Raw genomic sequence first — 72,089 nt, forward strand, 5'->3', positions numbered from 1 at the left:
GCATATACACAACATCATTCTCATTCATTACTATGCTCATGCACTCCTAGTTCCCTCTTGCAAATCAAGCTCAACGCTTGAACTAGGACTTCTAATTTTACACAAAATAAGGCCCACCAAACTACTATCTCAGATGAGATATCACCAATATGGGTGGTCTCCTGAGTCCCTACTAGCGGAGTATACTCAATGCTTGGACTGTTAGGATTTCTTAACCTTATAGAGAGTGATGCCACATACTATATCTTAGTCTACGGTACACTCATGGGTAATTCTCCTAGATCCTTCTTGCGAAGCAAGCTCTATGCTTAAAACCTTCAAGACTTCCTAACATTACACAGGGTAGGGTCACGTAGGGTATACTCATAGATACAAATGCACATGCCTCTTCACATACATTTCAAGCATCACTCACACACACATGCATAGGTCTTTTGCAATACTGCTACTCTATCAGTTTGTAAAACACAAGTTACACAATTATATAAAATACTTGTAAATAATTTCACAAACTAACAAATGAAAGGGTTACTCTAGTTACCTTTTACCCTTACTACTATAGGTTACCATTCACATTTAACTTCTCAAATCAGTTCAACTCCCACGAGCAATTTTTGAATGCTTAATCTACACAACAAGCATCCCTTACTCAAATTCTAACATTTACACAGGGCATTAATTGGGCTAAGCCAAATCCCTCATTACATGAAATAGTCCAACTTACTCCTTTTGAGTTCACACAACTCACTCTTTATAGTCAATTGTCTTTAAGCCACCTAAATGGCCTAAGACATTCCTTTTTCACACTTGTTTATCAATTTTCCATTTTAACCTAATAATTTAGGTTAATTTAAGCCTTCAACCTTAAAGTTCAACTATTAAATTTTAGGCTAATCATAAATCCTTAGTTTTGCACTCGAGACCCTTTTCAAACGTATTCCTTAGATTATAACTCCTTGAAAATTTCTGATTCAATTTCTCTACCAAACAAACTTAAAGAAATTAGGGTAGAAATGTAGTACAAGGAGTATGAAATTTACTCGATAAGTAACTAGCTAAAGCAAACTCTCAAACTCTTACAAATTGATGCCCTAGCAAAGATGAACTCTTTAGATTTATTATTTTTTTATGTATCTAACTTATAAAATTATGTCATCTTATTCATAAACTCAAACTAGATGCAACTTAACTAAACTAATAAGTGACTCAGTTAAACTTGTTAATTTTTACCAAATTGAGCGAGTTACTTGGCTTATAGAAATGGTGAAACCTAGTTAAAAGAAAAATAAAATTCAAAAAGAAAGAGCTAATATTAATAAAAGAAAACAAGAAATACCAAAACTAAGTTACCCTATTTTAAAATTTCTATGTTGAGTATGATAATCTATTAATTTAGATATATTAGTATATTTGTAATACATATATATAAATCAAATTATATATAGTTATATTTTGTATTTTAATTATTTAATAATATAATTTTAATGAATATTTATTAACAAAGGTAAACTCTTATGAGTTTACGATCTAAATTTACATCCTTAACAAAAGTTTACTTAAACTCGAAAGTTTGACTTGTAAATCCAAATGTAATATTTGAATAAATGGCAATTTAGTCTTTTTGAGACCTTAAGTCTTAATCATTAAAGTCATGAATGACCTTTTATTGATTATTTAAATAATTAAAAATATTTTAATTACAAATAAAGATCATGATTTTTTTCTTGCATTATATTTCAACGTTTTTAATTGATATTAATGTATTTACAAAGCTCCTCATTGCCATTTTCCCTTAAATTTGAGTCAATTAGTCAAATAATTATGTCCAAAAGAAACAAGAAGAAGAAGATGTCGCTTGCATATATTCACAGCCTTGATAATTTTTTGGGCCAAAACAATCTAATAAGAAGAGGAGTTGGGCTTTCGGCCCAAATAAAAAGAATGAAAATTGAGTTGGAAAATTGTGAAGTGAATCCTAACGCACAATTGAGCCTCCATTATTTGAATGTTTATCTTGAAAGTTATTTCACTAAATTAATTTTAATGGAAAATCATTTTTTTAATATTTTTGGTCTGTAAAGATGTATCTAATTTTTAAAACATTGCTTAGGAATAACTGTTCTGGAGTAATAAGTAAGCTATGTCGAGGAAAAAAGAGTAATAAGCACAAAATTAAAGTCTAACTTAAAATTTATCCAGGATCTTGATCTTAACAAAGAAATATAATAAGTCCTTGAATTTAAAAAAAATATTTGTTTTTAAAAAACCTTATAATTTTAAAATTATACCTATAACTTATATTATGTATGCATCATAATTTCATAGTACCCATAATATATCCTAATTTTAAATATAAGAGTCAGTTGGCTGTTTATTTTGGTCATAAATATGATATTTCAGTTCTCTTTGACCCTCAATTATTTTTCTCTCAAACTATCCAAATATCAATATTCTTGTGCAATATGTAAGATATATTGGTAATGTTAATGTTGTAATGTAAATTTTTAAAAGGAGATACATTTTAGAAAAATCAGCACACATCTTTATACAAAAAAAAAAAATTATATACTTAAGGTGCCCGTTTCTAATTAGACCAAGACATATAGATTTTTCATAGATTATTTCATAATAAACTTTTATCATTAACATTATTAATATAGTGAAATCCACTTATCTTAATTAAATTAAAAAAAGTATATTAAATATACAAAATTAAGTATATAAGTAATATCTTTTAAACAAATAATTGGATTTCTTAGAATAGGTGGGAGTAGATCAATAAAGGTTAGTCTAATTAATAATAATTTAATCTATATTCTACACGGTCGTAAAATCAAATTCTATTATTAATGTGAAAATATTATTAATAAATTATCTATAAATATTTTTATAATTACTGTTTAAAGCTAAAGATATACCCTGTTTAACTCACCTAAACTCTAGAAAACTTCCCATAGAAGAAAAACAAAGTGAAAAAGAGAAGAAGTTGTACGCAACTTTTCAGTTCAGTTCATGTGCTTCTATATTACATCTTTTTCAAACCGAAAATGTCAATTACAATGTACCTAAAAAATTGTTGATGAAGTTTCATCTACAATCAATTGAATTCAATGCCCATTAGTTTCGTTCATTGAATTGAATGCAATGCAGATGAATTGCATGGAAACTTTCAATCTCCCTTATTCATAAATCAATCATGCTACAAGTCATCTCAATTTCTTTATAAAGTGCCATAAATACTATTTACTTTAAAAATATTATTATTATTAATAGTAATATTAAATGGGAAATGCATATTAAGCGTCATGCATAAATAGAAAAATGCATCTTTGGAATTTCATGAATATATCAACATGTATCTATAATTAATTTAATAATCCATTTGAATAACTATTTTCATCATACCTTTCCTTTTATGATTAATAAAGATACAATTTTCTTGCTGTTAAGAAGGGAACTAGACGAATTTTATTAACTTATTAACACTATACACTTTTATCAATCTAACCGCGTCTGCTTTTCAATGCTACCTTGGGTTCTTATTTTCCAAGAAACTTTACGCATTTTTAGAAGCATTAATTACTCGTTATTCTGTAGAACCAAAAAATTATTAATTGCTTTTCTAAATGGAAAAAACTTACTCCCTTCATTTAATATTATAAGACATTTTTAATTAAATTATATCTCAATGAGTTAGTTAATTAACTTTAAAATTATATTTTTTTTCATATTTATCTCTATTTAATATTGTGTTTCAATTAAAAGACCTCATTAATTACACTCCTAATCAATAGTATTTTTATAAAAATATCAATTAATTGCATGTTGAAAGATAAACAAAAAATGCCTAATATTTTTTTAACATTTTATTTAAATAAATGCTTTATATTTTTTAACAGAGGGAGAATATAAAGGTTCTTATTTCCAATTAAATCAAGATATTGTCATGATAGCCACATCAACAAAACCAAAACAGCATGAGAAGAATGAGCAAGACTATGACATGGTTGAACCAAGTGGCATGCAAGATCATGCAAATGAAAATGGAGTGCGTCGTAGCATTCATGCAAGGACTCTCACATGGAAGTTACGAGAGGCACAAAAGGGATAAAAGCCTGGCATGCAATGATCGAGGGTGTGATTGGACTCTCTCTTTTCCATTATTCTCTCCCTCTCTGAAATTTCCCTTTCTGTTACTTTGATTTCTGTATCTTTTCTCTATAGTGTCCTTCTAACAAACACTATGATGGTGGTTAACGCTAAATAATACCGAAAAGATTCCATTATTATGTTGATTTGATCTTTGTTATTGTGTGAGTATGTGACAAAGGTGCCTTCATTGAGAGGCATAAAGGTGCAAGATGGCAAAGAACACAAGGTTGAAAGAGCTGTCAAATAACATGAAGAGTCTACAGTTCGATATAAAAAGTATGCATGAGTTTGTCAAATAAATGAAGGCTGCTAGCAGCTCACGTCAAGAATGTTTAGAGAATGCTGTGGGGATTTTCTTCAAGTATCAAACCCAAGGTGTAGAAACTTGGCACTATTATAGAAAATCTAATGCGAATCATAAATCGTCAATAAGAGAAAATGAAGGCTCATATATATACTATGATACAAGTGATGGAATCTCGATAAAAGGATAATGAAATGCGCAAGGTGATTCCACTTAGAGGCTTGGAGAGAGGTAGTAGCTCAACAACATGCACCAATCAAAGGCAAGGAAAAATCAACTTCCCTCAATTTAAAGGTATTAACCCTTATGGATGGATTTATTCCATAGAGCAATACTTTTCATTTTATCATGTGACTTCATCTTAGAGGATGATCCTAGCATCAGTTCATATGGACAAGGTCATAATGCCCCTCGCTCAAGATTGAAGACCAATTTAATTCCTACATAGGAAAGTTTGACATAAGTGGTAGAGGCTCATTTCAGCCCCACAAAGTTGGAGCACTTAAGACTGATTTGCTTGATTTATATCATCAATAGTTTATAAAGCTTACTAACCAAACAGGAGGGGTAATGGATGATGCCCTTCTAGAGTGTTTCATAGGTGGACTTAAACCAAATTTATAATGTGAAGTGATTGCTAGATCACTAGAGGATTTGCTCAAGGTAATGAGCTTGGCTAAATTATTCAATGAGAAATATCAGCAGAGTACTTGGGTGAGCAAGAATAAGGGAGGAACTGTTATTGGGGGAGGTTCAGCCTTACTAGCAATAAAGCCCATAACTAGTATACCTGCTACTACAAGCTCATCGACCTTTAAGCTATCATCAACACCTCTATTAACAATGCCCAACACCAAACCATTATTGATTGTGAGAAAAATAACAATAGTGATAATGGAAATTTGCAAGGTAAAGGGTTTCTATTATACTTGTGATGAAAAATTTTCTCTCAGCCATCATTACACAAGTAATCAATTCATGTGGTTATTTACTAAAGATAAAGGAAAGGTACTAAAACCACCACAACACCCTATCAATATCCCTTTAACAGATTCACTGAAAATGGAAGAAAAAAAAACATATCATCATATCTCATTGCAAGCTTATAACGGCACAGTAGGGAGGACTACAATCAAATTTTTAGGGTTATTAAGGGAATCTCTATTCAGGTCTTACTAGACGGCAATAGCTTAGACAACTACATTCATCCTAGAATAGTGAGGTTGCTAAAGGTAGTAGTTGAGCCCACCAAGCTCGTAAAGGTTTTGGTGGGGAATAGGGAATTAATGCAAGGTTTAAGCCTAGTTAAAGATCTACAAGTCTAAATTTGCAGACACACCATTTTCATCACTGTATTTATCCATGAGATACCCACGTCAGATAGTGTAATTGGATTCGATTGGCTTGCAACCCTTAGCACATATGGTTGATTATAATAATTCGACCATTAAGTTTTTGGCCCAAAATGACTTTATCACATTAGTCGATCAAAAAAGAAGCCCATTGTAAAATAGCCCAATTTCACCAGTTTCATCATCTTTATGGGATGAATGGAATTATTAAGTTGTTTCTCATCCAAATGCTAGTAATGTACAGTACAATTAATCTAAGTACATCCAACTTGATTTGTAACATCCTAGAAAATTAAGCCCCTGAAAATTAAATTAATTATGGGTAATTAAGTAGGATTTATGTGATGTGTGGTTAGAGAGGACTAATAAGTGTTTTGGTTGTGTTTTAGGCCATAAATATAGGCTCGAAGTGAAATTAGGTTACTAAGGCATCAAAAATGAAGAAAAATAAGGAGAGAAGCCTCTATGCCCATGTCACAGTGCATGTATGGCGTACCGTGGCGCACTAAGCTAGAAAATATCAATTATCCTTCTCTATACCAAATAGTATGGCTTGTGTGACATGAGCACGGCACATGGCTTGGATTTTACTGAAATAAAGCTCGTATTAGTTTGCAAAGTGGAAGAAGAAAAGAATAGAAATGAAAAGGAGAGCTTGGGCTCTACTAAGGCTTCAATTATAAGAATATTAGAGAAATTTTAAAATTACCAAACCCCAAGAATAAGTCTCCTAACCTCTTCTTTTCCCTTCCCAATCTATTTTCTTAAGTTTATGATTAGGGTTTGTAAGTGAGAGAATATTTTCAGACTATATAGATTATGAGTTTGAACTCATTGAGTTAAATAAAGTTAATAAGAGTTATTTCGATAGTTGAAACCATTAACAGGGAGTTCTATACATTAATAGTGGTGGGTGGACATTTATGTCCAAAAATGAGTAATAAATAGAGGCTGTTGAAGTGTTTAAAAGCCATTAATGGTGAGTTAAACATTTAATGAAGCTAATAGGACTATAGAGAGTTGATATATTTGATGGGTAAGCTTAAATGTAAGAAATAAGAGCTTAGGTATTTTAGAAATGAAAAATGAGAGTCAAAAGTGTATTTTTAGCTGTGTTGATAAGCTTAGACTTAATTAATTATAGATTAATGATCAAAAAATCATATTGGGCTTAGAAAACAAGATTGGAAGCAAGTTATTAAGTGGTAGACCTTTTCCTTCTCAAAGATTTGAGATAACCGGAGGAAACCTATTTTAAGTAATTGCTTGTTAATTGAGTTACAAAGAAATAATAAATTCATTTACATGAATAATTGATAGTGTGATTGTAAATGCATGCCAAGTCATATGAATATTTTATTAACCTTACTTGATTAAAATGTGGAGTTGAATTGAAATGATTTGTGAACTATAGTTATATGAGGAATAAGAAGCATATGGTATGTATCAAGATGATTGTGTGTTGTAAAGGAGATTTAGTGTTTGAGTAAAGTGGAGATTTTAAGTGATAAGTGATAATTGTTGATGCTCACATGTGTTAATTGATGAAATAATCTAAAAATAATAAGCTTGTTATAGTGAATTACAAGCATATGTAAACATATATGTGAGCTTGATACATTGCATAATTGTATGGCGAGAGTTCACCTAAGGAGAAAAGTAAATAAAATCTATATAACATTTATGACTACCTCTTGATGCACGAAGGCTAGTCTTATCCTATTGTTTGTTAAGAAATTATACTATAATTTGTCAAGGGACTCAAACTTAGCTATCTCCATCTGTTTGTTGAGGAGATTAGCTTAGGGTTACAACACCCTAAGGATTCAAGAATAGGAGAAGCCATGATCCGAGAGTAAGTACGGTGATCTTTGGCTTGGTCATACCTCATAATTGAAAAGCTTAGGTAGTTCAGTTACACAAACAGAGCCCTGATTGATATTATAGCCTATAATTTCAATTAAAGAAAATAAGGAAGGTATAAGGAGGAATTGATCATGTATATGTTTATCCAACATGACACATGGTTGTTGAGTTTATGAAAACTTGTGACAATTTAGTGTGCCATTATCACATGATTGTCTGTATTATAGTAATGTGCATCATTATTATTGAATAGATTGTTGTCACATGGTCGTTTGTATTGTGATAACATGTCTTATAAAGTAATTATGTGAAAAATTTAACAAAAAGTTAATGATGCATTGTAATATTGATGTGTTGTATGTGATTTTATGAAATCAAGTATTTCACTCCCATTTATATGTTTTTTATTAATTGATATGCAACTACATAGGGTAGATGTACCTTGATTACTAAGTAGTTATACTCATCCTTCTCTTTTAATATTTTACAAGCTCTAGCTTGGGTGCGGATAAGGAAAAAACTCTGGAGGCTTAGAAATATAAGTATTCCTACTATAAAGTCTTCTAACTTTATTTATTTTTGTAATAGATAGTGTATCACAAAATAGGATACATTAATGTACTTTGAGCCCTAGAATATTGTATGTAAGTTGATTAAGTGTTAACAGGGCAAAATACTAATGTATGTGTAAGGAATATTATGATGTTGAATTCAATATTTAATGATTTACGCAATGCAAGCACCTTCACCTTTTATTTTTGTTTTAAAGGGATTAAGGAGTAAAAGTTTGAAATTGTTGAATTTATGTGCATGTGGTTTATTGTACAGATAATCCTAAGTCTATTGAATGTGTTATAGGTATTAGAGGTAGCTTTTAGCACATATGTATGGTTTTTGGACACCTTTGAGTTATGAAAATGAGTTTGAGTGTCCATATTCCTTGTGTGATGAAATTTGAAAGTAAAACCCATGCTATTAGCTAGATTATAATAAGAGCTTTCTTGTGACACCTTGATCATCTCAATTGGACATCAGTCAGAGAAATGGGGCATATCAGAAGTCACACTTGATTGCTATCATTTGATAGCAAAATGCTATCTAATATGTGTAACACACTATAGTACATAGTGCATATGCCATTACATGTGGCATAAAGAAGGATGGCTGCAACACGTTACCCTATTTTTCCACTCCTTAATGTTTTTCAACTGATTTTGAGTCTTTTCATTCTTTTAAAGTATCTCATGCTTCCAAAACATATTTCATTCTAATTAGAGAATTGTTAAATGATATTTAAGTAATTTGGAGTATGAAAAATTTGGGAACCCTCTCCTTCAAAATTACAAACTTGATAATCTAAATGGCTTAACTCATTATTACCTTAGATTTCAAAGTTAATTGAGTTTTAATAAGAGTTATATTACATGATCCCTCTAAACCTTGATGTTATGATTAATAAATTTTCCTCAATTTTTGAGACACCCCATGCATTGCCTCCCTTATGTGATTGTGATCATAAGATTGTACTATAGCCTAAAACCAAGCCTATCAAAGTAAGGCCATACCACTATCCATATAGCTAAAAGACATAGGTAGAACACATGGTGGAAGAGTTGTTACATTATGGATTTATTCAACCAAGTGCCAATCTATTTTTTATACCTGTGCTCCTGGTTAAGAAGAAAGATAGTTCTTAGAGACATTGTGTGGATTATAGAGCACTAAATGAAGTCTTAGTTAAAGACTCCTTTCCCGTGCTAATAGTTAATGAGCTCTTAGATAAACTTGAAGGTTTGCAATTTTTTTCAAAGCTTGATCTTTGACCAGACTATCATCAAGTTTGAATGCATGATGCTGATAATGAGAAAATAGCTTTTTTGACTCATCAAGGGTTATATGAATGGCTTATAATGCCATTCGGTCTAATAAATGCTCTTACCACTTTATAAGCTTTAATGAATTCTGTTTTTAAAGCTTATTTGTGTAAATTTGCACTCATTTTCTTTAATGATATTCTTATATATAGTACCACCTAACATCTTGAACACATTGAGCTGGTGATAAAGCAATTGGTTGCTCATAAGCTATATGCAAAGAAACCCAAGTGCTCATTTAGCCAAACATAAGCTATATGCAAAGAAACCCAAGTACTCATAAGCTATAAGCAATTGGTTGAATATTTGGTGGCAACCACTGGAGTATCTATGGACCTTGCAAAAGTTTCAGCTATACAGTAATGGCTAACTCCTACTAATATTACTCAACTCTAAGGCTTCCTTGGATTAATCAAGTATTATCATCACTTTTTTACACAAATATGCTTAACTAGGAACCCCTTTAACATAGTTATTACAAAAGGATAGGTTTTATTAGTCAAAGAGATATAGGAAGCATTTGATTCTCTCAAAAGGGTATTGACTAATGCCCTTATTTTGGCCCTCCCTAACTTTTCTCAAACTTTTACAGTTCAAACAGACATATTTGGGTACACAATAAGAGTTGTGGTCAAAATAGGCATCTGATTGTTTATTTCTCCAAGCAATTATCCACCCGTAACAGGCACAATTACATATGTTAGAGAGTTATTTTGCCATCACTCAAGTAGTGGCAAAATTTCAGCATTACCTCTTTGGCTAACCTTTTGTCATCTATAAAGACCAAGAAAGCCTCAAACACCTTCATAAACAAGTGTTACAAACCCCTAAGCAAGAGCTTTACTTACCTAAGTTGTTAAGTTATTGATTCATAATCAAAGATCACCTAGGGAAGTCAAAATTGGCCCTGACTGTCTATCCTATATAACCTATATAGTGCTACAACAACTCCATTATTCTTTGTTTGACGATATTGTTATGGTTGCACAACAAAGTGAGTCTTTAACAACTTCAAGTGCAACTTGAAGAGGATCCTGGTTCTCACCCTAACCATTAGGTCTATGTAGGTGTATTGTATTTCAAGGGCAAAGTCATGGTACCTCAAGAAGACTTTTACTTGGTTTAATGTATTTTGTAAGAGTTTGATGCATAAGTGATTGGAGGACATGCAGGTGCTCTTTGCACATTTCATTGACTTATTGCTAATGTTTATTAGTTTTCCATAAGAGGAGATATGCAAAACTTTGTTCGAGAATGTTCGACTTGTGAACACACCAAGGTGGCTCAGACCTTGCCAGGTGGACTTCTCTATCCCTTGCCTATTCTCTCACAAATATGGGATTGAGTCACCATAAATTTCATAACAGCACTTACGTCGATTTGAGAATACTCTATTATCATGGTCATGATGGATTGACTTTCAAAATACATTCATTTTGCACCTTTAATTGCTCATTTTACTAATGAACAAGTTACCAAGGTATTCTTGTCCCAAGTGGTTTGTTTACACAGCATGCCACAATCTATCATGTCTAATCGTGATAAATTTTTTACTAGTTCCTTTTAGTGTGCCTTGTGTCAACTTCAAGAAGTTTAGTTACAAATGAGTTCTTCCTACGGCCCTAAAACTAATAGACAATTGGAAGCTCTAAATTTCTATGTTAAAATGTATCTGAGATGTTATTTTCATACTACCCCCCCGTTGTTAGTTTGATTTGTCACCATGGATTGAGTAATGCTTAATTTCACTTGGTGATAGGCATGACGCCATTCAAAGCTGTTTATGAGTGTGACCCACCTTTGTTGGTTCAAGGTTATTCTATGGTTGATATGCCTCCCAACTTACATGCCTAGCTATGTTATAGAGATGCTTTTCTCATCTCACTTAAACGTCACTTGAAGCAAGCTTAGACATGCATGAAATGTTTTACTAATCATCATCGTTAAGAGGCAATTTTTCAAGTGAGAGAAATAGTGTTTATCAAACTTCATCCATATCGTCAACACTTTATGGCATTACAAATAGAAGCTAGGTTTTAAGATTTTTGTCCCCTTTAAGATACTTGAGCTCATTGGTTATGTTGCATAATGTCTCAAGCTACCACCAAATGCCCGTATCTATCCTGTGTTTCATATTTCTTTGTTGAAGAAATGTTATGGCAAAATTAATTCTATTTATTTCCTTTTCTTTTCCTTATAGATGCCAACAGCCCTCAAATTTAGCCACTTGAAATATTTCAAGTTCATTAAGCTCAATGAGGTACAAACACTATTTCTCAAGTTCTTATTAGTTGGGATAGGCTTCCTGATCCCACTTAGGATGATCGTCAATTTTTCTTACAAGATTACCCTTCCTTTGACCTTGGGGACAAGTCTTACTCATAAAGGGGGCATTATCATGATATTCATGTTAACCAAACCAAAGCAGCATGAGAATAATGAGCAGGACTGTGATGTGGCTAAACCAGGTGGCATGCAAGGTCAAGCAAATGAGAATGGGGTGCATTGTAGCACTCATGCAAAGACTCTCATGTGGAAGTTACAAGAGGCATATAAGGGGTAAAAGCCTAGCATGGAATGATTGAGGGTGTGATTCTTGTGATTATACTATCTCTTTTTGTTATTCTCTTCCTCTCTGGAATTTCCCTTTCTATTATTTTTGTTTATGCATCTTTTCTCTATAAGCTACTTCTGACGAACACTATGATAGTGGTTTATGCTAAATAATACTAGAAGGATTCCATAATTGTGTTGATTTGATCCTTGTTGTTGTGTGAGTAAGTGACAGACATGTGAATTTTTTATAAATTATTTATTCTACAATAAATTTATGAATAAATATTATTAATACATGAAATTTCACTTGTCTTAACTTGATTGAACAAAAGTATATTAAGTATATATGACTAAATATCTAAGTCTTACCTTTTTTAAAGGAAAAAAACTTCTATACTTAACCCTATATATTTAATATGTTTATTTTCAATTAAATCAAGATATGTGGATATTTTTTATATTATTTATTCTATAACAAACTCATGTTATTAATATATATTATTAATACATTAAAATTCACTTCAACTTTAAAAAATGATACAATTTTTTATTTCATTAACAAATGTTAACTTTATCCATTAGTTGATAACTAAATTTAAAAAACCTAAAAAAATATAGAAAAGGACTAATTATATTTGCTTGGTCTTTTCCTATAATTTTTTGGGGTCATTGTCTATAATTTTGGATCATATTATGTAATTTTTGGTTCTTTGTTTATAATTTTGAGTTCCTTTTTGATAATTTTTTAGTCAACTAATAATTAAAGTTAATTTTTTATTAATGATAAAGACAATATTGTACTATTTTTAAAAGTTAAAAGGGTAAATTGTACCCAAAGAAAAAAAAACTTTGAGTCCCGTGCCTTCATGTACTAATAGTTTGAGAGTAAAATTATCTTTTAACACTTATATATGTAAGATTGAGTACCTGAATCTTATCATTTTTTCTTTTTTGTTAAGATACATGAATAACTTGGCCCGACGAATGGACGTTCAAAATGATATATTATGATATGATTATCTTCTAAAACAATATATTAAAATGGAAATGACTCATGTATTTAATCTTATACATTTAATACATTTTTATCCAATTAAATTAAATTAAAATATATAGAAAAAATAATGTATAAAAAAACCTCATACCTTAATTTGATTATATAAGACAAAATAGTAAGTATCTAATTAATTTTTTGTTTCTTTAAATTTACTTTTAAAACATTTGCCATTACTACATTTTATTTAAAATATGATAATTTACTCTTATATACTAAAACAACATTAAGATAATATGTGAATTATTTATCATAAGAACTATATGTTTATCTAAAAATTATATACTCATTATATTTCAATTTTAATTAATAACATAATTTTTATATCCAAACACAAGGATTGATATTCTAATGATCATTCACTTACTTAAAAGATTTAGAAAATACTATACTTTTGATTCTTGCACTTTATTCAGGTTTTGATATATATACTTGCACTTTTTTTTGTGTTTCATGTCCCCATACTTTCTCTTATTTGCAACTTTAGTCCTTATATTTTTAGAGAGATGTTAATGTAACACAAAAAGTGTTAATAATACTGACATGTCAATTAACACAATTAATTTTGTACTTGTGTGTAAAACTTATGCTGACATGAAATTTTTAATAAGCAAAAAATTTTGAAAAAACTACATGAAATTTATGCATTTTACTTATCATTTAAAAAGCCCATATCAACTTTTTTATTTCATCTCATATAGGCTTTTTTTTTAATTTTTGCATATTAAAAAATTGCATGCCAACATCAGTTGAATATATAAACACAAAATTAATGGTGTCAATTGACATGTTGAACACAAAATTAATATTGTTTGCACCATGCCAAAGTCACTCTAAAAATATAAGGACTAGTGTTATTGATGGAAGATAATGTAGAAATTTAGTATATGTTTAATTTTCAATTTATATTTGGCAAAAGTTCATTTAAAAAATTCAACTATTTGTTAAATTTAATAAAAATACATTCCATATGTAATTTGAATATATTTTTTAGGGTTACTCAAATAATATATTTAAAACACTTGAAATAAAGTATGTGAACCTATATTAAAACTATTTTTCCAATGATTTAGATGACAAGATTTCTTTTCATTCATACCAATTTTAACTAGTATGGTACGTACGCGTAAACTCGTGAAGGCTGAAGCCTGGGGCTGACGTCTCTCTCTCTCTCTCTCTCTCTCTCTCTCTCTCTCGTAAATTCGTAAGCTTGTGTCGTATGGTATATTGGTATGTACGCGTATTCCCATCTAAACTTGCTAGGTGACTTTTCCGGGACACTTGACGGCTTCACTATAAAATGAAGTCGCCTCTTAACGCTGTTTGACGCCTGAAACTGAAAAATCAAAATCCCCCCTTTGGGCATATACACATTTCAGTATTTCACAGATTTAGTATCAAGGGGAGGTTCTTCTCTTCATTCTCAGGCCGATTTTCCTGAGATTTGATTCGATTCCCCGGTTTGAGAATCTGTAGAACTAGGGTTTCATCATTTCTCATAATTTGTGTTTATTCTTTTGAATTTGGAAAAGAAATGTCCCAGCTGAAGACAGTTTCACACAATGACGATATTCCATCCACTCCAGGCAAATTCAAGGGCGACAAATCTCCATACATTCATCGCCTTAGGATCTTCTCTACTCTATCCAAGCTCACTCTTTGGTCGACCTTTTTCTTGGTCTTTGTCCTTTTATTCTTATTTCTCTCCCCTTCTTCTTCCCCGCCCGCCGCCCCTGCCCGCCGTGCCCTTGGCGACTCATGGGGCGGACCCGATTGGGAAAAGCGAGTCAGCAAATCGGCGCGTAAGAGCTCTGCTTCTGGTTTCACTGTACTTGTTACTGGGGCGGCTGGCTTTGTCGGCACCCACGTTTCGCTGGCGTTGAAGCGACGCGGTGATGGTGTCCTTGGGCTTGATAATTTCAACCGTTACTATGATCCGAACCTCAAACGTGCTCGCCAGAAGCTTCTTGATCGTGCTGGGGTCTTCGTTGTCGAGGGAGATGTCAATGATTTGGCTCTTCTTCATAAGCTTTTTGATGTTGTGCCGTTTACGCATGTAATGCACCTTGCTGCTCAGGCGGGTGTACGGTTCGCGATGCAGAATCCCAATTCTTATGTGCACAGCAACATCGCTGGGTTTGTGAATCTTCTTGAAGTGTGCAAATCAGCGAATCCGCAACCTGCAATCGTGTGGGCGTCGTCTAGCTCCGTCTATGGGCTTAATTCCAAGGTACCTTTCTCTGAAAAAGACAGAACGGATCAACCGGCCAGTCTGTATGCTGCCACAAAGAAAGCCGGTGAAGAAATTGCACATACTTACAATCATATATATGGTCTTTCAATTACTGGTTTGCGGTTTTTCACAGTATATGGTCCTTGGGGTCGCCCTGACATGGCCTATTTCTTCTTCACCAAAGACATTCTTAAAGGAAAGCAGATTACAATTTTTGAAGCCCCTGGTCATGGAACAGTGGCAAGAGATTTTACCTACATTGATGATATTGTGAAAGGCTGTTTGGGGGCTCTGGATACAGCGAAGAGAAGTACTGGTAGTGGTGGGAAGAAGAAGGGGCCAGCACAGTTCAGAATTTTTAACCTGGGTAACACTTCACCGGTGCCTGTGAGTGATCTTGTGAGCATATTGGAGAAGCTTCTAAAAGTGAAGGCTAAGAGGAAAGTATTGCCGATGCCAAGAAATGGTGATGTTAAATTCACACATGCTAATATTAGCTTGGCACACAGGGAGCTTGGCTACAGGCCTACCACTAATTTGGAGACAGGACTCAGGAAATTCGTACAATGGTATTTGGAGTTCTATCCCGGGTCTAAGAAGAAGAGTTCTTGGTGATCTTTTTCATCATTTTTTTCCAGTCATTTTTTCCCACACATCTGTTGTCTATAATATACTCCTTTGAAATCTTACATGTGCTCTTCATTGTGCCCTTTTACAAAGGAGATATTATCCCTGCAGTGCATTGTTTTGATGTTGAAAAGAATATGATTGCTTATTGCAGGCTTACGGTTGTGTTAAGCAAGAACTAGGGTACTGGTAAATGCTTTTCAGTTCTTATTCTACTTTGTTTACATCTTATGTTGTGTGGTATTTTAGGTTAACCGTTGTACAGTCTTTAATTGAGAGATCAAATTGATATTCCGTATTTGTGGAGCCTGTCTTTTCCTTGTAAGCCTTCATTTGAGACCATTTTTTAGGAATTTTGATGGTGTATATTTGTTTTGTCGCCTATTGGACACAGTTTGTGTTATGGATTCGTTTGTATGTGCATTGTCATTTGGTTTGTATGCTGCAAACTTTGTCTTCTGCTTCCTTGTTCTTTCTCCTTAGGGTGATGATTTTGCCTGTTTGCCTCCATACTGATCCAAATATTGTAGCTAGAGATGCACTTTTTCTTGGATCAATCTTATTCCATTTGAATCCTTTGGCATAAATATGTTTGATCAGTCTGTTGTTGATGAGAGCTTGCAAATGTGCAAGCAACGACAACAGATTAATGACAGGCTGGTTTGTCTGGAAAATGAAACTAAAGTAGTAAATAAACATCTCTCACCAATGATGCTGTTTGTTACCCAACTATGGGTGTGTTTGGATTTCAATTGACAAAAATTAATTAACAAGAAATTTTGATAATGGAAGATGTTTGGATAATTTTTCATAATCAATTATAAATACTCAAATGAAGGGAAAAAATGCTGAAACGTTGAGAATTGATTTTCAAATGGAGAAAAAAAATAGCTTACTCCAAATAGAGTTTGGAAAAATTGGGGTTTTTCAAAGTCATCGTTTTAGACTTAGAATTGATCCTACATTGTGTATCCAAACAGGCCTTATACTGTGGAAATGGTTTGTTCACACATTTATGTTGTTTGCTGGTACTTGGCTGCAATTTCTAGTTGATGAGTCAGTAACAAGTTAGGAAGAATAGACATTCCCAAAACGAAGAGACAAACAGCTTGGGAGCTGTACGTTTTTTTTTAAAAAAAAAAAAAGTAGACTGATTTGTATTGTATATGAATATTGTGATATAATAATGCGCATAAACTATTTTAGGAATGGAGAAAGTACAAAGGGTCATGTATGATAATCATGTTTGGAAATCATATTTCTTTATTTCTTCCCTTCTAATCTAAATAAGTAAAATGTCGTTTGTTTGGTGAAGATTGATGGGGGAGAGGCTATCATCATAACTACAGGACTTGTTATTAAAGAAGTGGTTGAAGAGGCTTTACATTAGCTGTTGAATTTTAATTGTCGATTTGAGGTTAGGAGCTTAGGATGTTAAAGTTTGACGATCAAGTTATAAATTCTCTTTCACTCTGTCAAGTTAGACTTCTCTTAGCATACTAGCCTATGCCCGATATTTGGGGATTCTTTGGCCCCATTATGAAAATAGATTTTTTTATTAATTAGCCACACAATAAAATATACAATATATCTTATTATAATTACTACTGCCACTACAAAAGTATAACATTTTTATTTTGAATCAATTGCTATTCTACATATTATTCTATTTTATTCTATTTATAGGATAGAAAAAAATATTTTTAATTTTATTTATAAGTCACATCAATAAATTCTTATCACAAATTTTTTCTTTTACTTCCTATTAAATATTAAAAAAAGATGTATTTTTATTGTATGTCTATTTAATAAAAAAATTAAAAATTTATTAAATTTTTAAAAATTTTTAAAAATTTTTAATTTATAAATAGGATATGAGGAATAAATTAGTTGGGTGATGAATCGGTCAATTAATCGGTTTGTTTGACAGTATTATGTCTACAGGTTTCTATATTGGAATGTGAGAATTAGAATATACGCTCTCCATAACAGTCTTAATGACGCAGTCATGACCTAGTCTATAAAAGAGTATCAACTTTAATTTTTAAATCAAGTTAAGGATTAGTTTATTTATCCTCCTGGTAAATTAATTGTGCATCGTAGAGTCAAGTGACGTCGGATCAAACGAAGATTTGGGTGGCGCCAATGTTACAATCAAGTGACTCTAGATTAAGGGTTGAAAATTGTGTCAAAAAGATTAACGGCCGAAATAGGTTACTAATAATGTTTTAACAAGTCATTAAATAATACTCTTTTTGATCCCGTCAACTCCTACTTGATTTACTAGTGCTTTACGCATTGAATACTTTAAATCCGGCTTAGAAATAGAAATCACTTGTTTTTTTTTTTTTTAATACATAGCAACAGAAAACTTGCAAGAAGAAGAAATTAAGACATGTCTAGACTCATAAGAATTCGGCACTTAAGGGTGGATTATTAAAAATCAAAACATTAAGTTGTCATTTAGAGCCTGATAAGCAAGTCAATTCATATATTTATTGGCTTTTCTAAATATATGGTGCAAAATGATCATCCAATCCCTCGGGAGATAATAGTTTTGATGGGAGATGATTGAGGATGAAGTCATGCTGAATAAGCACCTGACCTTCAAGAAAGTCATAGTACATATTTATATTACTAAACTTGTTTTTTAACAAAAATTGAGATCTTCAAGAATGTTCAGAAATGCAATTATAATGTAGGGATGATGATCAAAGTATTTGAAAAAATATTTTATTCAATTACCTTGGTCATTTACAAATGTGGCTTGCATAAATGATAGGTCCATTTTAAGGGGTAGAGACAAGGGAGATTAGCAGGGATCACAGCCCTTCCTAATCTTTTAATTATTTTTCTTAATAAAATGTAAGGATTTTATATTTTTAATTTCTTAAGTTAACGCATTATAAAAGTCTTAAAACACTTAATGAAATTTTCATTTTAATTTTATAATAATTTTTAAGCATGTATAATTCAACTATTATAATAGCTTGAAAATATAGTCACCACAGAATCTACTTATTTTCAACAAAATAACATTATAATTACTCTTAAAATATTGATATTATTTAATTTTACTTTTATTTTATATTTGATGAAAGAAATTATAAAAATTATTACTAACAAAATTTATAAAGCACTACAACAAAAATCTTAAAATATATTAAATGAAGAATATATCAATTAAAAGAATTAAATAGTGAATTTATTAAGTAAGTAATAGAGTATTTTATATTAAACAAAATTTTATATCCTGAGGATGCATTTAAATTATTCAATCCTTATGAAAAAAATAAAATATTTGCCAATTTAATAATAATTTATGTTAAGAAGAATATTTGTAAAAATGTTATCATAAACATGATAATTTATTATTCTTCTACTATAAAAAAAATTAACAAGCAAAACTTAAATATATATATATATATATATATATTTGTTTTGTGTGTACGTGTATGAAATTAAATATAAATATATAGGTTAAAATATGTATGTTATGTTAATGATATATATATATATATATATATATAAATTCTCTTTTGATTATCATATACACTTTATCATTTCAATCCTCAAACAAAATTTTCTAACTCCGACCCTTTGACCATTGTAGAAGATTGAGCCATCAATTTCCAGTGTAACTTACCTAGGTTAAATTGCTGATATATTGACCAAAAAAAAAATAGAAAGAGGTTAATTATAGAGAAAATGACAATTATGAATCTCATAAGAATATTAATAACTATAAACCTAAATTATTAAAATTTTAATAACAGACAATAATCCTCACTTGCAAAAAATTATCTTTTATTATTTAACTTAAAATTCATAACAAATTTTAATAAATTTTCAACTGATGCTATAATTATTTCTAACTATCTTTTGTTAATTTTTCAAATAATAGTAAAAAATTATAATTGATTGACTTGTAATTTATAATTAATTCTTATAAATTTTAACTAATATTGCAAATAATCCAAATGCATGTAATACTTTTCAAGTGAATTATCTATATATTAACAGTAAAAAAAAATCACAAATGATTCATTTATAATTCACAACTCTTGCAAATTCCAAATAACAGTACAAATAATCCTAAACATATTTATTTAATTTTTAAATAATTTATCTATACAATAACAATAATAAAAAATTTTCATAAATTCTCAACTAATATTACTAATAATTCTAAATATATTTAACTAATTATTTACAGTTTTTAATATTGCAAACAAAAATCTTAATCTGTTATTGTAATTTCAACAACTCTAAATTTGTAATCATCATTAATACTCTTATAAGATCCTGAATTGTCATTTTCTTAATTATATAATATATTCAAATACGTGATTTTAATATTAGTAAAGAATGATTGGACATTGCCTTTTGGAATATCCATCAGCAGTTGGCCGAAAAAGACACAAAAAAAAAGATTGATTGGACATTTAGCCAATTATCTTGCAAGATTTTTTTTAGCAGTTTGTACATGATTGTACTATTGAAGGTACATATTGAAGGAGATTCTATTTAAAAAAAAAAAAAAGGATGAAGCACAAGCTTTTGATTACACATTTTGATCTGGAGCATTGTTGCCATGAACGACATTAATTTGGCATGTACCCATCCCGTTCTCTCTAAAACTGAAAGTTGTCGACCCTAATTAAACAAAACAAAACAAAGATCTATTTGTGTGTGGGGGTGTGTAAATAACGCACAAGCAGTCAAATGCAGTAAATCATAGCTTAACAGTTCATTCTCTTCCAATGAAAAGATTAAAAAAAAAAAAAACCATACAACTAAGGGAAGCTAGTTTAATGTCTGGATCCTCACCACTTAGCCCTCAGCCACCAGATGAATCCTTAAAGAGCTTGGAAGACTGAAACGAGTAATTGAAACATCCTCTAAGCAACCAGTGTGCTGGCAGTCGTTGATTCGCTGCAAATTTCGAACCACATTAAAAACACAGTGCTCGCACGGTGAATAATTCCATACAAGGAAAGCATCATACAGCAATTTTGCAGCTCAAACATTTTTTTTTTTTTTAATTAAAGAAGGAGGCAATAATAGCTTGAGCTTATAAGTAGGATGAAACCTGTGACCTTCCGCTTACATGCCGCTAGATTATAAGAAAGCTCAAACAATTATACAGCCAGCAAAGAACCACAATAAGATTTTCAATTGAAATCAAGGACTAAAATTGTACAAATAATCAAGGGTAAATAGACAATTTGACTCCTATATTATGGGTTCAAGAACGTCGGAAACTCTAAAATCGTTTTTTATGCAATATTCTCCATAATTTTTGAAAACAATGCAATGTATAGCTTCTATTGTAAAAAAAAATAATAATTTTAACTGCTAGTTGAACAAGAAAATAATAGAAAATAGCCTTATAAATTACCCAAAAAAGAAAAAGACTAGCATTTTAAGTTCTTATTTGTAATTTTTAGACCCTTTTTTTGTACTCTTCTTGGTCAAAGTTAACTTTTTGTTAACGTTATCGGCAACATTACATCATTTTTTGATAGTTGAGAAGGAACGTAGTTCAAAATACGAATTTATAATTCCAAATACTTAGACCTATAATTTAGGAACAATTTGCCATTTAACCCAAAAATCAATATATCAATATATAAAATAAAAAGTACAATAAGTCACAGTTCCATAAGCCTTGAAAAGTGCAGAGAAACATATCTAGTTTTCCTATGTATGAATGACCATCCGTCCTGAAATCGACTAGAAATAACAACCATATCCCCGTTCCATCAACAGCCCTTCCAGGGGAAAAGCTTTATAATAACATTAACAAAGGGATATGGATTATAATTTATTTTCCCCAGCCCCCGTCTCTCTACATTTTAGAATGAGAACCAATTCAAAACAACACATCAACTTGCTCTCAATAGAACTTTGAAGTCTGCGGAACATTTAAGAATCTGAATCACTCTAGAATCTGGAAATACCCAAAACATGTAATTGACTTCATGCAGGCTGGCGTAGTTCAATCAGATGAATGATGAGTGAAGTATTTTTACAGAGAGATCCTTGAAAAATGCTAAGGTGAAACAAATTAAATCCACATTTCTCAGATAGAAGGCAGCATTAAGTTCATCCATAACAAGAAAATCGGTTGAATACTTGAATCTAAATTCCCAAAGCCAAGCAGCGTCCTGTACTCTATCATATATTCACATAATTTGGATTCTTGACCAATTAAAAGGAAAAAAACAAAAAAAAAAAACCAAATCGTCAAGTTGGGTGTTAGCCTAAAATCTTTGTTGATAAATCTATAGATCTAGCTTACTAAGCAATACTACGATGACATGTCTCATTCCAAAACAGAACTCACTAATATCAAATATACCAGAAATTCTATAGACAACATTAAAATAAAATCAGAAAACAAGCACAAACGCGTTGCAGAGTGCTTACTATTTCCATACTGGTGGAAGCTTCTTAGTTTTCTTATAATAGCGAGCAAGTCGGTGAATTCTGCTTTCAACAAGAATTAACCTGAACTTGGAGTCCTTGTCCTTCCTGTTTCTCTCAAGATGCTTGCGAATTGAAACTGCTTTCTTGATCAAATGATAGAGATCCTCGGGAATTTCAGGCGCAAGCCCTGAAAACCAGAAGTAAAAATTTTTCAACACCATCATACAAACATGAACACACACACACACACACTCACGCGCGTGCGCCAAATCGAGTTCGAATAGAAATAATATAATACCGTGAGCTTTGAGAATGCGCAAGATTTTGTTGCCGGTGACGCTCTTGACCTGAGCAATACCGTGAGAGTCTCGGAGAATGACACCAATCTGTGATGGAGTTAAGCCCTTCTTCGCGAATTTGCAGATATTATCTTCGACCTGAATAAAGCAGAAATGTAAGCATTGACGAATAAATTACATGAATTTAATCACCAACATAGTTAAAGTGGGATTACATCTTGCGCAGAGATCTTGAGCCAGCTGTGTGGCGTTCTCTTGTAGGGTAACGCAGAAGCTGATATACCCTTACTGCAACACGAAACCAGAGAAAGACAATCAGAAAATCTTAGACTTCGATAAAACAGAGGAAACTGATGGATGAAGATAGAACTATACGAACCCACGGCTATGCATACGACCCATCTTCTCAGAGCTAAGCCGCCTTCGAACTTTGATTCGAAATGCTCTTCTTTTTAGCGAGAGATCACAGAAACCCTAGCAAAGTCTTACTCTGTAGCATTGAAATGCCACGGAGCCGTAAAATCGACGTCGTTTTGTCATCTTCACTATTAAAGTATTTTTTTAATTTTATATAAAATTTTAATTTAATCTCTTAATTTTATAAAATATTTTTTAAATTTTTTAACCTTAACATTATTAATTTTAAAATAATTAATTTTTATATCAATAATTATTATTTTAAAAAATTAAACTTAATATATTAACATTTAAAAATATTTTATTAATATTTAAAAATTCAATATAAAATTTTATTGAAATAAAACTAATATTATTAGAGTTAAAAAATTAAAAAAAATACTTTATAAAATTAAGAGATTAAAATAAATTATTATGTAAAGTTAAAAAATTAAATGTATACTTTAATTTTTTTTTTAATCTACATTTTTTTGTTAATTTAATAATGAGAATACCATATAGGGCCAATGACATTTTACTATTAAACTGCGTTATTTAACAATTATAAATAGTACATTTTATTATAATTTTGATAATGCATGTAGATAGAGAGAGATATATATATATATATATTTAAGATTAAACTATCAGGTGGATTATTATGGACTTAATTGTTGTAATATAACAAACTTTAATTCATTAAATTTTTTATATTATTTGATAGAATATCTATAAATTTTTGAAAAATTAGTTTGAGCTGTTAATATTTAAAAAATAATTTATAAATTTTGAATCAATATTTATAAATAATAATATTTAAATTATTAATTATTTAAAATATTTAATATTTAATATATTAATAATATTTATTAAATTTTATTTTAATAAGATTTTAAGATGTCCAATGTTCCTAAAAATAAAAGAATTAAGGCTCATAGCCCTCCTAAAAAAAAGTTTAAGAACAAATTAATATCAAAAGATATGGTTAAAATTTTATTTGTCATTATACATAAGTTTCATGCACATGTCACATCAGCAAAAAATAAAAAAATCAACTACTGATTAATAGAAAGAGTTTTTTGCTATTCGAGAAAATAATTCAAGAATAAAATTGCCCTACTTATTAGTATAAGATACCCTACACTCCTTAAAAAAAAGTTCAAGGTAAAAATACACCTTGAGCCAATAATATTTCCCATAAATCAATAATTGCCTATTAACAAACTTTAAAGTGTAGGCAGTTGGATTTTGAATTGATTTGATATTAAAAAATTTATTATGTAGAGATTTATATATAGGTAGTTGGATTTTGAATTTGCAACTCATTTTACTTATTTTAATAGGAAAATCAAATCTTAATAATTAAATTTAAAACTAACATGTCATTATTTAAATACTTTTAGGATTTTGTAACTTTATCTTTTAAATTTACAATTTTGTCTTTTTGATTTTGCAACTCGATTTTCTAATTTTAAAATTGAAAGTATAATGCATTATATGAAAATGCTTGCTAAAAACTTAAGACACTTTATATTTTAAAATTTATTAAGACTTTACTTGAATAAAATGATCACGTTGAGAAAGTGTCATTCCTCCAAACAAGGAATCAAACAGGCCTAAGTCTCTAAAATCACAGACATGAACTAGTAAGTGTGCTATACCAACTGTTCCATCCCCATTTATCACAACTAATATTGAGATCAAATTTTCACAATTAAGCATCCACTCAAAGATTCAAGCGCCTTTTCAAAAGAATTTAAAGCCCACATTGCTCTTTGACTCTAGCATCTAATGAAATACTCCACCCTCCTCGAATTATATTACAAATTACAAAAGCTCAATTTACCTTTTGTTCCTTTATTCCTTAGGTTGAGGTCTGACCAGAGGCATCTTTCACATTTACCTTCTCCACACGCTATCGGACATTGTATGCACTCTTCATCAATAGACTAAAGTGATTGCCAAGATGAGAATAGTAAATAAGTATTTGACTAACAATCTATAGAACTTTTGCATTTAGGAGAACTTTAATGAAGAACCTCTAAAAAAATTTAATATCTGATAAAAACTTGAACAGATCGTATATTTATTAAAACAATACCTTCACTTGTTAATTATTAATGTTTAATTGTCAGAAGTTCTTTTATGAAATTAAACTACTTCCAGGGTCCTTTACTAATATCCTCCCGCTTGTTTGTGACGTTTGTTTAGAATGGACTGATTGAAGCACTAAAAGCATAAGTTACTACTATAACAAATAGGCCACTATCAAATTTCAACCATGGTGTGCACCATTACCATTGCCCATGGCAGAGATAGCACACGCCATGCCTGTACCACATGAAATTGACAACATATCACAGTTCACAGCTATGGTATTATCCACCATGTCCTGGTGCTAGCACAGATAGTGCACACCATCTATTCACGGCTGTGGTGTTATCCAAACTAGTCGTTATGCTGTACTGTGCGCCATGAAATTGAGGTGCTGCACCATGCAACATGAGATAACTAACCGTTACACTAGGATATAGTGATTTAAGTAGATCAACTTCCTTAGGCCTAAAGATTTCTTCAGAGAGACAGTTCAAAACAAACATTTACAGAAACAGTCACAAAAAAGAGGAACATTACAAATTGTATACGAAGCAAACCAAAGTTTCATGTTAGGCAACTTAAAAATTACGAAGGTCATTTAGACAGAGATTTTCTCGGTTACATGCCACAGGCTACTCATGAAATCAATCGAAAAGCCAGAAACTTTTGAGAATGCAAGCAGCAATCAACTTCTGAATTATCATATGATGTATCTTATCTCAGTTACTACTGATACTAACTTCCCAATTAATGTTAGTATATTCCATTCTCGATTCTTGCTTTCCTTTGGCAAGAACCGCTTGCAACTAACTAACATGTGACAAAAGGAAAAGAAAAGGCCTCACAAAGTATTCTAAAAGGCTTGAAGTTAATACATCATTAACAGAGCAATGTACTGTATAAGCACTCCAGAATAAGATTAACTTGAGTCATACCAGGAGTCATTAATTTTACTATCACAATATGAGAATGATAAGAAAATTCTATCCATCAATTACTGGGTCGATGCACACTTGCACTTACCTCAATTCAAAAACAGGTTAGAAATACATTCGCAGAGAATGGAATTGTAATGGAGGACGCTACTGTAAATGGTTTGAGAACATAATGCTTTACACTTTAAATATATTTTACAGCTTACTAATTAATATCACCGCATAAATTTATCAACATTGAATGGTACCCCATGCATCACATAATGTAAAAATCTAGTTTTGTAATATCAACTAATTGGCTGCATACCAACATGTTAAAAGCATAGAAAAGTATCTGAGAAAGACTTATTGAATGAAATAAAGAAGTTCTTCCCTCCCAGCTGCTTTCTCTCACTCTCTTATCCTTTTTCTTTTTTCCCCTTGAATTTACCCTCTCCAATTCCAATCCTTATCATTGGTATCAAATCCATGGTCAACAATGGCAGATGCAGTGAAATCTCAAGTTGCAATGAGAGAAATTGAAGAAAAATTCTGACAGATGATGGGTCAATGTGATAAAGGGGTTTGAACAGCAGTGAATCAAAGGATTTTTAAACATGGAACACATGAGTGAAGCACAAGCTTCACTGATGGAAATCAAGGAGACTCCACTTAACACTCAACCACAGAGATGAATATTTCCAAATGGCGATGAATTAGGTAATGTTAGCCATGTATAATAAGGCAAAAAACAACAACAACCATCTTTATCTCACTAAGTGAGGTCAATTAGATGAATTGCATTATGTCATTATACTCTATCAGCAACTAACTCTCTAAATAGACCATTCACCAAAAAGTCTCACTCAATAACTTCCTTAAGAAGAGTGGAATGAATGCATATGTCAGCAAATCATAATGCCTGGTTAGGTCCTTTTCTGCATTTTCCAACACCAAAAGGAAGGAGTGGATTTTCATAATGAACTGGTGGGAAACTTTGGTAGGAGATCTGAATTGGATCATGGGTACGATGACAAGTAAAGTTGCTTGTTGAGCCTATGGAGATGAAGGAGGTGCTTCCAACTTCCAAGGACACTGTAATGGTTTTGGCTATTGAACTGCCATCAATCTTGAGGAGCAGATGACGGTGCCCTTGATAAATACATTGATGGAGTTAATTTGGGCCTCTCAAGAACTAATTTCATAAATTAAGTTAGTCTATTATACAGGGCACAAGATTTCCATTATTTGGCAAGTGAGTAGCAGAAGATAAGGTAATCAAGGATTGGTAAACTTCAATGGAAGTAGAGAATAATGGCTGCATTTGGATTGTAATAACGTGGTTTCACATATGAATTGATGCTGGTTGATTAGAAATGCTGGTATGCAAAGTAGTTTGACTTAACCCATAGTGGTTTAAGGCAATTCAATGTTGGTGTAAGGTAATTCGAATTGATCTGAGGTCAATTGAGTAATGTGATGTTTCTTGTTGAGTACTCAGTCCTCTCAATATTTTTCATATCAATATCAATATCATCAACATATCTGTAAAAGTTGTAAGAAACCATATTGTTCACAAGTCGTGAACAGTGCAACTTATCACAAATTTCATACAAATGCACGAGACCTGCTTTAATTAACAGTAATTAATTGTTTTGACAAAGAGTCTGTAGCGTAACATTGTAGTCAATGGTGCTTTAGGGGGGAGTCCTAACAGGGAATATAATTGTAATGAAGGGAATTGAAGTAATAATAGAACTATGAGGGTATTAAATTGAATAGAAAGTACTTGGTTCTATGCTTAGGGATCCTACCAAGTTTGAATGAAAAAATCATGGTTCTTTTCAATTAACTCAATCCCTTTCCTTTGATTTAAACAATCTAGATCTCTTCATCCAAATCAATCGAAGGGCTAAGATTTCTCAAACTGATTATTGTTCTGCCTAAAATTGAAAGAATGCGGCCTAGTTAAAAGCATAGGAAGGTAGGAGAGAAGAATTATCTTATGGCATAATGAAATTTATTCTCCCAGCTACTCTGTCTTTGTCGCTCTCTTCTCCTCCTCCTTCTATTTTTCTTCCTAAATTTTTCCCTCTCAAATTCTGAACACTGTCAAATATGGGATAAATGGAGTATACACAAATTTGCTTAAACATTACATCATCAATCCAGATAAGAAAAACTTAAAGCATATATATAGAATAGGCCGGATTTCATACAAATCCAAAGCAAAGACAGAAAATTGAAGGAGCACGGAGGGCCACCGTTTCCATAAACCAGCTACATTAGCTACATAACATGAATATTGGGGCCCAAAATATTCAAAATAGGGGGGGGGGGGACCAAACGAAAAATAGATCAGCATAGTTTGGTGAATTCGTCCACTACATATAAAAATTTGAAGGAAAAAAAAACAAAAAGGAGCCAAACCAGTAACAGCAAACATCTCGAATTCACGACCAAAGCACCCAACAAAGGAAGGGAATAGTATATAAACAAGATGTAGCCAATTAGTCGATAAAAACATCAAAAGAGAAGAAAAGCCATATGCGGAAGCATCTCACTTAGCCACCATTCTGGCAATGAAATCCTCGTAACGGATCTTGCCATCGGAACCAACATCAACTTCCTTGATCCACTCATCAAACTCAGCGGGCTCGAGTTTCTCGCCAATGCTGGTGAGGATGTGTTTGAGCTCCGTGACGGAGACAAATCCGGTGGAGTCCTTGTCGAGAACCTTGAAAGCATCGCGAAGTTGCTTGTCGAAAGGCTCGGCCTTCATGTGCTTGCCCATGAGCTCGAGAAATCGAGGGAAGTCGAAGGGGGCGGAGAGATTTTCTTCGGCGATGATGGCTTTGAGTTGAGCTTGGGTGGGGTTTCCGCCGAGAGAACGCATGAGGATCCCAAGCTCGGAAGGAGCGATCCGACCGTCATTGTCGGTATCGAAGAGAGTGAAAGCTTCCTTCATGGAAGCAACCTGGTCGTCGCTCAGACCCATTTGATTTGATTTCGGGATTAGATGCTTTCTCTTTCGCTTCCTGAGATGCCAGTGCTGGTGCGATGCCCGGTGGCGATGATGGACGCAAAAGAAATGCCTCCTCTTTTGTACTGTCGAAAATGGCTGGTCTTCTTTCCTCGGATCTCCGCACAAAAAGAAAGCCACAGCCCACACGACGTCGTTCATAGCGCCATTGGTCAAGACTCTGGAGAGGAATTTTATAAATAATCTTTAATTTTATTAAACTTTTGTAACATAATTTTTAAAAAATATATTTTCTGTCCTCTAATCCCAATAATTTCAAATGGTTATTTTTTATGATAATTCTTATTATTTTAAAAAAATAAATTTAATATATTAATATTTGAAAATTTCTTATCAATGTTTAAGAGTTTAATGTATAATTTTTTTTGTGATGAAACTAATGATGTTAGGATTAAAAAAATTAAAAAAATATTTTATAAAATTAAAAAATTAAAATAAAACCTTCTATAAAATAAAATATGATTAAAAGTATACTTTAATCATAAAGTTTAATAATGACCTTTTATAAATTTATTTTTTAAAAAAATAAATTTTCAAAAGTACACTTAATTTAATATGACTTTAAATCTACATATTGAATCATTACATTACAATTACTCTACAAAATAAGCATTTTTTGCCATGGCTTCCTCTCAGAAAATTGAAACCCAACTAGAGAAGATGAGTTCACCATCCTCCAATTGGCATATAGCAAATTTCTGATTTGGTGTGTGACAGAGCTTTGGTTATGTTATTTTAGTTTTTAGATATAAATGTAAAATTTTGCATCCACTTCCTGGCAAGACATGCCTGTAACAGAATGAGTAGCTATCGTCTAACTCACTTTTTATGGATTGATATATAATCGTTTTTTGATTAATGAATCTCTCTTCCGAATAAAAAAAATTAAAAGTAAGTGTTTTTTAACACACACATATGCATGTATAGGATTTGAATTAAATATGTTTAATTTCCTACATGTTATGTTTGATTTGTTCAGTCTTTATTTTATCTATGAATGGTATGAATTTTTATTAATATTATATAATATATTGAATACTTTTTTTTTTACAATTGAGAAGGAAATTGTTTTATTATAGTGCATTCTTCTTTTGCAATTATTGAAAAATAATTTTGCTAACCAACAATCAAACATCTTTTTTTTTATGAAAATAAAAGTACGTTTCTTTTGCAATTATGTAAACAAATAATTTATATTAACATAATGACAGCACTTTAAATAAAATTAATTAAAAATAATGAATAAATAATGTACAGTAAAATAATGAATAACTTAATATAAAATAATGAACAACAACAATAAAAGATGAACAACTTATGTTTGTGTTGTCCACATATATTTTGTGAAGAGAGTTAATTTTATTATTTCTCTCAATATTTTTATTTTACTTTAGTGCCATTGACTGTAGTATGATTATAGTTTTAGAGTTTTTAAATTTTTCTTTTTTATTAAATATGGTGAATGAATCTTTGTCGAAATTTTTCTCTCTTTTTGTAACAAAAATCAAAAGATTCTCAGCCAAGATGGGGAAATGAAACACGCTTGTCGTATCTGGATCTCCCGAATATTATAAACTATAAAGCAGCGAAAAGAGAAGGATACAAGTCAATAATCGAGGGAGGGCTAGGATTGAGGTGAATCGCGCAGGCAAATGTCGGATCAGTGGGAATTGCGATCGATAAAATAATTACATGACCCTGAATCCTTAAACCAATCTATATACTGTAGTGGTTGCATGTAAAGTAAGTCAAGCCCATCGTTAAATCCATCAACTCAACTGGGTTAGTAGTTTAATTAAGCTCAAATCAATTTAAGTAGTAAATCAATCTAAATTAAAATAATATAATTTAAATAAAAAATTATTAATCATAAAAACATTCAATTAAATTCAAAATTAATCTTATTACAAGATACAAATATAATAATAATTAGAGAACTATAGCCACCCAAAAATCTAATAATAGTCAAATATAATTTTCTAAATATTTATTCTTACAATTATAATTTACAACCATTCAATCATTAAAAAGTCTAAAATTAATAATCATTAACATTAAAATCATCAACTATAATAATCATAATTTATAAATGTTAAGTAACAATAGACAAATAAATAACAGCAAATAATAAAAAATTAAAACAATTGAGACACAATTAACTTAAAAAATTCTGAATCTTTTAAGTTTAAACTTACAATTAAGATCCTTTATTTGAAGTTTGAATCACAGATAGTGAAATTTGGTTTAATTGCATTGCCCTCTGTTGTCTTGCTTTTTAAAATTTCAAGCTGAATTTTTTACTTTTTATTTACTTTACAATTTTAAAAATAAAAAAAATAAAGTGACTCTATTGTCCCAGTAACTTGGCCAGGTTAGCTCGGGTTGACCCTAGGTTAGTCGAGTTACACCAAGTCAGTGACTAACCAATTTAAGCGGAAATCCAAACTAAAAAAGAGATCGAGTCACCTGTTCACAGGCTAAATTGGTTGATCTGATCTGAGTTTCCATACATGGATGTGAAAAGATATTTATCCTTGCCTAAAATTGAGGAAGCCTAAAATATAAATACTAAATTAAAATATATAAAATGTTTCTAAATTTTGATACAGTGCACATAAGCTTCTCACTTTTAAAATATTAAAATTAAATTTTTTATTTTTTATTTTTTATATCATAGATTCTCATACCATTATTTTTTAAGTATTTTGATATCAGAAGTTGTCCTATTATATTGAAAAAAAGACACGTAGCAACTTACTTGACATTTGTTGTAAGCTAATAGTAGTGACGGACCTAAAAAAACTTATTTGAGTGAGCAATATTTAAGCTAAATGTAAATTTTGATATTTTTGAAGAAAATATAATTCTAAATATTAATTACAGTAATATATAACTAAAATAATATGAAAATTTTAAAAATATATATTAGTTTCATTTGTGTCATAAATTTATTTTTATAATAAGTATAACTTAATTTTAATTTAAATATTTGTCAAATTAATATAATTAAATGTTTTATATGTTTAGTAGGTTAGTCGAACAGCATCAAAAATGACTGATACATAAGCTTGTAATAATAAAAACATTTTTTCAACCAAATCCTCCACCATCTCTTTTATTTTATTTGAAATGGACCTCCCTTGCCTTGTTTGATCTGATAGTGTTTGCGGATTAAATTAAAGATTAAGAAGGAAGCATCAATAACAACAACAAAAAGATTAAGAAGGAAGCTCGCGTTGGCCCATAAAAGAAGGGAAGCCCAAAAAAACAAACGACTAAGAGAGAAAACTAGAAAAAGGGGTCATTAGCTTTTGCCATTATGGCCCATGCCTAGATTACAGTTAGAAAATAAAAAGAAAAGGCCAAGCTCAACAACCCAACTCAATCATGTCTTAAAAAAACAAAAATTAGTACGTTGGGCATGTAAAAAAGACTTTTTTCTTTTATTGAAATAGGACAAATATTTTTTAAGAAAAAAAATAACTTTCGGCCTTTTATAGTTTTAGCGTATTTTTATATTAGTTCCTATAATTTTATTTTATTATTTCAAATCCCTTAAGTTTCATTTGTCTACAACATTTATTCTTATATTTTTAAATATGACCATAAGAACTTAATAGTGATTAACATATGCATAACCCCAGTTACTTATTGACTAGTTAAAATTATTTATTAAGTTTGTATAAAAATGAGTAAAAGACGCAAAAAAAAAAAAACAAGATATTAAATCAAAATCCTAAGTATGAATGGGCTATTTAACTTGATCCTATTTTGTGCAGAAGGTTTTTTATTTTTTTTCAACTCGACACTTTTATCACTTGACCTTTAAAGTTTTTTTTTTTTAATTACAAGCCCATGGCAAAGCCATGCTGATTAAAGAAAAATAAGTAAGATCGTTGAAAATGAGGTGTTTGCACCTATCGAGGAGGGTCATTCAAAAATTTAATATCCATCATCTTTTTGCATTTTATAAGCAAGTCAATAAGTAAAATTGTCAGTCAATTTGTAAGAATGATCTAAAGTAACAATCAATTCTTTCATAATGAGATCTATGAGTTTTATTATTCCCCAAACTCTCAAGCTATGTACCTTGAATAATGTCATAAGCAATTAAGCATCGCATAGAGGACCGCTCTAATGCACCTCTCTATCTACTATTACAGTAAATATAATTGTAAGTTAGTGTACAATAAAATTATTTCCACTGTAGATCTATAGTTGTTTAGATGCGGGCTTGCTTGGATTAGGTTGGTGTGTTAAGTGGGATGTTTAGGGCCATTGGATTTGATTATTCTAGAAAAAATTGAAGAAAAATCTGGCTACCCATCTTCTTCAAAGTGAGAAAAAGAAATCTTTAGGAACAAAAAATAAGACAAAATAACGATTCTTTAGTTGGTGTGTAACATTATAGGCAACAAGCCATCTCTCCTTAATCTATTTTCATTGACTGTGCTTAGTTTCGATCTATGAATGATTATTATTTGCAAGCCACCTTGGTTCTAGCACCAGCATTAATAATCATGGCTAGGAAACATCGATGCAGGTGAGCTGTCTAAGATATGTTGCCAATTAATTATGTTTCAGTGGTTGTTTCAAAATTTTGATTGAAAGGTTCTATTTCATATGTTGATAAATGATAAACTTATGTATTAGATATGATGGTGATTCTTGGCTACACTTGTATAACATTGACAATAATGCATATGATCAAGAGCTAAGGAGAGATGGAAGGCAAGAAGGTAGGCACAAATTCTCAAGGTTCTAAAAATCAGATCGATCATTGAATCAGATGAGGTGCTAGTTTAAGTGTTAATGGTTTGACCGTGGTCAAATCATGATTGAATCAGATATAATTAATTTAATATTTATAGATAATATATATACATATATATCACAAAATAAATTCATCCAAAATTATAAAAACTAATATTTAAATTAAAGAAAATTTTTAAGTTATCTATAAATTTATATTTTAATATTTTATAAGAATAATATTGTAATATAATCTATTTCATTCACTTCATTTAAAAAAAACAAATAACATTTAATATGATTTTTTTACTACCCAGAAAATAATATTTAATTGTATTAATGTGAATTTTTTATCAAAATGTTTGCATTAATGAAAAAATAAATAAATATTTATACTCCCCCTCTCATTTCAAATTCTTCCGCTGCTCCTCTGTACACTTACAGCTTTTTAATATAAATAATAATAATATTATTAAAAATTATTAATATAATATTATAATATAATAATGGATGGTTCACGTGGAGAGAGAATTTTTTATCGCAAGCCTAGTACCCTAACTCCAGTCATCACCTTCAGTCCTCCCTTTCTCCATTTTCCTCTGCCGCCATGACTATTTCTAAAGTGCAATATATCATCTTCATAGCAATAGATGATTTTATGGTTGATCAGGTAGTTTTGTTGCTGGCAAAATGCATTCAAGGCAGTGGTTTATTATAAAATGCATTCTTTTCTTGGATTTTAATAAATATCTTTCATTTCTTTTCATCTTTGTCTTTTTTGTAGCTTCTCCCGTCATATTTCTTTCTTTTTTTTCAGATCCAGTCACTTGAATGTTGAACCATTCGAACCAGTCAACCACTCAATTTTTTCAGTTTGTCGACCAATTGACTGATTTTTGACCGGTTCATTGACCGCACGATTCATCTGCATCAACCAGACTGAACTAGTAATTGGTTCACGGTTGAACCGATCAAATCGGCCAATCCGATTTTTAAAACCTTGCAAATTCTAGAACAGTCAATATGTTATTGCTCTAATATGATACATTCATGTGGCACTGCCTATTTAGAAAATTCACACATGATTGAAGAAAGAGGTGGATTGGATCAAATATATCTGGAACAATCATGTGAGCTAAGCTTGTATAGAAGAAAGCTACGTAGAGGGCAACAACTTTTCCAAGATACTAAGGATATAGAGAATTGGTAATGTTATGTTATGAATTTTTTTTATTATTTTCTTTTGTTCAATTTCATTAACTGTTAGTATAAAATAATATTATATCCTTCATGTTTTTTTCACTAAAATTTAATGAATTTTACAACATTGATGGATGATAAACTTATTTACCAGTTGTGATGAATATTGCTACACACAACTAGGATGCTCTGAAAATAGTGCAAATTGTCCATATGTGAGACAATGTGAACTACATGAAGGTTAGTGCAAGTTTTGTAAAGTTGGTTTCATTATCATATTGAACTAACATTAACTATATATTGATGAATATCATAATGGAGGAGTTAGAATCTCACTAATTAATAATGAATCTAGATGGCTTATTGATGGTAATTCTTTATTTGTTTTTAATACATGTATTGTCTTTTTTATGTTTTAGTTGATAAATTTAATGTCTTATATTAAGACTTAAGTCACAATTATTCATTGCATGCAATGTAGAACTACATTGACGAAGAAGATTCTAAGTTTATGTGTCATGAATGTGGTGCTATGATGTGGCATAATGAGAGAGCAAAAGCCGGAGGAGCATCTAATTCCATTCTATTCTCTCTTTGTTGCCTCCAAGGAAAAATAAAATTAGCACATGCTCTTACATTAATCACTTATTTTTTTTATGTTAATGATAGTGATTCAAATAACTTTTTATCTAATATTTGAGGGTATAACAACATGTTCTCTTTTACTTCAATGGGAGGCAAAATTAAAAATTTTATTAGCCGTCGTCCATGTTCATTTATGTTGTTTGACTAAAACTATCATAGAATTGGTAGTTTACTTCTAGTTGTTGGTTTTCAGCCTGTATATTTACAATTATATGTATATAACATTGAGCATTAAATTTTAAATAGAATATCACTAGTTAGGTATGAACCAAAATTAATTTCCTAGCATTGCTTTGTCATTAAATATTGACTAAATCTAACAAAATTATTCTTTTATTTTGTAGCAATCGAGATAATTGAGTAGGTGAAATAGATACAACAATCATGAAGAATATAACACTATTTAATGATGTCAATTCATTAATGAAAAGATATCAAATGGCTTTATTCTTTATTAAGAATAATGAAGGACACAATGTGAATATACAATTGGTCAGTAGAAGACCTACTAATGAGAGAAACTATTCTTTACCAAGCTTCTCTAAAATTGCTGCATTAATAGTCAGTAATCTTGATCATGCATACCACCTTAGGGATATTATTGTTGAAAGATAATTAGGAGAACTACACTGCATTCATGAATTACGCATATTATATTTGCCCTTACCATATTCCATTTTGTTTCCCTTTGGAATAGGTGGTTATGAAGATAATATTGAACATAATGGTGTTAGGTACATACAAAATGAAAAGAAAAAAATATGTCTTTGTGTGTGAATTTTTTGCTTTTTGATTGATGAATCATAATAATGAAATATCTATCCTCTTATATGTTAGAAAATTGCTACAACAATTTATTGTGATGACTAAACAATGGTTGGGGTAGATTGATTGCTATTTATTAGGCAATGCAACAAAAATTATGAGTTGACAAATATAAAAATTTATCAGACACTATCTTAAGAAGTGATATTGATGCTATGTCAATAGGGAGAAGAGTAGTTCCGCCATTATCATTTATAGGAGGAGCTAGATACCTAATTGAGAACTACTAAGATGCAATGACTATTTGTAGGTGGAAGAACTATCTAGAGCTATTTGTCACTTTTACTTGCAATCTAATATGATCAAAGATCAAATGTTTTTGCAATAAGAGATCTTTGTTAGCTTCAAATTGGCCATATATTGTTGCAAGGATCTTCCAACTAAAATTACAATCATTAATTAAAGTATTGAAAAAGGAAAAAGTTTTTGAAAAAGTAACAATAGGTCTCCTACTTCTTTTATGCTATTTGATTGCATTGTTCTTTTCATAAATCATATTAATTTTTTTATCTATCTATTATGTTGGTGTTTATCCTTTTTGCAATTATAGTGTCTTGATATATCTTTATCTTTAGTAATTCACCTTTTTTCTTTGTTTAATTTCTTGTAGTTGCTTATATTGTTGAGTTCCAAAAAAGAGGTTCACCTCATGCACATATCTTACTATTCTTAGATAAGCAAAGGAAGATTAATACCCTAAAATTAGTTGACAAATATATATCAACTGAGATTCTAGATAAGGATCAAGACCCACAATTATATAACTTGGTTAAAAGTCATATAATTCATGGACCTTGCGAGCCTAGCAATCCAAATTCTCCATGTATAAAAGATAATAAATGCAGCAAGAATTTTCCCAAGAAATTCAACCAAGAAACTATTGTAGATGATAATAAATATAAAAATGCATATTTGTTATACAAGTTTCAGTGTCATGTAAACGTGGAGAAAACTAATTACTCATAATCTATCACATACATATTCAAATATGTTAGTAAAGGGAATGATTGAGTCATTGCACCACTCTACAATGACGATTCATCCTTGTCCTCAAACATGGTTCTAGATGAAATCAAGCAATATTATGATTGTTGGTATGTCTCTTCTTGTGAAAGAGCATGGAGAATTTTTTTCTTTTGAAATATAGTATAAATATCCTATAGTTGAATGATTAGCGTTTCACTTACCTGTTGAGTAATTAATGTTATATTTTGATTTTGATCAAGTTAATGATGTGTTAACAAAACCTACTATAAATGATTCAATTGTGCTTGCAAGGATGGATTGCAGTGCTAACAATAAAGATGGTAGGGATTTGACATATGTAGAGCTTCCAACAAGTTTTGTCTTTGATGGAAAAAATAACAATAATGATCAAAGTTAATTATGCTTAGAAGTTAATTATGAAGGTCAGCTTGTGGAAACATTTATGCGTGTTTTTTGGGCATTCAAGTCATGTACTGAAGCGTTTGAACACTTAAAGCTCATTATCTAAGTTGATGGTACTTTTCTATATGAAAAATATAAGGGCATATTTCTTATGGCTATGTCACAAGATGATGATCGAAATGTTGTACCCCTTGCATTTGCTATGGTTGAGGGAGAGACAAAATTTTCTTGGTCTTAGTTCTTATATAATGTTCACAAATATCGTAAAGGATAAAAATAAAATATGTTTAATTTTTGATAGGCATCGCTCAATAATGGTTGCAGTTGGGGATCCACATGTTTGGTGGCAACCACCGAATGGATACCATATTTTTTATGTAAGGCACATGGGACAAATTGGTTAAAGGAAAAGTTTATACACATTAGTATGAGTCAATTTTTTTTAAATCATAAAACCCTATCATGATATAATTATTAATGATATGTTTCTTATTACATATAGGTTATGCATATGAACATCATGTTGTTAACCAACAATTGGTTGAGATAGTATTGATCCATAAGTGAGCAGCAAAATGGATAGGTGAAGTTCCAATAAAAAAGTAGTCGTGTACATATGATATTGAAGGTCGATATATGGTCACATGACAACTAATCTAACAAAATGCATGAAAGTATTTTTAAAGGTGTCCAAAGCCTACCAATTATAAGACTTGTGAAGGCTACTATGTATAGGGTGAACTATTATTTTATCAAACGTGCCCAACAAGTTAAATCATAAATAATAGTTGATCAAATGTTTTTTAAGACAATTAATAAGAAGCTAGAAATGACCACACAAGCTACCTCTGCTTGTATTGTTCATACTTTTAATCGAAGGAAAACATCATTTGGGGTGTAAGAACCATACAATGTTCAAAGTCATTAATTTGGATGCTGTTACAAGATTAGCTTGAATAAGAAAAAATGTGATTGTGGAGAATTTCAAGTAAAAAAAATCATATGCAACATGTGCTAGTGTTGGCTTAGACCATTTACAATTCTTTGATCTTGTTTTCACTTTATAATATATGAGGCAAGCTTATACTAATAAGTTTTTCCCTATTGAAAATGAGACTCATTAGCGTGAAACTGATATTTCTAGTTTGATTACTGACTCATCAACAATTAGAGAAAGAGATCGTCCTCGCTCAACTTGCATATATAATGAGATGGATCAAACCATGCCCACTAAGCCAAATATATGTAGATTATGTAGATAAATGGGTCATAATTGCTCTACTTGTCCAAATAAACAAGTATATATAAATTAGTTTGTATGATTTGTAATGAATTTGACATTAGTAATTATAGATAAGTGTGTTAATTGTAATTGATATTTTTCTTGCTATTAGAAATTTCTTTGTTTCTTCAAATTGCATTGCAGTGGCATATAAATGGCTCAACCAAAGCAAGCTATTAACCTAAGCCCAGAAGAAAATACATTATTACATTTACAATAACATGTTTCATAGTTTGTGTGAAATGAAAATAATGTAAGTATCATTTCTCCTAATCTTTTCTAAAATTATTATACTTGACAATTTCATTAAGTTTAATTTTTCTCAGCACGATCACATTCTTCAAACTCGAAGAGTCATGCATGAGGATTGATTGATAGATCCACCACTCCAAATCAAAAAGTATCTTGAACGAGCTAGATTTTATAGAGTTATAAGAATAAGACAATTTGAATATGATCCAACTCTGATCTCAGAACTTGTTAAGAGGTGATGACTTGAGATGCATAATTTCATACCACTCATGGTGAATGTACAATAACTTTATTAGATGTTGCTATTCAATTAGGCCTTCCATGTATTGAAACTACTATCTCTGGTAAAACAAATTGAAATTGGTTTAATGTTTTGTGAATAGCTCCTTGGAATATGACCACTAGAAGATAAAATGTCATGACAAACGCTTGTAATTTTTGAGCTATTTGAACACTTTCACCACCTCCCAGATGATGCAAATGATATGCAAATCTAATAATTTACAAGAGTTTACATACTTAAGTTGATTGGTGGGTATTTAATGCCAGATAGGTCAGGGCAAAAAGTTTATTTAATGTATCTTCTGTTGCTTTGAAATTTTGAAGAAGCTAGTTGCTTTTCATGGGGATATGTAGTATTATTGCATCTTTATAAAGTTATGTAATGCCACCAACTCAACTAAGCAAGGGATAGGTGGGTGTTTATCATTACTTTACTTATGGGTATGGGATCGAACAAAAGCGACCTCTAAATCCAAATCCACAAAAAAATATCTATCCTCTCATACCCCCTATTGGATTTAGGTAATGCTTATTTTAGAATTTCACTAATGCGAGTTTATATTATTTATTTAATCATTTAAATTTATCAAGTTGCAAAAATTAATCACAGTTGGAAAAACATAAGTCGACCAACTCATTTTTGTGCCATAGCATTATAATAATATAGACTTTGGCTCGATGCAATAGCAGAGGATGAGATAATTTGGAAACCATGTGATTCTCAATTGGCGTAACTTTTGATTCCAAGCTAATGCTTAGTCACACCATAAATTTGGAGGGCCTCAATTCCTTTAATATATTTTCACATAATAGAATGGCACCATCTTGATCGCATCATGAGACAATTTGGTCTTCAACAACCTATTCCTTTTCCCTTGGTTAGATTGAGGAATGTCCACACATTACAACTTAGGATAAGAATATCATCAAATTAGATCAAGGAGCATGCAAACTTCATTGGTGCATGGGAAGGATGGGAACATCCTATTATAAAGTCTCTTATATCAAATAAGCTACTAGATCACACATCCAAGTACATGCGACTGTATTGGAGACATACTCGAAGGTGGATTAGCTCAAGAACTGCTACAACTAGTTTTGCAGTAAGTATTTACAATCATTATTTGTTTACAATTGATATTCCTACTTCTAATATTTTTTAACTAATTTGAAGCAAATATAGCAAAAGGTTTATATAAGTTAAGTCTTCAAAACCTTTTACAAATACCAATAATAGATTATCAAAAAAGGATTTGTCAAAACTAATGCAACATATTAATTGCGTTAAGAGAGCAACGCTTCACAATGGTCTCTCAACCTGCTCCGCCTACAGTAGATGTGCAACGCCCACATATTCCTCAAGGCAGATAAAGTAGGAGACGTTGAGGCTGTTTGTCTACATAATCACCTAATGTCATTGAAGATGAAGTAGAACAAGACCAATAAGGCCCTTCTTCTTCTAACTTGTTTACTCAATCCCATTGCATGCCCCTATCATCCTTGTCCTACTAGTTTAGCTCTCTAAATATTGAACAATTTGGCTCATTCAATTCTTTATTTAATAATCCACGGTTATTTATAGCCAAATACAATAGTTACACATTTGAACATAGAGGATCCTAGAATAAAATATTCACGACTCCAAGACATTTAATCTCCCATATAAAGTCTACTATTTTTTATTTGAATACTCCACCAATTATACCAGCTATAGAATTCTCAAAATCTCAACATGAAGAACCTCCAAGACAAGGACGACTGCAACATTAGACCCAAGAAAATGGGTTGAGCCCATAGACTAGCTCGTTCAACCCACCAATTTTAATAGATTGGGTTGAAAGAATTGACCCATTTTTTAAAATGGATTGGGCTAGCCCAACTGACAAAAATGGTGGGTTAAAATAGGCTGACATGTAGGCTGGCCTATTTTAAAAAAAATTATTTTTTAAATGATAATATATCTTCTTATAAATCTATAATAATAACAATATTTCTCAAATCTATAAATTATGAGTTCCAAATATGTTCTTTACATTTAAAACATAATGTAAATCTTTCTTACAATTTGCAAATGAAATTTTTGTTATAGTTTGTAAATCAATTAGTTATTAATTATTAGTTTTTATAGAAATATTTTGAATATATATTATTTATTAATCTCATAAGATTTATTCATTGAAATCACAAATATAAATTTGTTAAAAAAATAATATGAATTTATATTCAAATTTTATTTTAAAAAACAATATGAAAAAAATCATTGTCTATATATATGATATATTGATTATAAAGTTTAAATCATTTTAAAAAATAAGATTATATTTTGTGGGCTGGCTGCGGGCTCGCTAGCTCGCCAATGTACGGGTTGGGTTGAGTTTTCCTAACCTGTTTATCTTGACGAGTTGGCCCAATCCAACCCGCTAAAATGCTAACCCATGCAGCCTAGCTCATAGGTTGGCCCGTAACCTATTTGCACAGCTCTATGCAACATGTTATAAGGAGATCAAAGTATGGCATAAGAAGCCATTACGCATAGATTATGTTTTTCAATGTAAAAATATTTAATATTTAATTATTCTAAAAACAGTCTTTTGTGATTATTGACTAATTTTATTATTTTATATTTTTTAAATCATTATTTATTCTATTTCAATCAAAATTAATTACTAAAAATTATCATTATATAAAAAAAATATACGTAGTAGCTTGCACTTCATTAACGGTTATCCCATCAATTATTTTCGCAGAAAATAATTTAATAATCATAAAAATAACAATTTTACAATCATGATTATGTTAATGAAATCAATTATCAGCTAATGACGGGTTGGGCTAGGAATAGGTAGGAGAAAATCAGTTTTAATGAAGATAAAATGTAAAAATTGGCTCAATGAAACCAAGTTGTGTGCAAATATATCCACGCCTTCTTGGTTTCTATCAAACCAATTTGATATTCTATAGAATCATGAGAAATATTTTTTCTTTTATAGTATTGCCGTAATTATTTTCTTTTTATATAATATCTTGGTGTTTTTGTGATTTGACTCAAAGATACATCATTAAGACAAATAGAATAACCATCACAAACATTGTACTTTCCCTTAAAATTCAGTTTCCAAATCAATTTACATGGACAATTATGAAAAGGAATGAAATAGAAAGAATAGAACATGTAACCGATGATTTTAAAGATGAAGCAGACCGGATGGTTAGATCACTAACCGATCAAGCTAGAGGATTGGTTAATATGAAAAAACTATTTGAGAAGTTGGACTGTTGTAGACTAACCTTTAGATTAGAAATCAATGTCAAGTTGTAAACTAAGTTCGATTATGAGGAACCGGATAGTTCAAGATGTCCTCCCACTCTATTTTTTAACCGATTTTGATTTTTCACACTTATAAACGAGTTGTTTTCTCTCCATGTGTGTGACAACAACCCTCTTCCATGTCTAGCCTCTAACAAGAAGAAAGAAGAAGAAGTAGAAGAAGCTGCCCGCAAAGAAGGAGAACTGGAGAAGAAACCCTCTTCGTGTCGCGTCTTTGGTTTCTTTGTCCTTACTCCCTAGCCGTCTAGACTTTTGCGTGTGCTTATGTTGTGGTTGAATAGTGCTGAAGCTTGCTTATTTTCATCCACAACAAAGAAGCCAGTCGCAGAGAGAGAGAGAGAGAGAATAGAGATATTTTTTAGTAGATGATGATGAAAGACGCAAGGTCCAAGGACAGAGGACGTAATGTGCAAAAAGAGAGGGAAAGTGGAGGAAAAAGTGAAAAAACTACTGGTTAAAAGATTGAAATGTTCAAAATAAATAATAAAATATTTAAAATAGTAAATGGAAAAGACTAAGAGATCATATCAATGACATGGCATCAATTTTTTTTTTTTAACTAGCTTTCTCGTGCTCTGTTCTTGCTTTGGGAAGAATAAAATGAATGACTATTACATGCATTGTATCGTATTTTAATATATTTATAAAAATATTGTCATTTTTAATTTTTAACTTTTTTAATTTTTATTCGGTTTAGAATTTGTTATTAAATTATTTAAATTTTTGTATTTTATTATTAATTTTTATTTAATTATTGCATCACTAATTCAACCATTGGTCCATATAAATCATGAACTGATAACCTTTATGACTTAACGTTCGATTCGGCTTTTAAACATTGTGTGCAACGTGAGGAGAAAAAATAATAAAAGTTATTATTTGAGTGAAAAAATGTTGATGGAATACATGACTGAGTGGATTTTAGCAGCGTGACAAGTTTGGCGAAGGGAAGTTCACTTCGCTTTTTGGAGGGAAATATCTTGGGCTTGATCTTGGGCCTGGCCCTAGAGATCTTGTTCTTTGATTGGGCTTCTTAACGTTGATTACATCATTAATTGAAAATTATATCCTTACTTTTCAACTAGGAATCTGCTGGACGGAAGTTGGAAAATTCTTGAAGTTAGTCCTTTAGAAATTTAATCCCTTTCAGGTCAATAATGAATCAAGAATAAAGCCAAAGTTTTGATATATTACTTTTACTATTATAACAAAAATAATATTCACGTGGCATAATTTCAGTTTAAAAGATAGCAGTGACGGTAGAGTTTTTCTTTTTTAAAAAAAATTGGGGGAAAAATTGGGATTTCAAAATTGAAATTAAATGGATTTAAAAAATCACAAAGGTGTCCTTTAATTTTCGTTTGCAACCATATGATTAATAGTGCGATCAGTTAGATAAGTATCACTATCACACAATAAAACAAAACCAATCATCACATGTTAGTATTAATTTAATATTAGAAATAAAAAATTATTTTTTTTCTTTTCAAACCAGTTCTGTTTGTGCCCATCCTCTTCCAACTATAAAAATGGGAAAATCAGGGAGACAAATCTAAAACTGATAATATTTACTATAAAGACCTAAAAAGTTAAAAGAGTAAATGAGTAAATTGAGTTAGAAGTGTCAAGAATCTTAAATTCATGCTTTGTATAATATTCTCTTTTAATTCTTAAAAATAATGTAATATAATTTTTATTATTAATAAAAGTTAACTTTAACTGTTAGTTGATTAAAAAATAATAAAAAAATATTTTAAAAATTACAGAAATTCTAAAATCTGATTCTTTATTCATAATTTTTGAATCTTTTACCGTAATTTTTTATTTTATTTTAACTAGTCGACCTATTGCATCCAAACTTTTAATTTTATGAAAAAAAATTCTAATTTGTCTTATGGGTATTTTAGCTATCAAACATAACTTTTATTTTTAGAGAAAAAGCTTGACCCCTCCAAAACTAATTCAAAAATTTAAAATTCAAATCTAAATTCTCCATCAAAATTGCATTGATAAAAAAAAAAGTAGAAAAAAGTATTGATTAGATCGCAACATGTGGTGAGTGGCGTACAGATAGAAAGGAATTTGAATTGTGATAATGTTGAGTAGTTTAGAAAATGGGAATCAAATTTAGACGATCGAGAATGGTGGCGAGATTGTGATTATTATAATTTATAAAATATATTGAGTGGCCCTCAATTTCAACAGCACTATAGTGTTGTTCAACATCAAAATGACTTTTTCAAGCAGAAAGTGTCAAAATAAAATAAAATAAAATAAAGACACCTTTTCGTTACCGCCAGTCAATTTCTCCAGTAAACAACTATTTCATTAATGGTGGAGGAAAAAGGTGTTGTTGGCTACGGTGCTCTGCATTGAAAATGATGGTTGCACTCTGATTCAAATTTTAATTTCTTTCATTATCTCCAATAATATACTCTCAATTTCTTATTTTAAAAAATGACCATTATTCATAATATTAAGTAGTGACAGAGTCAGGATTCAGATCAAAAAGTGCAAGGCAACTTAATTCAAAATTAATAATTTAAAAAATAATATAATAATTTTAAAAAATAATTGCATTGGGCAAAAAAATATAATAACATAAGTAAAATTATTTATACTTTTATTTAAAAAAGTATGCTGAGCATTGTGTTAAAAATGTTGATAGAGTTTAGTTTGAAAAGGGGGGAAAATTATTACCCAAAAGGACAACTTGATTTATTGTGCTTGGATTTTACTTTAAAATAAAAAAATCTTAGATCCATTTTTTTAATATGTTTAATGAGTATAAATTTTTTTGTTTAAATTTATGAAATTTGAGTTAAAATATAATTTATTTAAAAAATTTTTAAACTCAAATATTTTTTATTAAGTTTAGAGGGTTCAAAATTTTAAAACTAAGGGTGCAGGATTGTAATTTTTACACCATTTATGCATTTCTTTTTTCCATGTGAGGGGGTGATTTTTACATACCATTGATATTAAGTGATGTTCATTTTTTACTTCTATAATTTTAATAACTTTCTTGTAATTAAAGCAAGTCATGATATGATTTTCTTTAATTGATTAGAATATAATTAAAATATTAAAATATTTTTAAACAAATAAAGTAACCAAATAATTTTTTTAATCAGCTTGAAAAATATCTAAAACACTTTATATAAGGGACTAGATTAGTTGCAATTCAATGACTAGTTTAGGCTGGTAAAAAAAAAAAAAATACTCCGTTAGTTTAGGCCTCTATTAATATTTTTAGTATGCGTTTGGCATCTGGAAGAATTTTTATTTTTATTTTTTTGATAACATAAAAGAATTATTTTTGGCATGCGAGCTCTACGTACATAGACTCTAATTTTGGTATCATGTATAGTAACTCCAATATATATATATATATATATATGCATGTTACTTAACATATCTTCCCCAATCTTTTGAATTTCTTTAAGCATTTGATCGGAATTATCAATAATTACTTGAAAGATGCTAATAACTAATTTAATACTCTCTTAAATTCTATTTATAAATTACTTTTAACATATTTTATAAAAATTAAAAAAAATTTAAATTTTATTTATTTTGTCTTCAAAATTAATAAATTTAATTTTCACCTCTGCCCCCCTAATAAGAACAAAAAATATTTTTAATATTATTTTTAACATTTAATAAGAGTATAGAGGTAACAATAAATATAAAAAATAATAAAATATCTTATAAATATGATCAAAATTAACCTTCTTTCTTTCTTCCTTATAAATAGAGCTAGAGAAGTAATATTGTACAACAAATAAACTCCCTCTAGTCTTTAATATAAGACTAAGTCAACAAACTTCATGTTTATTAAAAAATATTAGTTATACCTTTGAAATTGTAAGAAAATATGTAATTTTTCAATTTTACTCCTTTTTATAATTAATGATTATAATAAATTATTATTTAAGAATTCAAATAATAATAAATACACCAAGAATAAAATTAAAAAAAATATTAATTACTTTAACTTTATCTGATATTTAAGACTAAAAAAATTTCAAATTTCATCTTACATTAAAAATTGGAGTAGTACACCTTCAATATAAGTTTAGGTATTTAATTATTAAATACTCCCTTCGATTTTATCTATAAAGTTGAAAGGAGAAGAATTTTTTTTTTGTTTGTATTTATAAGGCAAGTCATTAAACCTTTTAATTATAAGTTTTCATTTTACCTCCATTAAATATTGATAAAAAATATTATTAAACTGTGTGTATATATATAATAACAGTAAAATTAAAAATTTATTAAATTTTTAAATAGAATTAATAAATTTTAAAATATTTTTTTAATTCGAATAAAAATATGTTAGAGCTAACTTAATATAAGTAGAATAGTACGCACACATGCTTGAAGATAATGATTATTTTTTATTTGTCATACACATTCATATCTTGTGCTTGTGTTGCGTAATGCTTAGGGCATTATATTTATTGTCCGGGATGGCAATCAGTGTAATTAATTTCTCATGCTTCATAATGACGAGTAGGTGGTTCTCTTAAAGGCCGGCTTTAGGTGCCCCATATTTAATTCCATGAACAGGATCCGAGGCTATGAACAGTATCTGTAATTTTATTTTATTTTTTTGATTTCTCACATATATTTTATTTTTTTTAGTCAGCATTAAATGTAAACTTTCTTTTATTTCCTTTAATGGTAATTTAAATTTTAATTCACCACATAGTTAGAGGTTAACTCTTTTTGCTACACTCAATTTTAATTAATAACTGGAATTTTATTTTATTTTACTTTAGTTATTTTTTAATTTTTTTTTTTGGAGTTTCTATGCAAAGCTGGTTAGTAAATTGGAAGAAGTCAAGAGACTTTTCAAACTTGAAGAGGCTGGATTTAACTTTAAAACTTCAAACATTGAAACTAATTTATTTTTTTCCCCCAACAAAACAATTAAACTAATTTGACCTACTCCTGTTGTAATTAATCCAAGATGCCCCTCCATCCGAATTTTGTAAGACAAGTATAGATAAAATTACACATATTAATAAAACTTATTAAATATATTTTATAATTTTATTTAAAAAATATAAACTTTTAAAAACACCATTCATTTAACACTTTATTTGTGAAAAAATATTAAAGAGAGAAAATACAATAGAAAAAGTAATATTAAAAAGTATTATTAATAAAACCTTATTTTAGTAAATGTGTTTTATAATTAGGGATATCAAATCTCCCCATAATTTGAGATGGAGGGAGTATCGTATTTTAGTGTATTGATATCCATTTTTATTTCTAAATTGTTCTTGTCGAAGCACCCGATGTCCTAAACTTTTTAATATAATAATGTCACCCTTAAAATAATTCAATTATAGCAATGTTGTCTCTGACGTTAAACGGGAAAACTTTGATGGTTAACTTTTCTAATTTAGACTTAACATTAAGGGCAACATTGTTACAATTTAAATATTTTAAGGAAAATATTATTATGATTTGAATCAAACTTACTTTTGAGTTGGCAAAGTTAACTATCAATGTTTGCTCATTTCACGTCAGGAGCAACATTGCTATAATTTAATTATTTTAAGGGTGAAATTATTATGATGAGAGTTTAAGACACTAAGTGCTTTCACAAAAATAGTTTACAAGCAAAAATGAACCTTAATCTTCTTCTCATTAATGAAAGTAATATAAACCATTAACTCATGATCTACAACTGATATGCCTTTCTAAATTACATCAAGATCACATTTAGTATTTGACCTTATCTTAAATATGATTGTTTTTAATAGGAGGATAATTGCAAGCAATATAAAAAACATATATTTTTTGCATTAAAAAAATCCAAGGTAGTTGTATATACTAAATTAGGGGATTTTGTGAAAAACTAAGCGTTTGCCTAAAAATTGTTTAATTAGTCATCTCCTATGATTTACCTTTTTATATAAGGCAAACTTTAAAAGCATTTTCTGATTCATAATATAAAACAAAGTTAAAGTAATTAATTTTTTCCAATTCTACCCTTATTTATTTATTTATTTATTTATTATCATTTGAATTGAATTCCTAAACTTCAATTTATTATGGTTATTCATTGCAAAAAAAAGGTTAAATTGAAAATTTACATTGTTTTTCTACAACTTACAGGTATAACTATGACTCCCTTCCATTAAAAATATAAGACATTTTTAATCAAATTTTACCTTTCAATAAAATAATTACTTACTTTCAAACTAACCCTTTCTTTTTATATTTATTCTTATTAAAAACTCTACAATAAATATAAAGTTATTCATTAAGACGGGCACTTAAAAAAAAAATAATGATTACACTTTAAAAAATTTAAAATGTCTTACATTTTTAAACATCTAACTCTTTAAAAAATGTCTTATAGTTTTTAATGGAGAGAGTATTTTTTAATAAACATGAAGTTGGTTTAAATTTTTATATCAAGAACACACAGAGGGAGTAAAATTATCAAATTATTCTAGAATGAAACTTTTTTTTTTAAATAAAGGATTGGAGGCCCACCTTTTACTATTTTAATCGGACAACAAGTACATTTTTTAATTTTTTGTATTTTTTTTTCATGTACGTGGATACAGAAGCCTCCACAAAGGATTACATCATGAACAAAATGCCAATGTTCTGTCTTTTTTGTGGTATAATATTCTTGTTATCGCCACTAGGAGGAAAACAAATATTTCATGAAGAATACTTTTTTTTAAAAAAAATTATGAGTGTACGAATTTTTTAAGAGAAAAGACAGGCAGAAATTTCATTTAGAGGTTATCCTCTTATATAATTTTCTAATATTTTTTTTGTTACTCATAAGTACCCTATTATCAGAGATAATCTTACTTAAGATATTATTGAATATTAAATGTGAATAATTTTTTTTAATAAAAATTTAAATATTAAATATTCTGATTTGTATAATTTTTTAAATTAGGGCCATAGATAAAGTCAAACCATGTGGGAGCCTCACGCCAGCGATGTTCTGCGTGAGTAGCAGTGCCCAAGTTAGGTCGGAAGGAAGGTATGTTCTTCAAATTAAACATTAAATTAATGATCCCCCACACGCACTTACTAGAAAGTTTGAATGATTTTTTTAATATAGTGTGTGTATATTATATCAATGATTAAATTGTTGGTCAAGATAATTGACTGGTCCAATACAGTTATACCTGCATTGTTTGCAAACTAATATTTAAATATTGTCCAATTTGCATGAACCTGCCTCTTGGGTTATGAGTTCTTTGTAGATCTTCTTTTTCTCACTGTGCCTCCGCAATTTGCTCCTATGCTCTCATCCCAACGAGAAAGTTCAAAGGATCTCCAAAGTTCCTACGTTTTCTCCTTCCTTTTTCTAGAAGATAATTTTACTTGCTTTCTACTCATTAAAATAAAGGTAAACTGATAATTTTATCCTTGAACTAAGCATATGAGATCCTTTTTTTTCTTAACATAATATTTGATCTTTATAATTTCATCCGATTTTGTTTTTAGTCATTTTAGTTTTTTTTAATATTTTTATTTCTTATAATTTTAAAAAGATTAGTGAGCTTTGTTTTTTAGGCCCTTATAGTTTCTATTTTTTAATAGTTTTAGTCTCTATATTATAAGGATTGAAAACACTGAAAAAAAAACTATAAAGATTAAAAGCAAAGCCCAATAAAAACTATAGGAATCCAAAATTATGTTTTTTTTTCTTTTTCTTTAATGCAATATGCCATTTCCTTATAATTAAGGAGAAGGGCCAGTATGACAATTTTAAATGTTGAAGGATAAAATTGTAAAATAAAAAAAACTTTTTAATTTCATATGTTTCTAGACCTATAATTTAATGATAAAATTACTCTTTTATCCTTGAAATGATCAATGATATACACCATTTAAACTACAATATAAAAGACTTTTAGAAACAATGTTTGGTCCAAAATATAGAACATTAAGTAGTTTTCATAATTATTTTTTACATTATATCTCTACTTTATTTATTTTTTTAAAAAATGATGCATTTAAATTATTAATGAACTTTATACAAAATATTTAATGACAGTATAATTGAAAATTTATAAATTTTTTATAAAAGATTAAGGTTTTAACTATTTTTTTATAACATGGAGTAATTACTAATGCCATATGCTATAGTCTACATGTGTGTGTTAATACTTTTTCAGTCCTATTTATAAATTATTTTACTAATCTCATCAATATTAATATAATAAAAATATAAAAAATTAAAAGTAAGTGAAATCTCAAACATTGTTTATCTCTCTCTTACTTTTTAAAAGTAATTTAAAAATTTTAATTTAAAATAAAATAATTTCATCATGACTTATAAAGCGGGCAGATTGTACTTGATAGTCAATCATTCTATGCTCCGTTCACATTTGGATGATGCAGACGTTCTGTAATGCATGTTAGTCTAACAGTGGAGCTGTAGAACTGCGAGTCATGGAACGGAGAGCATTGTAACAGCTTCCACTTGAAATTTGATTTTTGACATTAAAAAAAACGAACTGTATCAGAGAGTCAAACGTGGTAGGTCCAAGGGACACAAATCACTATTGAGTCTTTTAAGTTTAGGATTAAATATGTTTCCAGCTAGTGGCAGCCATCCCCTCCGACTCCGATTGTCTTATGATTTGTTTGGGAGTGGTGAAAGATGAAGTAAGAAGCTCTACATAAGGAAATGGGACTTATGATAAATGCCAAACAATGCGTTCGTGTTACTTCCATGCGGTAAATCTAAATCCTTTTCCCCCCTAAAACCTGTTCAGATATGTGTAGTATGAATATGAACCTCTCTGTCTGCCACCAACCCATAATGTTAAATTAAATTCATGTTGCTCCATCTCTCATGATGGTTCTGTCCTATTTCTCATTCAGGAACCAAAGAAAATTCAAAGAACAACGACAACGAAAGTCATACTGTGTGGTGACCAACAAGTTCAGAGGTAGAATCTGGGATACATACTCTGATATGGCTGTCATTGTTTTATCTTCTGCTTGAAGAGGCTGAAGTAAATTCTTTTTGCACCAGAATCAGAAATGGATTCTGTTCAATTCCTTCTTCCTCTGTTTCTTCTCTCGCTTGCATTTCCTTGCCTGCAATTTGTTCGAGGAAATGAGGAACTCAGAGCTTTGATGGAGTTGAAGTCGTCTCTGGATCCAGAGGGCAAGGTCCTTGGTTCTTGGACCAGTGGTGGTGATCCATGTAGTGGTTCGTTTCAAGGGATCTTATGCAATGAACACAGGAAAGTGGCCAACATTTCATTGCAGGGAAAGGAGCTCTCGGGATGGCTATCTCCAGCAGTGGCTGAACTCAAATGTTTGTCTGGTTTATTCCTGCACTACAACAATCTCTCAAGGGAGATCCCCAGAGAGATTTCAAATCTCACTGATTTGGGTGAACTCTATCTCGACTTCAATAATCTAACTGGAAACATCCCTCCTGAGCTCGGCAACATGCCTAATCTCCAAGGTTAGTATATTGTACATGTATAGTCCTGTTGACACAGATCATGCATATTGTATATAGATTATATGTATCTTTATCACTGAAATGAAGGGTGGATGATGAAGGAAAAAACCTTATTATTCAATCCTGATCTCCACAGAGCTTCGTTAAATTGGAGACCTTAAGAAAGAGAATTTTGATGTTTGCAACTAATAACTGCGATAACTTGTTCTGTATGCCTATTGAACTTGTGGATTTGTGGTGAAACTGTTTTGTTTTCACATGTCAAGCCACGAGTTCGAATCCAGGCAATTTCACACAACAACTCGACTTTGTTCTGTACATCAATTTCCAGTGACTATAGGTACCTGATATGGATTTATTCCAGGTTTCAATTTATGTATGGTTTATTTGATCCCATTTGATCCCTTATAGTCCAGGGAATTGTGCATTGAAGAGAAAAAGTGGTTGATGTACTTGAGAGTTTTAATCAGTGTTACTGTGTGCTCCTGAATTACACATAATGATATTGGGAAGTCTTAGATGTCTACGTTCCGTGAACCTTACATCAAGTCTAGTATTGTTAGTTTGAAGTGGAGGGCCATCAATTGGACAATCAGTTTAAAAATTGTGCGCTTTGGTTTGTGCTCTGTATGCTAATCCTAGTTCAATCGGTCTGGATGATCTTTAGTGCTGCAGTTAGGATATAACCAGCTCGTGGGAGCTATACCGAATGAGATGGGCTCATTGAAGCAGCTTACAGTCCTAGATTTGCAATGCAACAAATTAACTGGTAAAATTCCTCTTAGCTTGGGGAATTTGGAGAAGCTAAGGTTGCTAAATTTGAGCTTTAACAACCTGAATGGTTCAATCCCTGCAACACTTGCTGATCTTGCAAATTTACGAGATCTTGATATCCGAAACAATTCTCTATCAGGAAGAGTTCCTTCTGGTATGCCTCAATCCCTCTGCACTTGTAACTTCACCTGATTAAATGCCTTCTGTTTATTTCTATGCATACTGATTGATGTTTTTCAACTTAAATGAAGCTTTGAAGACATTGGGGGATGGATTCCAAGGCGCAAATAACTTGGATTTATGTGGACTTGGGTTTTCTACTTTGAAAGCTTGCAGCAATGATCCAACTTTAGACCCTAGCCAGATTGACATCTCAAATCCAGCAACAGAAGGTCTTCATCCAAAGGACTTTCCCGAACCTGCAAATTTTCACTTGCATTGTAGCCAGACCCATTGCTCAAAATCAAGAATGTTTCCTCAAGCACTCATTGCAGCAAGTGTTTTAACTATCATAATCACGTTCATATGCGTTGGACTTTTCACTTTTCTCAGATACCGCCGCCAAAAGCAAAGAATTAGAAATTCATCAGAATCTTCTGAAGGGAAACTTAGTCCTGATCCGCCTAAAGAATTGTACAAAAGAAGTCTATCACCACTCGTTAATCTTAACTACTATAATGGATGGGATCCGATGACTGATGACCAAAATGGGACCAGATTATCCCATGAGTATCTAAACAGATATAGGTTTAATGTGGATGAGATTGAATCTGCTACACAGTACTTCTCTGAGGCTAACTTATTAAGCAAGAGCAAATTATCAGCAGTCTATAAAGGAATACTCAGGGATGGTTCCCTTGTGGCTATAAGAAGCATTAATGTGACATGCTGCAAGACTGAGGAAGCTGAGTTTGTAAATGGGTTGAACTTAGTACTTTCATTGAGACATGAAAACTTGGTTAGGCTCAGAGGTTTCTGTTGCTCGGCAAGCAGAGGTGAATGTTTCCTTGTCTATGACTTTGCCCCTAAGGGTGACCTGTCTCAATACCTTGACGCGGAAGATGGAAGTGGTCATGTTCTTGACTGGTCCAAGAGGGTTTCTATCATCAAGGGCATCGCAAAAGGTTAGCATTTCTGACTACCATTATTCTCTAAGCATTGCATGGTACAGAACATTGTTTTTCCCCATGCAATGTCCTATCTGCAAACGGATTACAACGTGCATTATCATTTATTCAGTTGCAAGCTGAATACCAGAAATTTGTTAAATATAATAATTATTCGTTGGTAGCATGTTTATATAACTTGAACTATAAAATTAGGATTTGATGACCGTATTTTTTTTAATAAAAAAATTAGTCCAGTAAAAATGGTGTTAGGACCAAAATTTCGAAAGTCTAAAGGACAAAAGAAACTTTGGTCGATTTGATTACCTGATTTCAGAACAGTTTTTTGTTTTTAAAAATAAAAATAAAATTTAAAACTTGTTTGAAAATGTTTTTTCTGTTTCTTTTTTCTTTTAAAGTTAAAAGTTGTTCTGAAAAAACTAAAAATCTAAATTTTTTGTAATGATATTTTGTTACTTTTTGTCTTGCAAAACTAGAGAAAAGATAGAAAGCATTATATTTTTATTAATGACAATTATATTAATAAAATAAATAATTCTTTCACCTTTCATTTCACCGCTTTAGATATGGTTTTCGAAAGAATGATTCAAACAAGTTTTTTAATTTTTTGTTTCAAAACTTGTTCTAAAAATTTACTTTACATAATTGTTTCAAAAACATAATTAATAGAATACAGAATTAAATAAGCCCTTTGTTCATAGAGTTTTGACACCATGTTATACACGTGGGCTTAAGGCCATACTTTTGTCTAAAATCTAAAGATATTAAATCCATTCACTTCTAACGTGAAGCTTACTTTAATCATATTGAATATCAACGTAAGATCTTCCTTTTTTTAATAATTTAACAAGTCAATGTAACCAATGCTTTTATAGTGGAGTGGATCTTTACGATATAAAAAGTGATGAATTTCAAAGGTAATGATTGCATCACATGTTTTTTACTTTATCTTCGGCTGAAAATCTATCCATGGAAAAAAAAAAAAGAAATGCAGTCCGCCTCATAGATACATTTTCTTTATAAACTTGTATCTAATTCTGCATCAGATTCCACTTTAGATGATGTCTATGCCATGACTCTGTTTGATTTTGCTTATTCCCTTTCGATCAGGTATTGGATATCTACACAGTAATGAAACAAACAATCCCACAATAATACACCAAAATATATCAGTTGAAAAGGTTGTCCTTGACCTTCAATTCAACCCCTTGATCATGGATGCTGGCCTCCCAAAGCTTCTTGCAGACGATGCTGTTTTCTCAGCTCTGAAAGTAAGTGCAGCCATGGGATACCTAGCTCCTGAGTACATTACCACTGGGAGATTCACTGAGAAAAGTGACATATATGCATTTGGGGTTATAATTCTTCAAGTAGTTTCTGGGAAAACTGTTGTGGGTAGTTCAATCAGGATGGCTGTTGAGTCTTTCAGATTTGAAGATTTTGTTGACACGAATCTCAAGGGACGATTTACTAAATCTGAAGCAGCAATGCTTGCCAGGTTGGCAGTGATGTGTACTCATGAGCTTCCTGATCAGAGGCCAACCATGGTGGAAGTGATTCAGGAGCTGAATGGATTTCCTGCACAACATGCTTCTTGATCCATATATATTGCTTACTAGGGGAAGTAAGAGACGTTGAAACATCTTCCAAATAAATGTAAAGTTAAATGGAATTCCCTTGTTTAATACCCATGGCTTAGCATCTACATCATGAACATTGATTTCAAAAGCAAGCTTCATATAGAAGACCAAGCAGTCATTGCCATCTGATATTCAAAAGCAAGAGCTTCATAAACTTCATAAAGACAAGCATAGTGATTTTTAGTATTAGCAATAATTTCTTTGTAAAATCTACCTTATCTAGTCAGAATTAAAACCATAATTCATGATAATCTAGAGACTAACCATAAAGAGATTACCAAGTTTATAATCTAAGAAAATGATATCCCAAGTTTTTTTAGTTTATAATACTTTGGAAACCATTCATTATCTTCTAATTAGAGTAAAATCATGGTACGGAAGCATGGAATATTTTAGAGGAGTGAAAGAAGTTAAAAACAGTTAAAAAATCTCATGTTGCTAAAAACAGAGTAATGTGTCACGGCTCATGCAATCTACGTCACGGTTTGTCACTCTCTATGCGATGTGTCGCTGTGTGTTGCACGCTCATGACAACAAATTTTGTTATCATTTGATAGCAGAATCCAAACAACTTTCTATGTGCTCTAATTTTTCATTTGATGTTTGAATGAGATGGTTTAGGTGTCTAAGCAAAGCTTTTTTCAAAACTAGTTGATGGCATGGTTTCACTTCCAAAACAAGTAACACCAAGAAGTTGGATATCTAAACATATTTTCACTACTTTTCTCAACTTTCACAATAAAGAGGGTGTCCAAAACTCTAAACAAGTACTAAAAATCATTCCTAACACTAAGACCATATTTATTGGATTTATGATTACTTGTACAACATACCATATGCACATATACACTATCATATCAAAAGTTTACTCCTCAATCCCTTGAATATGGAGGTTTTAGCATTTCATTTCAAAATAACATTCACCATTGTAATCAAATGAATATTTATACACTTGTACAAGTATTTTGGCCCTATCAACTTTTACAGTTTATTATAGACAACATCTCAAGGCTTAAAATACAAACTAGACATCACAGATAACTATATGGTGCAAGTGTAAATAAAATACATCTTAAATTGACAATATTAAGTATATTAAATAAAATAAATAAATCCTAGAGGCATTATACTAGAAATACCAAGATTCCTAAGCTTTTGGAGCTTTTTCCTTCTCTATACTAGAGCTAGAGCCTATAAAATGTTAAAGAAGAGGGGTGAGTTTAGCCACTCAGTAACTAAAGTAAGCCTACCTTATACAATTGTATATCAATTGAATAAACACATGAGTTTGAAATAGATTTTCTCAAAGCATGCACTAATACATGAATCACAATTTATCATTTCTCAATTAACTCATTTCCATTTCAAGCATGAGGTACATTGTCACAAGACATACAAACATGTGATGATGACCCGATATATTAAGGTGACTTGCTATAATTTAATCACGTGACATGTCATATAAATGCATATAGATAATCATATCATCCTTATACCCTCCTTATTTTTTCTGACTAAAATCGTGGGCTATAATACTGAATAGGGCTTCGATGTGTGACTCAACTACCCAATCTCACTAATTGTGAGATTTGACCTTGCCAAAAATTACATGACTCACTTTCAGACCACGGTTTTCCCTACTCTCGAATGTCTAGGGTGTCACATACTTTATACTAACCTTCTTGATAAACTGGTAGAAATAGCAAGGTTTTAGTCTCTCGATAAACTATGAGACAGTTTCTTGACAAATTATAGGTTAAGGCTATACCTTCGTGCATCAAAAAGTAGCTGAAAATAATATATGAATTTTAACTACTCCCTTCCTAGGCGAACTCCCACAAACTAATCATGCAATGTACTATGCCACTCATTTTACACTTTCATTTATTCATTTTTGACATCAACACATTGAGTTCACAACCATGCGCTACCCAAGTGAGCATTAATCATTATTTTCACATTTATCCCAATTATCTATCATTTTCAATCTCAACATGATTAACTCCATTTCATTATAGTAAACCATAAATCAAATATATCACACCAATTATCAACCACTCATTTCTATACCACATTGTAGTATGAAATTCATTTCAAAATTCACCCTTGCATATTTAGTTCAAAACAAGTAAATATAATATATCATGATTTCATGTATGTGTACCCATTCACAATTACAATCATACATGCCCAAATACATATTTCACATTGTAAAGTAATTAATAAACAACTACTTAAGATAAGGTTCCCCATTTACCTCAAACTTTTAATAGGTCAAAGATTTATCCCTCAACATATGCTTTCAAACTTGATTCCCAAGCCAAAATGGTGCCCAAATAATCAATCCATAATTAATCAATTCTAAATTTCATCAACAATGTTAAACACCTAAGATATCAAAACACACTATTTTTTGGATATTAATGAGGCTTACTAATCAAAGATATCAAAACTCACTATTTCTAGGTTTAAATACTCTAATCAACTCCCATTAACTTTATTTGAGTGAATGGATTTGGATCCATACCTTATGTGAACTGAAAATCATCTCCCATTATCAAATTCTAACAAAAACCTTCAAGAAATTAGAAGAGAATGGAAAATTAGAGTGTAGGATACTTGCTTACTCAAAACCATTCTAATGTCATGCCCTAGCAAAATCTTTTTCGTTCTTTTTGTTTCTCTCTCAATCCCTCTTTCTTTCTTCTATTTTTTCGCATTAGAATTCCGACTTAATTCTACATAAAAAGGCTATGCATTAGGCGCACACATCATTAGGGCTGTGCAAAAGTCTTGTAGTCTGGTCTAACCCGGTCCGACCCGTGAAAACCCGGTCCAGTCCAGTCCTATAAAATGTTGGTCCTATAGGTCTAAAAAGACCAAAAAAACAGGACTTATTTTTCGGGTAAGACCAGACTAGAGACCAAGCATTGGACTAAGTGGTCCTGTCTGGTCCTATATAATTATTTTAATATAATTAAAAATAATTTATAAATTATTAATTACTTCAGGCTTCAGTACGCGTAGCTACTCGAGTCTCAATCCACAAAACTCATTCTCAGTTTCTCCACTCTCCAGTGCACCGAACCCTAGCCCCTGCCTCCTTCTGTACGCCACCTTCGACCACGTCAATCACGTCAGCAGCCCTTGCTCTTCCCTCTTCATTCTCGCTCGAGCCTTAATCTCTGATTCATTGCTCTTCCCTCTTCATTCTCGCTCGAGCCATTCTCCTGCAATCCTACCCACCGCTGCTCTGCTTCAATCAGGTCGGTCCGTCTATTATCGGCATCGCCTCTCGCATCTAATTCACCGTTGAGCACGCCACACCACCGCCCTACCCCTGCTCTCGCATCTAAGCTCTGATTCAAAGGCACAGATTTCTTTCCCTCAAATTAAATCGTACTTACCTGCTTCAGCTTCAGCTGCTCCGCTAAGTTTTCCACCAATCCCTGGACGACAAGCGAAGAGGTTACCGTGAGCGGATCATTGCGCCACTGGTATATTTCTGTACTTCCCTTACATACTTTCAATTTGATACTTCCCTTATATACACTGGATCATTGCGCCATTGATATATTGCTGTACCTCCCTTATATTTCTCTCTGTTTTGTTATCCAATCTGATACTTTCGGGAGAAAGTTGTTTTAACTGAGTTCTATGGTGCTTAATTTTGATGAGAAATAGCATAGGCATGGGTAGCAAGCATGCGTGGAGCAGCGGGATTAGCATGTATTTTGTTTTTTTTTGTTTAAAATCATTATATTTGATAGAAATCAACTAATGACTACTAAGCCTTGTATAATGAGTATAATTGAAATCCAAGGCAGGCTATTCGAATGCATTAGAAATTTCTTCATATTTATAACTTGAATATTTACTGCAGTTTGGATAGGCACTAAGATACTTCTTATTTGTATTAGTGATGTTTATGCTCAGTTACCTAGAAATAAAAATCAATTATTATCATTTTTAGACAGTCTTGTTGTGCCTTTGCAACGTGCTTATCAAATTCATTTATGTGTTTAATATGGATTAAAATTTGGATTGACTTGCCTTAGAAGTTGTTTAATATGGATTAAAATTTATTACATAGGTTTGGATTGACTTGCCTTAGAAGTTGTTTAAAGTTTTTTCCCCATGTCTGTGTTGCTCTATTAGAAGGACATTCCTGTGGGATGATTTTTATTAGTAATCACCTTATCAATTATGTGCTTTCATTTTCTGGCTTTTGTGTTCCCTGCCATGATTTTGTGTTATTATAACTTGTCTATTTTGCTTCCTTTTTACCATTTTGCTGTTATAACTTGTCAATTATATTTTATCATTGTGAAGTGATGGATATTGAGCAAACATCTAGTATTGACCAACCTCAATCGTCTCCTTTCACTGGTGAAAATGTGAGTTCAACTCCTTCTGAACCATCTTTGACACCTACTCCTCCACCTCAACCCCCAACTACTATGAAATGTCCTCCTCCTCTTACAACTGTAACTGAAAGTAAAGCTACAGAAGGTAGTAGAAAGAGAAAAAATTCTACAAGAAAGGTGTCAAAAGTGTGGGAACACTTTACTAAGTTACCATTGGAGGAGACAACTGGAGAAGTTAGAGCTGCATGCAAGTACTGTAATTTAGATTATGCTTGTGACCCAGGCAAGCATGGTTTAACATCCTTAAAGAGGCATGTACCAAAGTGTTCCAAGAATCCACATAAAGCTACACAAATGACGAAGCAATCGATATTGAATTATGTGACACCAAGTGGGCAAGAGGGAAGCTTAGTACCTCACATGTTCAATCAGAAACGATGTCGCAGGGCTCTAGTTGAGTTCATCATATGTGATGAGATGCCATTTAGGCTTGTTGAGAAGGAAGGCTTTAAAAAGTTTGTGAAGGAGTTAGAACCACGATTTTAAATCCCTTCAAGAACAACAGTGGCTAGAGATGCCTGGCAATTGTATCTTGGTGAAATTAGAATCTTGAAAAATTTGTTAAAGAAGTGTACTAATCGTCTTTGCCTCACTACAGATTGTTGGACATCAGTTCAAAACTTCAATTACTTATGTTTGACAGCCTATTTCATTGATAATGATTGGAACTTGCATAAGAGGGTTCTTAGTTTTTGCATGGTTGAGAATCACAAAGGTGATACGATAGGCAAGACAATTGAAAGGTGCTTATCAGATTGGGGCATACAAAATGTGTTCACTATAACTATGGATAATGCAACTTCCAATGACATAGCCTTGTCTTACTTAAAAAGGCATTTAAAGAATTGGAGGGGTCTTGTTTGTGGTGGTGATTATCTTCAACTACGGTGTTCTGCACATATTCTTAATCTAGTTGTTAATGACGAGTTGAAGGAGTTGAAAGATACTTTTGAGTCCATTCGAAATGCTATTAGATATGTTCGTTCCTCTCTTGCTCGCTTGCAAAGATTTAAAGATGTTTGTGAATTAGAAATGTTGGACACAAAAAGTATTGTTTGCCTTGATGTCAGTACTAGATGGAATTCTACATATTTAATGTTGGATGTGGCTTTGAAGTTTCAAAAGGCATTTGAAAGATTAGAGGATGAAGATGAAGATTTTGTTAGTTACTTCAACAAAGGTTCAAAGCGTCATGCTCAAATTGACTTTTCTTGTTTAAAGGGTAGCATAGATGCCTATGTTTATAGGCAAGATGCTAGACCCGATGACAACATGGATGCTTTTGCTTACTCTAGGCAAGCTCCTCCTAAGCGTAATGGCCCTCCAAACAAACAAGCTTGGAATAAAGCACGGTTCTTTCTTAAGTTCTTGAAGGTGTTTTATGATGTCACTTTACAATTTTCTAGCACACTGAAAGTTACTGCACATACATGCTTCCATCAAATTGCTTTAATTCAAGAGTTGTTAGATGAGAATGTTGAAAGTGATGACCCTCTTCTTAGGGAAATGTCTTTGAGCATGAAGAGAAAGTATGATAAGTATTGGGGGGCAGCAGATAATTTGAACCCTTTGTTGATTATTGCTGTGATTCTCGATCCTCGATACAAGCTTGCCTATATCAATCATGTATTTGATCAGCGTTTTCCTGCCCCTGACCTTTGCATGTCCATAAAGAACAAGGCAAGAGACACTTTGTATCGCCTATTTGAGGAATACTCTGCAACAATTGGTCCTGATACAAGCAGTTCTGGTAGTATCAACTCTCCAAGTGCTCTTGACACCAACACTTCAAATGCAAGTAAAGGTAAAAAAGACCCTGGTCGTAGATGGTTAGCATCCCAGAAGCAAAAAAGCTCATCAGTTGATACCCAATCAGAGTTGGATGATACCTTTCTGCTAGTACATCTGAGGACACCCCTATTGATGATGATGATGATGATTTTGATATCTTGACATGGTGGAAGGTTAATTCTACCAAGTATAGAGTGCTTTCCTTGATAGCACGAGATGTATTGGCTGTACCAGTATCTACAGTTGCTTCTGAATCAGTTTTTAGCACTGGAGGACGTGTTATTGATGATTATAGGAGTTCTTTATCTCCTAAGATGACTGAAGCACTCATTTGTGCCCAGAATTGGCTAGTTGCAGGGCAATCTCTCTCAGAGTTTGTCTCTATGTTTCATGAGGTTGATAATTTTCAAGAGACTGATGATGTGGTTAATGTTGTAGGTAATATATTCAATTTTATATCTCTTAATTTAATGTATATATTGCATTTTTACACTTACTAATCACTTTATATATGTGTATATGATTTTTTTTATAGATGCTTCAAGTGTTATTGACACTAAAGTGATAATTATTTGAAGATTTGTTAAGTTTGTTTCTGTTGAAGCTAAGGAGATAATTACATGACAAATGTAATGTAGTGTTAAACTTTATTGAGTGTTTTTGTTGAAGTTATATATCTAAATCATTTGGAGTTTGGACTGTAACTGAAATATTATTTTCTTGATGTTAGAAATCATTATGAATTATGAATTTATTATGATTATAAGTGTTTTTATTATCTTAATTGAATTTATTAGGTTGAAATGGATTATTGCTTATCATAGAGAAAAAAAAGAAAAAAAAAAGTCAAGTGAGTATTGGACTAACAGGATCAGTCTCCCAGTCTTATGGACTAAGTCCGGTCCTGTTAATCTCCAGGTTTTCACAGGACCAGACTGGACTACGAGTTGCCTAACCTAGTCCTTTTCATGAAAAGGACCAGACTTTGGGTTAGGCTGAAGTCTAGTCCCGTCCAGTCCTTTGTGCAGCCCTACGCATCATGTGTCGTGGCACATGGCACAGAAGATTCTCCTGCTTCAATGGTCATCTATGCACTGCAACGAATGTGTTGCATATCGTGACATGTAACACAGAGACATCCCTTTATATTTTTTTCTCCTTTCGATACTTGGGTGGCTCGTCTTCACTTCAAACCCAAAACTAAAGCTGAAAATACAACGGAATACTATTATTAGATTTCCCTGGCCACACACCACATCAAAAACACCCAATTACTATAATTAAATTTGATTAATTCTGTAGTAATCTAAGAATTAAAATCTAGAATATTACATTCTCCCTCTCCAGCTATTTTTGCTTTTTTTTACCAAAAAAAAAATCCAACCACATAATATTTAGAAGCCACATTTGATCTTCGACTAATTTGAGTTGAGCTAGACAGAACCGCAAAGGAGGCAAAACCCTCCCAATGAGTATTTAATGCATTTCATACCCAAAAACTTAAATTTGTGACCACTAGTTGTGTTACGCCTTTGCTAGTAACAATAATCTATGTATCGTCAAATATCAAGCAAGGTTTTATTCTTCGCAAATATCTGAAACTGCAATTTCTCTCTATAATCCACAATAAGCAAGGTAGATGATGATAAGCTTCTAAATTGATGCTAATTGATGCTGCCTCATACATTTTCTCGTTAGTTCTAATATGAGCATCATGAACACCATGCTTTTTTAATATTTTCCAAAGCACATCTCTCAGGACATCATGATAAGCTTTTTAATTTTCAAATCAATAAAAATCATATATAAGTTTTTCCCCTTATCCTAATACTTCTTCATCAACCCTCTTAACAGATAAATAGATTTCGTTGTAGATCCTCTTTGCATAAATCCAAATTGATTTCTAAGGTACTTGTCTCATTTTTTAATATACATGTTCTGAATATCTCTTTTTTATTCTTGTATGTGGGTAACATAGTTCTCCCCACTCATTTGACTTTTTCTTTGACCGTAACATCCCATTAAAAAGCCTAATAAGCATAGAATACCCTTCCATCCTAAGCATTTCCTTATTTTTTTTACTGTCTGAAAAATTCTCATATACAACCTTTTTTTTTCTCAAATCAATTTATTTTTAGTGTAAAATTTTCTTATCCAGTAATTTAGATCACACCCAAAAAGACGTAGCTTAGTTAATAATAAAGAAATATGTTATATTTATTAATTGATTCATTTATCCCTTTGCATCAAACTATGATAGTATGATCTATCATTCAAAAGTCATGAATCTATTAATCAAAGTCATTAAGTTGAATAGAATTGCGAGAGCTGTTAGACTTGAATTCAAAATTAAACCATAGACCACTAATGTTAGATCTAACAGAAGGGGCTAATCCTTCTCACAGCTTAATGAATCAACGTTCAAATTTTCACCAAAAGAGATGTCTCTATTTAATGTTTGACAATATCTCAAACATGATTATTTCTAATAAAAAAATACTTGTAAAAAACAAAAAAAAAAATTAAACCATCGGTTAAGCCATTACAGTTTGAAAATAAATCACAAGGTGGTGATGAAACAAATTTGATTAAATTTCAGGCGTGAGTATTATCTTCATATAAGAGATTTAAATCCTCTGAAATTAAGATCTGTAAATTTATATAAAGTTTACCTTTCTAAGAAAAAATGGGATATTTTGACAAAAAAAACTAAAAATAGAATTATTCTGGGCCTTGTTCTTTTTTTTTTCTTTTTCCTTTTTTTCGACAATGTAGGACTTGTTCTTCTTATCCTGGTTTCTAGATCAACGCCAGGATTAGCGGAGGGCCTATAAACAGAAGAAAAGTGAGACATTAGTGAAGAGTCATCTGTCGCATATTTCTTGTTTTCTTGTAGATTTTTCAATGGGTTTACAGATACTTTAGGTATAATAAGATATGGTTACCGCAATATTAGCAGAAAACTCCAAACCAAACTCTTAATCAATTTTCTAATATAACTAACCAAAAAAAGATGGATTCGCTCAAGTCAGGAGACCGACATTGTTTTCTAGTTAAGGTTGCTTCATCTGGTAGTTTTCCGTCCTTCCAGATCCAAAGTAAATGAATTCATTTTTTGCTAAGTCGGTTAAGTTATTAATTAATAATTACTGTGTTAAATATTCTTCTTATTTAAGATATCAAATTTTATGTTATTTAAAATTTTTATCACATTTTAAAACATTTATAATATATTATATTTGTATAACAAACATTACAAAACATCATAAATCATGTTATTTTTTATAATTATTCATTTAAAAACACATTTCACCCTATATACTCTGGAGAAATATTTAGGTAGACCAAATGTACGACATTATTTATGATTTATTTAATAAAAATATGATATTTAAATGGTATTAAATATAAATTAATTCAGATATTAATAATAGTAAAGAGAGAACAGGCAATAAATCAAATATGTATTTTGTTATAAAAATAAAATTAATTTAAAAAATGTCACACAAGGTTTTTATCCAGATTATTTAGAGTATTTTAATTAGACAAATTACAAATAACATGATACACCCAATTTACCTAAGTATTTCTCTATATTCTGAAGAACTTTTAGTTTACTAAACTAACTCTTAAAAAATATATCTAAACACAAATTTTGTCATAATAATTGACTTTTATTAAATTAATTTTTGTCAAATGAAGTTTATACTGATTTTTAGTCAATAAAAACCAAACACGCGCACTAAATTAGTAGCCAATTTTCATTATATTTTGTAAGTACCATTAGTGAACAAAAATTTGAGCAATGTAAATTTCTCACAATGTTAATTAATTAATCATAAAGTTAAAGAATAAAAATTTAAGAATTACTCCTTCCGTCCCAAGTTATTAAACAATTTAAAATAAAATTACACTCATCAATAAAACTCAGTAATCACACTTTACAAGATTATTTTTCATAACAATAATATAAACTTTAAAAAATTTCATTAATTTAATATAACTTTTAAATCTACATACTTAATCATTACACTATAATTATTTTAATTTTTTCTTTATCTAAAGGGTAATATTAAAAAATATTATTAACAAAATTTTATTTTTATTAAATTATCTTATATTTTAGAATAACAATTTTTTTGAAATTATTTTATAATTTAAAATGAGGGTATATTTTTCATGTTTAAAATTCTTTAGGAATGAAGGCGATGACGTGTAGAATTTGGTGTTTTAGTTGAGAACCATTGTTGTATATACGTTGGCATGACTAAGATATAAGACAAAGACACGCAAACTAATCCAAGAAGACAAGACATGCGCATGTTAGCTCTTAGGATAAGAAGACCTAACTCTCACATATGTTCAAACCGTTGACTGTTTTAAAGTGACGTGGCGTTTTAACTGTCATGCGTATACATACAGACAAACACTCACACCGCCGAACATTTATTATACAACTACAACATTTGTCGTTGGCGGCTTATTTTGTCTAGAGTATCGCTTTACTTACATATCATCACGTTTAATTTAAGTTTTCATTTTAATAATTGACGTACACTTTAGACTCTCTTAATTATAGATGTTAACTCTATCAGTTCAGAGTAATAAAATAATTTCATAACATTGAAAATTATATAAAATATTTTTTTTCCATATTTACTTTTATTTAATAAGATATTTTGGTTAAAAATATTATTAATTACTCGGTTTCACCCTCTAATTAAGCGTATTTCTAAAAAAAATTATTGAATATATTTTAAAAGATTTAAAATGTCTTATATTTTTTAATATAATATTTAAAAAAAGTGTGTTTTATAATAGGAAGTACTTCTAAGTAAAAAAAATAAAAGTAGTTTATATTTTAAAATTATGATTATTTTTAAACATTACTCTCAATTAAATTCTAACATCACATTTTTTTTTTTAAAAGAGAAAGTCAACAAAACGATTTCTAATGCAGAAGTATAGAGCATTTGTGAGGAAAAAAAATATTTTCACATATTGTAAGGTCACTTATATTTAAGACCATAAATTTTTTGTAAAAAAAAATGTGATTGCTAGTAGATATTTTTGTCTTATCTTCTAATTAATTAGGAGTTAGAGTTGGAACATATATCATAAAATAAATGATAAATGGGAAAATGACATATAAATGCCTTTGAAATAGGAAAATGGCAGTTTGGTCCTATAAAATGTGATAATGACAATGAGATCTCAAGAGACTTCTTTGAGATTAAATTTTTATGTGAAATTACTTTAATATCTTTTTGTAATTTAAAAAGTTGTGATTTTTTAAATCATTTCAGTCATTAGTAAAACCAAATTTGTGAATATTCATACCAAACTTGTAAATATATATGATATAAAATTTGTAGGACTTTACTAATAGAAAATTTTTATCTTGTAAATTTTTTTTATTCATTAATGGAATCAAACTTACAAATACTTTTATCAAACTTGTGAACCATATATATTAGTTGCAAATATGTATCTAATTTCACATAAAAATTTAATCTCAAAAAAATTTCTTGGAGCCTCATTGTCATTATCACATTTTACATAATCAAATTATTATTTTCTTATTTCAGAATTTTTTTTCTGTCATTCTCTCTTAATAAAGCTTTGTATAATAATAATAATAATAGTAATAATAATCACTAACAAAAAAACACCTGTTTTGCGATGGATTTTTCCCTAATTTTGAGATGGAATTTCCGTCACAAACAATGCTTATGACAGAATTTGTGGCAGCTAACTTTCCGTCAATATTTTGCTGATCAAAAATTTTTTGCGACGGAATTCTAAAATCTGTTGCAAGTTGGGATGCACTTTTTGGGACGAAATATCTATCCCAAATTCGGGACGAATTTTGTTGTCGCAAAAAGCATCACAAATTTTTTCATTTCAAAAAATTATGAAGGAATTTCCGTCCCAAATTTGTCACAAATTTTGCAAAAAGACATTAGCCTCTCAAATCCGTTGTAAATATGTCTCCAATGATATAATTCATTATTCAATTATTTTATATAATTTTAATTATTATTTTTGTAATATTTTAAAACTATAATTTCTACTATTACTTGCAATCTGTAATAATAATAATAATAATAATAATAATCAAATTTTAATATATAAAAAGTAATCAAATAACAGTAAATTATATCAAAACATATTAAGAACTAAGTATCACATTGAGATTAAGTACTCAAAAAGTATATCACAATTATACACAAAATATTAAACCATAATAAAATTACTTAAGAATATCTAAAACAGTAAAATAATATCATAATCAATAAAGAGAACTATTTCATGATCTTCAATTTCCATATATGGCATGTTGGAATATTATTTATGGATTAACATTAATTAATAAGTTCAAATAGATTGGTCTTTATGATTTTGTATAGACCGTGATAGGTGGACCACACAAGTGAGCTCAATGGGCAGAGGCCCAACCCACAACCTAGTAGCCGTCAGTTATTCCCTATTTCTTAATTGACTGAGTCAGAGATAATGTAATATAACTATTTTAATTATTTAATAAGGTGGTTACTGATCTGATTCTTATAAGTCGATCAATCGATAACCTCTAGACACACAACTCATTCTTTTGCTCCATTATCTCTGCACTCTCTGAAAACTTTGGGGATCAGTGGGTTGTGCATCTATCTACACTCGAGGTAATCGAGCTTTCTCTAGCAATCAATGAATTCCTTAGGTTCGCAAAGAATTACTTTATTTTATCATATTCAATTATATATATGAATTGATATATTAAATTTAACACGTGGCATCAGAGCCTTAGTTACAAACATTAATTTATATATCTCAATTTTTTATCCTATATGTGTGTTGATGAAAGTGTATATGATAATTCTCACATGTTGATAATTCTCAGTCCATCCTTATCATTGAAAGTGAATGTGAGATTTTTCATTGAAATTCTGATTAATTATAGATATATATGACTTTATAATTTTATTTTATTTTTTAATTTGCATGAGCCTTCCTTAGAGCAATTTTCTATCTTGATGGCTAGAAAGCCTTAATGAAATTAAAATTCAGTTGATTACGAGCTCAACAGCTAAAGGAATCATGCGAGTTGCTTTCTTCTTTCTTGCTTGCTTTGCTATAAGAGCACCTCTTCGGAACTCACTCAGAACTATGGTTACTAGCTTTGACAAAGACAGCTCTTTCCTGCAAATTGTTGTTTCGCCATGTGCCGTCGTAAAAAAAAAAGGGTTCTGGACCATCAATGACTACTGATGCATTGTTGTTAGAAGCTAGTGTCATCGTCGTTCATGGCATCATCATCGTGGGTCTGATTTGCATCATCAGAGTGGAGGTTGCTGCTCGGTGGTCTCTGGTGTCATGTCTTCCTCCCAACTTCTGGTTCACCAGTGGCATCCTCCAAATTTGCTGATCCATGGCAGCTAGAAGATGTTGCAACAGGGTTATGAAACCAGATCCTGGTCCTGGGCCCAAACGAGATCTGTAAAAAAAAGGTTGCGGCACAAAATGGGTCAGAAACCGGGTCCTAGGGATTCGGTTATGTTGTGTTGGGCCCAAATGTCATCTGGGCCCAATTTCAAAAAAAAAAAATTATTTATTACATTTTGATCCCAAGACAGAATTACCTCCTTTGGCCTATAATTTTTGGAATTTCTCCATGACCCTAATAAATTTTTTAAAGTTATACTTGGGTCCCTTAACTTCTAGAATTGTAATTTTAAGACCCAAATCTCTTCTAGAATTACCTATTTAACCTTCGACATCTTTTTAAAATTTCACTTAAGTCCCAAATTTGTTCTCTAATTCTCAAAAAGACCCTAAGGACCTTTAAAATAATTTTGTTTTGTCCTAGGGTCATAAAATTTGTGACTTTGTGAATTATTGATGATGCTTAGGATCTTGTAGCATTGATAATGGACATACCCTATAGGTTTGATGATAAGTGCATATTTTATAATTAAATAGGTATAGATTTTAGTTTGAATTTGATTATATTTATTAAGATTTCATATTAATTTAATTGATATTTATATATTTTTTCCTCATCACTTAATTATAAGATAAAAAGAAATTTTAATACAAAATTCACTCATATCTTTTTATCTCTATATTTTGTAGAGAAAAAGAATAAACCAAATAGAAGAAAAGAAGCAAAAGAGAAATATATATATATATATATTAGAGTCCCACATCGATAAGGAATAAAAGAAGGAGCCTCCACATTAACTATAAATACTCTTTCCATCAAGAGGGAAGGCATCCAATCACTTATTTGAGTACCTCAAGAATTTTATCTGAGATATTTGGAGCTCGTAGAAGCATTTTGAAGGTTGAAGGCGAGATCATTGAGGAGTTTCACAAATTATAATTATTTCTTTTTCACTCCTTAATTTTCTCTGTGATCATTTTTCATGATTAGGAATTTTAGAATGGTGTTATTTGATTTTATTATGTGTGCCTAAATTACCCAGTTGGGATAAGGATGTAGCGTAATTGGTGAGCTAGTTTTCTATTTTCTTTGTTTTGACTCTTTGCATTTATAGTTATAAATATTTTTTCTTTTTTCAATTATATTTATTTCTCTCATTCTTCATATTGATTTAATGACTGACCACCATTTAATCAAATCTATGGGTAATCTTGATGGATTGGGAGGTGAAAAGAGAACTTAGATCTAGAGAAATAAACATAAATAACTAAATTAGGAATAGTTCTAGAAATTTATGGTGACTTAAACTATAGTTTCACGGTTTAATTAGTTGCCTGGATATCGTGGGAATGAATTCAATACTAATTAAAAAAGGACTCATAATTTGGGAGAATATTAGGACACTTTAAGAATAATTTGTCACTATAATTGATCCGAGTCAACTCAAAGGGTAGAAACTAGCAACCTATAGGGTAAATCCTAAATCCCAACGCTTCAAGTGATTGTGTTTTCATCATCATCATTATTTTTATTTATTTTTATTATATTTTCATCAAAATTATCCATTTTATCTATTTTTTTAAAATATTAATTATTTAAATTAGTAAAAGTGTAACTTTTCTATGGGTTCGACACCTGAAATACTCCGTATAATTTATTACTGTGATCTCGTATACTTGCAAGAGTGATCAAGTTTTTGGTGCCATTGTCGGGGAAGTCACAAATTTACTAACTATTTAAATTTTAGTTCATTTTAATTTTAAATTTTAATTTTTTTTCCTTTTAATTTTTTATTTTTTTATGCAACTGAGAAGTTCTAGTGATTTAAATTTGATTCCTATTAATCTAGAAATTGAACGGTTTTGCAGGAAAAATAGATCTAAAGAAGAAGAAAGATGGGTGATAAAACTATTTCAGATCCATCCATTGCATTTAGAGATATTCAACGCCCATTCATTACATCTAATCCGTCATGCATCCAACTAAGTATGAGAGCGCGTAATTATGAATTTAAGAATATTCATTAAATGCGCTACCTACTTTCAACGAGCACCGAACTGAAGATGGCTTGGATTTTGTACGAGAATTTTATGCAGTAATTGATACACTATTGCTAGATAATCTATCGGATGATGATTTAAAGCTGGGTTGCTTTCCGTACTATTTAAAAGGAGAAGCTCATTAATGGCTTTTATGATTACCATAAGCTTTCATAAGCTCCTGGACAGAGATGTATGAGCAATTTGTATTAAAATAT

At 30.7% G+C, this 72,089-nt stretch overlaps 5 protein-coding genes across 7 annotated transcripts; 3 read left to right on the plus strand and 2 right to left on the minus strand.

Moving 5' to 3' along the window:
* The first annotated feature begins 14,425 nt into the window (after positions 1-14,425).
* LOC129310310 (UDP-glucuronate 4-epimerase 3-like) lies at positions 14,426-16,456 on the plus strand. The gene has a single exon (XM_054952126.1). The coding sequence runs from the start codon at positions 14,693-14,695 to the stop codon at positions 16,004-16,006; it is 1,314 nt and encodes a 437-aa protein (XP_054808101.1). The 5' UTR covers positions 14,426-14,692; the 3' UTR covers positions 16,007-16,456.
* Positions 16,457-20,435: 3,979 nt separating this feature from the next.
* Positions 20,436-23,247, minus strand: LOC129311391 (40S ribosomal protein S13-like). Its single transcript, XM_054953679.1, has 5 exons — positions 23,129-23,247; positions 22,965-23,037; positions 22,749-22,887; positions 22,451-22,637; positions 20,436-20,953 (listed from the first exon to the last, which is right to left on the minus strand). The coding sequence occupies exons 1-5, from the start codon at positions 23,149-23,151 to the stop codon at positions 20,920-20,922; spliced, it is 456 nt and encodes a 151-aa protein (XP_054809654.1). The 5' UTR covers positions 23,152-23,247; the 3' UTR covers positions 20,436-20,919.
* A 5,080-nt stretch (positions 23,248-28,327) lies between these two features.
* On the minus strand, positions 28,328-29,293 carry LOC129311776 (probable calcium-binding protein CML13). Its single transcript, XM_054954235.1, has one exon. The coding sequence runs from the start codon at positions 29,152-29,154 to the stop codon at positions 28,717-28,719; it is 438 nt and encodes a 145-aa protein (XP_054810210.1). The 5' UTR covers positions 29,155-29,293; the 3' UTR covers positions 28,328-28,716.
* Positions 29,294-51,750: 22,457 nt separating this feature from the next.
* On the plus strand, positions 51,751-56,240 carry LOC129311672 (probable leucine-rich repeat receptor-like protein kinase At5g63930). 3 transcript variants are annotated; one of them, XM_054954067.1, is made up of 6 exons: positions 51,751-51,887; positions 52,035-52,102; positions 52,189-52,629; positions 53,297-53,557; positions 53,655-54,527; positions 55,641-56,240. In XM_054954067.1, exons 1-6 carry the CDS (start codon positions 51,838-51,840, stop codon positions 56,126-56,128), a joined length of 2,181 nt encoding a protein of 726 aa, XP_054810042.1. In that variant the 5' UTR covers positions 51,751-51,837; the 3' UTR covers positions 56,129-56,240. The 3 variants fall into 3 exon arrangements, with proteins under 3 accessions (XP_054810042.1, XP_054810044.1, XP_054810043.1); XM_054954069.1 differs by having other exon boundaries at positions 51,815-51,887; positions 52,035-52,156; positions 52,194-52,629; XM_054954068.1 differs by lacking the exon at positions 51,751-51,887 and having other exon boundaries at positions 51,967-52,156; positions 52,194-52,629.
* Positions 56,241-60,504: 4,264 nt separating this feature from the next.
* LOC129310738 (zinc finger BED domain-containing protein RICESLEEPER 2-like) lies at positions 60,505-63,509 on the plus strand. Its single transcript, XM_054952656.1, has 4 exons — positions 60,505-61,052; positions 61,143-62,426; positions 62,498-62,826; positions 63,307-63,509. The coding sequence occupies exons 1-4, from the start codon at positions 60,505-60,507 to the stop codon at positions 63,507-63,509; spliced, it is 2,364 nt and encodes a 787-aa protein (XP_054808631.1).
* Positions 63,510-72,089: the final 8,580 nt, after the last annotated feature.

The sequence above is a fragment of the Prosopis cineraria genome, unplaced genomic scaffold (assembly GCF_029017545.1).
Source record: "Prosopis cineraria cultivar Desert tree isolate PC_DT_omini unplaced genomic scaffold, ASM2901754v1 PC5, whole genome shotgun sequence".
In the NCBI taxonomy this organism is placed as follows: domain Eukaryota; kingdom Viridiplantae; phylum Streptophyta; class Magnoliopsida; order Fabales; family Fabaceae; genus Prosopis; species Prosopis cineraria.

What these genes read in the sequence shown, in the direction of transcription:
- LOC129311391 (XM_054953679.1), bottom strand. Translation starts at nt 23,151, where the DNA reads ATGGGTCGTATGCATAGCCGTGG. An exon ending in TCAAGATCTCTGCGCAAGAT is followed by an intron (nt 22,888 to 22,964) that starts GTAATCCCACTT and finishes TGCTTTATTCAG; the next exon opens with GTCGAAGATAATATCTGCAA. An exon ending in GCGCATTCTCAAAGCTCACG is followed by an intron (nt 22,638 to 22,748) that starts GTATTATATTAT and finishes TCTGGTTTTCAG; the next exon opens with GGCTTGCGCCTGAAATTCCC.
- LOC129311672 (XM_054954067.1), top strand. Translation starts at nt 51,838, where the DNA reads ATGGGACTTATGATAAATGCCAAACAATGCGTTCGTGTTACTTCCATG. An exon ending in CAACATGCCTAATCTCCAAG is followed by an intron (nt 52,630 to 53,296) that starts GTTAGTATATTG and finishes GATGATCTTTAG; the next exon opens with TGCTGCAGTTAGGATATAAC. An exon ending in ATCAGGAAGAGTTCCTTCTG is followed by an intron (nt 53,558 to 53,654) that starts GTATGCCTCAAT and finishes ACTTAAATGAAG; the next exon opens with CTTTGAAGACATTGGGGGAT.
- LOC129310310 (XM_054952126.1), top strand. Translation starts at nt 14,693, where the DNA reads ATGTCCCAGCTGAAGACAGTTTCACACAATGACGATATTCCATCCACT.
- LOC129311776 (XM_054954235.1), bottom strand. Translation starts at nt 29,154, where the DNA reads ATGGGTCTGAGCGACGACCAGGTTGCTTCCATGAAGGAAGCTTTCACT.
- LOC129310738 (XM_054952656.1), top strand. Translation starts at nt 60,505, where the DNA reads ATGGATATTGAGCAAACATCTAGTATTGACCAACCTCAATCGTCTCCT. An exon ending in AAAGACCCTGGTCGTAGATG is followed by an intron (nt 62,427 to 62,497) that starts GTTAGCATCCCA and finishes CCTTTCTGCTAG; the next exon opens with TACATCTGAGGACACCCCTA. An exon ending in TGATGTGGTTAATGTTGTAG is followed by an intron (nt 62,827 to 63,306) that starts GTAATATATTCA and finishes GTTAATCTCCAG; the next exon opens with GTTTTCACAGGACCAGACTG.